Source organism: Hakea prostrata, chromosome 1 (assembly GCF_041222555.1).
Source record: "Hakea prostrata isolate BN-2017 chromosome 1, UWA_Hpros_2, whole genome shotgun sequence".
Classification (NCBI taxonomy): Eukaryota; Viridiplantae; Streptophyta; class Magnoliopsida; order Proteales; family Proteaceae; genus Hakea; species Hakea prostrata.
The window spans coordinates 17,909,155-17,967,367 of record NC_142600.1 but is presented as its reverse complement, the minus strand read 5'-3'; the positions used below and the strand labels follow the sequence as shown (position 1 = coordinate 17,967,367).

At 38.9% G+C, this 58,213-nt stretch overlaps 2 protein-coding genes across 3 annotated transcripts; one reads left to right on the top strand and one right to left on the bottom strand.

Moving 5' to 3' along the window:
• Nucleotides 1-11,471: 11,471 nt before the first annotated feature.
• On the top strand, nucleotides 11,472-48,021 carry LOC149028008 (uncharacterized). 2 transcript variants are annotated; one of them, XM_089167752.1, is made up of 9 exons: nucleotides 11,472-11,699; nucleotides 11,888-11,948; nucleotides 12,037-12,169; nucleotides 12,437-12,560; nucleotides 13,058-13,114; nucleotides 13,313-13,409; nucleotides 28,008-28,215; nucleotides 46,929-46,989; nucleotides 47,318-48,021. In XM_089167752.1, exons 1-9 carry the CDS (start codon nucleotides 11,532-11,534, stop codon nucleotides 47,381-47,383), a joined length of 975 nt encoding a protein of 324 aa, XP_089023878.1. In that variant the 5' UTR covers nucleotides 11,472-11,531; the 3' UTR covers nucleotides 47,384-48,021. The 2 variants fall into 2 exon arrangements, with proteins under 2 accessions (XP_089023878.1, XP_089023869.1); XM_089167743.1 differs by having other exon boundaries at nucleotides 13,301-13,409.
• A 1,939-nt stretch (nucleotides 48,022-49,960) lies between these two features.
• On the bottom strand, nucleotides 49,961-55,332 carry LOC149028007 (uncharacterized). The gene is made up of 4 exons (XM_089167730.1): nucleotides 54,583-55,332; nucleotides 53,022-53,177; nucleotides 52,179-52,844; nucleotides 49,961-51,742 (listed from the first exon to the last, which is right to left on the bottom strand). Exons 1-4 carry the CDS (start codon nucleotides 54,928-54,930, stop codon nucleotides 50,597-50,599), a joined length of 2,316 nt encoding a protein of 771 aa, XP_089023856.1. The 5' UTR covers nucleotides 54,931-55,332; the 3' UTR covers nucleotides 49,961-50,596.
• Nucleotides 55,333-58,213: the final 2,881 nt, after the last annotated feature.

Here is a 58,213-nt window from a genome sequence, read left to right as displayed (position 1 = left end):
ATGCTGATTCCTTAACTAAAAGGGCCCTATCGGTTATGTGTAGGGTAGACTTGCCATGTTCTTTTCAATGAAGCAGGTTTTCAGTTTTTTACCAAAAAAATAATAATAATAAGATATACATTATATATTTGTATTTGCTACAAAAATGATTTGGACCTCGATCTGCTATCTTTAGTAGAGTCTCCCTTCTAGCTCTAAGGAGTTTTGGATCACCTACCCACGAGAAGACAACGTTACATCACATAATAGGCGAGATTCCACCTTTGAGATCAAAGTGATGTATATAGTATGGAACTATCCCCATTTAGCTTAGGTGAATGTGTATTTTTTTTTTAGAATAAATAAATGTATGTCATTGTTGATTTTTTGGTCAAGAAATAAAAATCATATCATAAGTACAGGCGTATAAGCCAAGAAACCTAGATGCCAACAAAGAGACATCAATTATGAATAAAGATGGCAATGTTTTTGTATGTCATTGTTGATTGGTGATGAATAATTGCATCCTTTCATGTAAGATTTTACAACCTTGAAGTCTTAAAAGAAGACAAGAAAGACAAGCCTAAGATAACATAAGAAAAGGAGAAAGATTTGTTCATTGTATGAGTTTAAATAAATTTTGTCCAAGAAGACTTCAAATAGAGTTAATTAAAGCAAACCGTGTCAACTCCGTGTCAATTAGTTGGATTTTGATCATGGTGATGTTGTTATTCTAATAATACATTTCTTTTAAATCCTTTGCTGATTGATGTAACTGAATTCTAATTAATGTTGAATTGTCTTTTTTTTTTTTGGTTTTTTAATGAACTGATTTAATAAGAGGTTAGGTTACATCAAGAAATTAGAAAATGAACAATCCAAATTCAAAAGAAAAGAGTATCATGGTTTCAATAGAAGGCTAACAACAACCCTAGAAAATATTTTTAGATTTTGAATTATGAATGATTCAATCTTGTGATCAAGAAACTATATAAAATCAATGATTGAAATAATGCATAATATAAAATTAGAATAATTATTGAAAATGTATAACAAAAATGATTGACATATTATAATTTGCATTATTGTTAGAGTCTCTATCTTGACTAATGGTATCATTGTACTTGGTACTTTCTATTTCAATTACATACATGTTAAGATAATATTCATTATGATGAGAAAAGGGTGACCTTTAAAATTCTTAATCAACAAAGTGCTAAATTGTGAAAATATGTAAGGTGCATTTGCTAACCTAAGTGGACCTAGTAGGTAGGGGTAGAGAGAGAGAGAAAAAGAGAGAACGATATGAAGATCAGTATACATTCAACATGCTTGTTTTCATGTCATTGGAATATATTCATGTTATCATGTATCTTTTATTGTATTTTTAAAATTTATGGGGAATTATTGTATTAAATAGAAATAAGTTTTAAAATTCTTCATCTTGTATTTTGGAATTTGGTTTTCCTCCCATGAGTTTTCTCTTTTTTCCTCTTATGTTATGGTGTTGAGTCTCAAATTGAAATCAAATAAGAAAGTTGTATGTGTCTTTACATGCTTCTTATAATTTGGTTTTTACTTTCACAAATTTGTTCTTTTGTCTTCTTTTGTATTATTTTTTTCTTCGATGTTGCATTTTTGTGTAAAATGTTTAGTCCTACATTGATGATTTTCTTTTATATCCATTTTAGCTCCACTTTGAAAGTGTAAAAGAAAGGATTTACGTAAATATAGGAGTGTGAGTCTCACATAAAGGAGATACTCTCTATATCAAAGAATTTAAAGTACTCTATACACAAGATTCAAGGCAAAACATACAAATCCATCCATTAGTATGAGTAAACACTTTAGAAATATGGGAAGTAGTTTTGGAGAGGATTCTACATGGTTTTTAGGTGGTTCTTAATATGGGAATAGGAATCAATGAAATACACTCTAATTGCTGAAGTCTTCTGTAACTTACCTTATCCAATTTTGTGGCAATAGCCATTTTATTTAGTCCCAATTTTGTTATGAATTGCACAAGCATGTTCTTTTTTTTTGGGGGGTAATGAACTTGATTCATGAAACAGGCAAAGCCGAGATTACAACACACATTTTCTGCAACCAAGGAATGGAAACATCACATATAGTCTTCCTGCCAAAGATTGTGCATAGCTAGGTAATCGGCAACATCATTACAAGTCCTAGAAATATGACTAAAAAACAAGAAATGAAGGAGCTTTGTATCCTCCAAATGTCCTCAACAATAAGCCTTTTGGAGTTGGGAATTGAGATAGATCTAACACGGAGACACCGGATGAGCTGAAGATCGTCCGATTCCACTACCACTTCATCAAAAACCTCTCCAAACCTCTTCAATAGCATATAACAAACCACATCTAAGAGCCAAGGCTTCACCAGTTAGGATATCATCAAACTCTATAGGTTAAGATGCTGCTACCACAGGCTTCCACGAGGAGTTTCAAATGATAATGCCTAAGCCTCCCGTAGTTCCTCCAGCTTCAAAGCCGCATTAGTGTGTATCTTCAATTGTTGGTTGGATGGGGAGGGGGGATACCCAAATTTCAGTCCTCCCCATTTTTGCAACTTTAATTGGAGGACTTCCATTCGCTTCAAGGAACTCCCATGTGGCCTTGCTTGTAGCTATGACTACATCTATAGGAGAGGGACCAAGTTGTTTAAAGATCTTCCCATTCCTTATCATCCAAATTCTACCAGCACATATAGAAACAAAAACTATAGAATTCATAAGCTTTGTTTGAAGTTTCCAAATAAGAAGTTTGGATGTACTTAATCCATTATATGAAGCTTGATATCCCATTGTAGACCACTTGGACTTGTGAACCAACAAGCTCTAGCAAACTCACATTCAAAAAATATATGTTCAGCTGATTCAATTGTCTCACCACATCTGCAACCTCCATAGTCAGTCTTCAAGTTTCTTCTCCTCATAGCGATCTTATAAGTTATACCCCATGCACATATTATCCAAATGAATTGCATTACCATTAGACTTTTTCTAACTTTCCAAATGAAGTTCCAGTCTTTAGATTCCATCAAGGTCCATGGGGACAAATGGGATGATGATGCACCAAATGATATCGAGCTCTCCTCCTCCTCCTATATTAATAGACTATACACGGATTCAATAGTTACTTGCCCATTAGTTGACCCTTCCCAATACATTTCATCCTCCATCGGAAAACGGGCTTAACGAGATTCTCAGAATTGCATTTGCTTCAATCATATCAAAGAACTCTTGAAGCAAATCTTTTCTCCACTATCAATCCTCTTGATTAGATGATCTTTGACACCCATTCTAAGGGGCAACTCATAGGCTTTTCCTTTTCCAATTTCTTTTTTAGAAGGCTTGGCATCCATTTATCTTCCCAAATTCTAATTTTATTACCATGGCCCACCCTCCATCTCATACCCTTTCATAGAGCATCTCTCCCCGCTAGTAAGTTTTGCCAAGCCCAAGATGGTTAATGATCCATCTTTGCTTCTAAAAAACTACAAATAGGAAAGTATACATCCTTCATAATAGAAACCCAAAGTGAGTTAGTTTGAGACCACAATCTAAATGCTATCTTTGCCGATAAAGAAATATTTTGGAATAAGAAATTTTTGAATCCCACTCCCCCTTTGTCCTTTGGTCTACATAACATATTCCAATCAACCAAGTGAATCTTTGTTTTTCCTTATGCTTCTCCCAAGTAGAAGTTTGCCGACTTCTTTTTTAATTCCTTGTGGATGGTCTTAGGCAATAGAAAATGAGAGCAAGCATACAATGGACGTGCAAAGGCCATGGACTTCAACATTACCTCTTTCCCAGCCGGTGATATCAACTTCAATTTCCAACCCTCCAATTGCACAGTACGATCAACATGTACTTTTTTTTAGTATCCCCTTTCAATCTCTTCCTTTTTTCGTGAAACATTTATCTTTCTTGGCCCAATAACATGTCACTTGAGAGTTGAGATCTTTTTGTTAACCAAGATGTCTTCTTTTGTATTTTGTTTGCCATTTTTTTATTATTTTTTTTTTTTCAAAAAGAAAAATAAACATTCCAACTAAAATGTATAGATTATCTTTCATACCACTTTTTAGGATTCAACAATAATGAAATACATACTAATACCATATGAGCCCTATGATACAACATTGAATTAAAGGAATAAACATCATACATCTTTCTGAGTTTGTAACAATCCACATGCATTTGTCTTTCTTTAGATCTCTTGAGAGGATGAAAATATAGTGAAGTTGATGGCATATTCTCTCAATTTCCCCCCTCTTATTAGTGCAAATAAGATCAGGATGAATACAATGAAATATATGAGATGTGAAAAGAGGAAATTCTCCACTAACATTTTCTTTATTTTTCACACCATTTTGGAATTAATACTCGATCTATTCATCATTTTTTGTGGACAAAAAGATAGCGTAAGTAGAGAGATACCTGCAGACTTTTTAAGCATAATACATATGTACTTACGCAATAATAAAGTTAATTAAACTAAACAAAATATGTGAGTATCCTAAACATTAACAAACATCCAACATGATGGGCATTATCTTAAGTATAATGAATCACTAAGTGTACCCAGATATGGTACAACATATACTTGATGTTTGATTCTTATTCTCTTAAAAACATGGTGCACTATTAGACTTAAGAGAACGAAAATAAGTGCTGGTATCATCTCTCATTTCCCCTCTCTTATTGATGCAATTAGAATAACGATAAATACAACAAAATAAGTGAGTTGTGAAAAGATGAAGTTCTCCATTAACATTTTCTTTATTTTTTATTTTTTTCCTTTGCATTTTTTTTTAAAATTAATACTCATTGTATTCATTGTCTTTTGTAAGCAAAAAGATGGCATAAGTAGAGAGAGAAACTTGCAAGATATTTACCTATTTGTGATAAGTATAATACATGCATACATACGTAGTAATAAAATTAATTAAACTAAATGAAATAGATAAATACCCTAAAAATATTGACAAACATACGAACAACATGATGAAAGTCATCGTTTCAAGTACAATGAATTAATGATTCTTATTCTTTAAAGAACATGGTGCACTAGATAATGCGCTAAACTTGAGAGGGTGAAAATATAATGAAGTTGATGGTATCTTCTCTCAATTTTTTTCCTCTTGTTGATGCAAACAAAATTACGATAAATACAACAAAATAGGTGAGCATGAAAATAAGATTTTCTCCACTGACCTATTCTTCATTTTTTTCTTTCTTTTTTGCCCATTTTTTAAATTAATACTCGATGTGATCATAAAAAATAGGTAGGTATCCTAAACATCAAAAAAACAAACATATAGCATGATGAAAGTCCTCATCTCAAATACTACGAATCATTGAATGTACCCATTTAGGGTACACCACAAACTTGAGGTTTGGTTCTTATTCTATGAAGAACATGGTGCACTAGACAATGCTTTAGACTTGAGAGGATGAAAATATAGTGAAATTGATGGTATCTTCTTTCAATTTTTTCTTTTTATTGATGCAAATAAAACTACGATAAATACAATGAAATAAGTGAGTCTTGAAAAGAGGAAGTTCTCTACTAACCTTTTCTTTATTGTTTTCTACACTTTTTTAGAGTTGATATTCAATCTGCTCATCAACTTTTATAGGCAAAATCAAGATGTAATTGAGAGAAATACCTACAAGACATTAACCTATTTGTGACTTGTTAAACATAATACATGTATACATACTTAGTAATTGAATTAATTAAATTAAATGAATTGGTGAGTGCCTTAAACATTAATAAATATATGGCATAGTTATTCATTATTATTGTTAGAATTACAGATGTCATACTAATATATTCACATGTTTTGATTATTTACTTGGATTGATTTGAGCTTTCTATGGATTATTTAAAGAGTAAAATTAAGAGACTAAATATATAACTAAAATAGAGTACTCATAATGTATTAGTGATTGCTCTCTTTGTGGTTTTCTATAAATATTTAAATAATAAATTACCACCTTAATAATGCATGTAATGTTACCCAAAAATAATTAAAAAATAATAATGCATGTAATGTTGGTTTATTCATATGCTCCATTTTTAACCAAAGTTTGCTTATAATTAATTGACATGTAAAAATTATTCAAATATCCAAATACTTTATTTACTAGACTAGATAAATGTAATTATAGTAGTGAAATATTCTTATCATAATTACTAAAAAGAATCTTTAACTTCTATCATTTTAAAGGAGTATCATATTTTTGTCCGAGTTTATATTTGACTTGTTAAGTCTTCTGAAAATCAGTACTAAGATGAGTAACTACTTCCCTTGATTATATCATTTCCTAGAGAACCCATATCATACATTTTTATAATATCTATTATGCCTTAATTGTCTTTCACAATTGTAGTCTGTTTTGGATCCTACATTTCCACATGTATTATTGATCATATACAACCTCATATACATACATATATATATATATATATATATATATATATATGAGATATACAATTATACTTCGATTACAGACTTCAACTTATACGTAGTGATAATTTTGAGATGATAACTAGACAAATATTAGAAGATTAAAGGATTGTTCATCAGAATGAATGAATACTACATTTTTTACGATAATGAAAACTTTGATACCGCTAGTTCTTTTGAGTTGGACTTCAATTCATTTAATAGACTAGAAGAAAGATGGTACATTAGTTTATAATCTATTTACAATGATCAACTAATCTTACAGTGACAATTTTATACTGGTGATTTAGCAAAAAATTAGAACTTTGAAGATTGTTCATCAACTATAATGCATTTCACATTCTTGAAGATGTTGAAAAACTTTGATACCATATACTATGTTTATTTGAATTGTACTTCAATACATTTAATAGATTAGAAAGGAAGAAGTGCATCAATTTATTCAAAAAGAATTAACTTAATCCCCTTCTTTAAGTATACAGATGAACTTTTATAGATTAATGCACTCTTTCCATAGTAGATGATGACTTGTTTCAAATTTATATAATTGTGAACTTATGAAATATTTATGAGGTTCCTTAAGGAAAATATATATCAAAGAGAAATCAACCCGATTATCTAGCATCTGTAAATACATTCTTTTATTCATGAAAAAGATAGTGAGAATTGATATACACTCTATGGTGTGGCTGGCAAATTGCTATTAAGATTAATTGTCGAATTTTGAAAATAATATTATTTCTTCAACTAAATAGAACTCTTCCTTAATTTTTAATTAAATTTATCACGCACATGATGCATCAAATGACACATCATACACTTACATTTGATCAATGTTTACTCTTTTAAGTGCATATATGGTGTGCTTTGCCTCATGCACCACATAAGTGTATTGAATAGTACATGTCTAGGATTTGAATGTAACCTAGAAGGGGGATGAATAAATACTATTAGTGAATTTATCTAATTTGTTATTGCAAACTAAAAACTAATTAGACAATATAAATAATCCACAATACATAATTTTTATAGTAGTTTGACTTTGCAGGTCTATGTTCACTCCTCTTTTGGTATTAAGAGATTATTTCATTAGTGACTCTCTTTCAATACAATAGGTAGAAGATCAAACTTTTACGAATCTTTATTAGTAGGGCAAGAACACCCTTTACAATCTTTTTTGACCGAGCAAAAGTACCATTTACAATTCTAATTCAACCTAGAATTAGAATTATAATAACAAACAAAGTTACAAAGATAAGATATTACCTGTCAAGTGATACTATGACTTTTTACCCTTTAAATGAATGTAATGTAATAATGAGTTGAATGCACAAATGAAATGCTTGCACCACTTTGAAATTGCTTGAGCTCAACAAGCCTTAAATCACCTTAGCCTCAATCAATTTTGATGGCCTTAATTCCTTGGAAGAATTTTTAAGATTTACACAAGTGGTGAGAGAAATGTATTTTTCTTTAATAAGAGGCTTACATGTATTTGCAAGTGAAAATTTAGAATTTTTCCCCCACTTTATTGATTTTTAATGTAGGCCAAAGGTTTGGTTTTAACTTTTGTTCTTTTTCCTAGATTAGAGCAAAATATGTGACAGCAAAATAAAAATTTACAATTTTTTATTTTTTGGGTATATGGGGAGGGTGTATCCTTCTAAGAGCGTCAGCTATGTTAATAAGAAACAAATAATAAATGGGACAAAATTTGGCTACAACCCGTGTTGCTTTGCCCTAATCATATGTGTGGACATGAAATCATGTAGGGGTATTTTTAAAAATAATAAATACTTTGAGGGTATTTTGAAACCCAGTAGATAATTTGGCCATTTTAAAAAATCGGAGAAGAAGAAGAAGTAATAGTTTACTTTTGTGGGAAAATCAAAGAAATTTTTTTTGAGAAGAGAATAAAAGTAAATAAAGAGTAATTAGTATGGGGGAAGATAGAAAATTTTCCTAAATAATACAAACGGTTATGAAAGAATCTATTTTTAAATCTTAAAATTTTCGTTTACGTTCCTTAAACTTTCCTTGCAACCAAACAAAACCATAAGTTATGAGACTCTTGCATATTCAGGGCACTTTGCTAGTGTCTTAATCATTTATATTAGAAAGGAATCTAGTGAAACATTCATAATAATAATGAATCTGAGTGTTATAAAAGTTATACCACGAAAACGTGAAAATAAAAAAACACACATGCACAAGGCAATATTAATGTAGTTTATAGGCAATGAAAACTAAGTTTACATCTACAAAACTAATCAAAACAGTGATTTTTCATCATCTTTGAACTTTTTTATCTCTAATGCTAACCTTTAAGCAACCATACTCTTTTTCTTGCAACCCCAACCTCTCTGTTCGTTTTATTTTTTCATTGCTTACATGGTTGTCTAATATGTCAGTATGATCAATTTTAAGGTAAACATGTCTAGAGGGGATGAAAAATCACTATTTTGGTTACTTTTGTAAACCCAAAACTCAATTTTGGCTAGTTTTATTAGTTGAAACATTGAACAATAACTGTTGTAAGCAAATCTAGAAGTAGCTAATCATATAATTTTCCCAAAATTCTACTGACAAAACCCTATACTTTTCATTACAAAACCAATAGATCGGAAAATGATGGATTGTTTTGTGAAAGTATTTTTTGGCATGTCAAAAGTGGAATTTGTGCTTTTGGAAATTGTTGAGTAATCGGATATAAAAAACGAAGACCTGACCGTTTGTGAACAATGTGGAGTTGAGTTTGCCGATTCTTAGGTATGAAGATATCAAATGGAATACATCAGACTAATATGTCCAGTAATTCATGTATGGTATTTAAAACATCTTTCTAGTTATATTGTGAATCTTTTAGATAATCCTCTTAAAGAACTAGAAGGCCTAAGTACATTGTGTAAAGAAAAACCTAAAAGTAGCTAGTGGTACAAGTTTGACCCTGGTGGCCCTAATCAGCCTTGAGCTTGAAAAGGGCTTGGACTCAAGATTTTGGCCTTTAGGACGGCTCAGGGCCAACTGCAGGCCTGAGATTACTCTTTGGCCCGCTGGACTTGTCCCTATCCATCCTTAATTTTTTACTCGACCCCTGATTCTGATTTTGACTTTGATTTTTGTCTTGATTCTGGATCTGATTCTTGGCTTTGATCTTAACCCTAATTTTGTCCCTGATCTTGACCCTAATTTTGTCCTTGATCCTGACCCTAATTTTGTCCCTGATCTTGACCCTAATTTTAGCCTGATCTTGACGATAATTTTGTCCTTAATCTTGACCTTGATCTTGTCCTTGATTTTTACTCTGATATTCATATTAATCTTGATATAAGCATTAATTTTGACCTTGAGTCATTTTAATCATATTAGACTAAGAGTTCACTTTTTATTTTATTCTTTAGGATAATTTTTATTTGGACCCCCTGAGGTTCTACTCAAGTCATTTTTAGTTTCCAAAAATATTGACATTTTTCATTTGCCTCCAATGTGGTATCTCAAAAAAACTAATCAAGGATAGATAGTCCATTTGTAACTGAAGTACCATTTTTTTTTGTAGAAGGCTAAATTACCGTTGATTTACTTGTTAACAATGTTTTGAATAGTAGCTAAAAGCCTATACCACCAAGACTAGCCGCTCTGCAACTCCTCCATCAGCCGCTCTGCAACTCCATCAGATCGAGACGTTTGAGGCGGAGAGACCGCCGAGTAGCTCTCCGCCTCCCCGTTCCCCTTCCGTTTCCCGTTCTCTCTCTTTCCCTCGTTTCTCTCTCCCGCCCTCTCGTTTCTCCTTCCCGTTTCTCTCTCCCGTTTCTCTCTCCGCCTCTCGTTTTTCTCCCCCGTTTCCCTCTCGTGTTCTCTCTCCCATTTCTCTCCCGTCTCTCGTTTCTCTCTCCTTTTCTGTTTCTCTATGTTTTCTCTCCCGCCCTCTCTGTTTCTCTCTCCCGGCATCTCTTGCTCCTCTTTCCCGTCTCCGCCTCCCTCTTCCGCCTCCGTTTCGCTTTCTCCGTTCGTCTAGGGTTTCCCCTTGTCTGTGGGTTTTTTTTTTTTTTCTTTTTTTTTTCATCACGCTCCTTTGGTTCGGGCTTCGCGTTTCCGGTGCGGCCGGGGCGTTTTATTTTGGTGCCCGCGGAACAACTCCAACTTTGGGTACAGTTGTTCGCGTCGAGCTTGACTAGTCGCCTTCGGCGAGTCGGATGGCGGGTCTACACCTTCTCGCACTTTCGTTGCTACCATCTCCCCCGTAGGAGTTTTGTGTCCGCCCTTGCGGCGTTTTGTAGGTTCCCCTATGTGGGTGTTTGTATCTTCCCCTAAGTGGGTGTTTGTATCTCCCCCTATGTGGGTGTTTGTTCTAAGGGTATTATGGACGCGATCCATTTTGGGCTTGACCCAACCCTTATCCTGGCTGGCCCTGTCCATTGCATGTGCGACAGTTTGGTCATATGCCGCTCCTTGGTTCGTTTCGAACTTTGTGTACTCATGCAGTTTGTACTTTTTTTAATTATTTAAAGGAAGTGCTATTTACCAAAAAAAAAAACAATGTTTTGAATAGAGATATTTTGTTGTTATCGAATAAGGATATTTATTTATCAAACAATTGTGAATGAAAACATACTTTGTCAAGGAAATGGCAAGAATAGGGCCAATCAGGGCTAGGGACAAGGCCAGAGCTAAGACCAAAGCTAGGGATAGGGTCAATCAAGGCTAGGGATAAGGTCAATCAAGGCCAAGGACATGGCCAATCAAAGTCAGGGTTTGGGTGAATCCTTCTCGGCAGGCCCTAAGTAGGGACAATCAAGGCGGAAATATGCTTGGCTTGGCCTTTTAGGGCTTAGGGTCTGGGATAGTAATACTTAGCCCTGAATTAGGGTTAAGACATGAATGAGCTTAAATTAGAATATATGGGCTGGGCTTAGTATTGTAAAAGCCTGAGTCGTAGCCCTTCTTAAGTACCTAATCAAGTAATTTTCTCAAAATTCTGTTCCCAAAAAAAAATAAAAAATCCCAAAGGAAAATCCACATAAAAATCATGGAATTGTGATTGGAGTACCTGCATGCCTCTTTCTCTACTGTGTTTGTGGAGTCGCAATACCATAGCCCAATTCGCCATGGAGGAGAAAAGCCATTCATCGATTGTGCCGGAAATGATTGTGGTCGGTGACCCTCGGTCCCTTGAGAAGAAAAAGGCAGCAATCCTAAATGCCGGTGCTGGAAAACTCCAGGTTTCTCTGCTGTATTTAACTTTTCTTTCTTCCCATTTTCCATCTGGCTCGTAGTGTACTCTCTGTGTTGTTTTGTTTAATTTCTTTATTTAGGTTATTTTTTTCGGATTTGACTGTTTAATACAACTTTCTTACGTGGGTTTGTAGTTCTAGATTGATCTTGCTAACATTTCATAATCCAATGTCAGGTAATTGCAGATTTTGATGCTACACTGACGAAATACTGGGTCAATGGATGTCCAGGTCACAGTGAGTGCTAATGCTATTTCCTCAATCAACTCACTCTAAGCACCCTTCATGATCTTATATTTACTTAATTTCTAATAAAAATGGTTAGCTAGTCACGGCCTGTTGCAGTTGGGTAATCGAGAATGTGAGAACAAGATGCAGAAATTATGTGAATATTATTATCCCATAAAGCACTCCCTGACGATTCCATTTGAAGAGAAAGCAAAGCATATGGAAGAATGGTATAGCATTCTGCCCTTAACAATATTTTGCTTTTTGTTCAGCTGCCTGAGTAATCAGGTTCCAGTGCTTGAAACCTTGGTTCTTCAACAATTTGCAATAACAAAAGCATATAAACATCTAAGTGAGGAAAAAATTTAAAATGGGATCAAATGATTCCGATGTGATGATTTTTATTGCCAAGTATCTGCTAGGCTTTAACGTTGCCTGTGTGTTGATTCTGTAGTTGAGACTTGGTGGGTCTGAAAATGCCATATTCATTACTGCAGGCAGGAAAAAGGTCATGCACTCCTTATTGAGGCTGGCCTTACCATTGATGCCATAAAGAGTTCTGTGGCTGATGCAAAAATTGAACTTAGGGATGGGGTAGTTGAACTGTTTAAGCTTTTGGAGGTATCTGCTTCTCTACCTTGTATGGCATACTGAACATGATCTTGAAGATATGGATAATCAAAACTATTTGGTCCATGCAAAAATTTTGAAAAGTGGATTTCTACCATATATTTGATATCACTTGATTTGCTGCAACTTACTTGGTGTTGGTCCTGCCAAAACTGACTGATAGAAATGGAGACTTTCTGCCAAACTGAACCATAGTTGTTCAAGGTGCTTGTTGGTATTCCCTTGTGTTTAGCTCTCCTCGAAAGCTTTGGCAACAATGGTACTGAAGTGACATGGCAGAGTGCTGAATGTACTATATTTGTTTATTCAGTTGAAACTGAGCTGGTGATTTCCTTCCTGATTAGTTAATCATTTGGGGATCAGATTTGGTTGTCCTCTTTTCTTCTCATATTCTCTGCTATAATTGATAGGGCCTGCTAGAAATCAGATGCAAATTTAGAAAGGGACTCATTGGTTGGAGTTTTGCTTTTCATCTCTCTGATTGACAGGAAAGAGGTGTGCCTGTTATTATACTATCTGCAGGGCTTGCAGATGTCATTGAGGAGGTTAGTTTCAAGGGTTTACTCACAGTTACTGGAGGGGGTAAACAGTTTTTGTGGATTACTCTTTTCTAGTAGCATCACAGTATTTCCTGAATTGTGGAGACAGCATTCTCGACAGCATTTGTCATATGCCTGAGACCGTTGTGTTTATGATTTATTTTTATTTTTATGATTTTTAAATTTCTTTAGGTTCCTTACCAGGTGTTGAGGCAGAAACTTCCTGTATTTCCTAAAAATGTCAAGATTGTGTCAAACCAGATGGTATTCAGTGATGATGGCCGCCTTGTATCTTTTAAAGGTATCATTCTATTTATCATCGTAAAGTATCATAATTAAGCAGCCTTTTTCCCTGAAATTTTTGGGTAAGCCGCTTATTAAGTGAAAACCTTTTACCTTTCTTTCTTTATTTCTTGAAACATCCTGATGGCATCCTTCTGTTTGATTGGATCACCACAGGGATCTTTGAAATTTCAGTAATTTGGTTATAGTAAAATTTCAGTTATTTGGTATAGTAAGGCCATGACAGTATGATTGGCAAATGAGGAATCAGCACTGTTTTAGTTGAAATTTCAATAATATCTGTCAAGTGCATGCCATTTACAAAAATGCATTGTTTAGGTGAAATTTTCAGTCATGTTAGCCATTCGCCCTGAAACGGCCAACTGAAACTCTGATACAAACCAAATTCAGGGCCAAAATAGAGCCTAGGGTTGTTTCCCCAAGCCCTATGGCCCTTAGTAGCACCAGGGGTATTTTGGTAATTTTTGCAAATTTGTGTTGTGTGCAAATTAGGGGATAGCTGGGTCCAATATGTTTGTGGGACCCTAGATCTACTTTTACTTTTAAATTTGAATCCTTATTTTTCTTATTAAAGAGTCCTGATTAGAGTTTGATTCCTAGTTTGTGAAGCTGTCCCCTAGAGTTGTTCTATTCCTTGCAAGGAGTCCGTATCTACTATTAGAATCCAAATTAGATTCCTTTAGAGTAAGTTATGAAGGTTTGTTGTGCAAGTAAAGTCCTGGTCAATTAGGAGTTTCAGATTGATTAGCATTGCAAACCACCACAAAGTAAAACTAGAATTAAAAGAATTTAATGGATCCCTAGACCCCAAGATTTTTATGAGTGAAGAGCTTTCCTAGATAATTTTTTTAGACTGATATGACCTGTCAGAGGATAGAAAGTTGAGATTAGCTAAGGCCAAACTTGTAGGGGTGGCTAGAGATTGGTGGAACACTATGGAGAGGGAATTGTATTATGAGGGTAGAGAGCTTATTACTTGGAACCAGATGAGAAGGGGATTGACTGAGAGATACCTACCCGAACACTACAAAACTAGACTACAAGAATGATTTCATACTCTGAAACAGGGAACCATGTCAGTTGCTGATTATATTCAGCAATTTGACTTTTTGGCCTCAAGGACAGAGACTTGGGAAAGCAAGCTAAATACACCATGACTAGATTCTGGCTTGGTCTAAAGTATGAAATATAGGTGACCCTAGGTGTAATAAACATAAAGATATCATAGATCTATTCATGGTAAAAAATTCGAGGGAAACTCAAGTTTCGATTGGGTGAAAATGTGAAACTTAGGTGGAAACTTGGGAAATTTCGAGAAAACCGAGGATTTTTCCGTATAAGTTTCGACAAGTTTTGGAGAGTATTTTGGGGTGGGATTCCGTGTTTAAGCTAATTAGAGTATAAAGAACACATTGGTTGTATTTTGCTGAAAAATCAATGTAAATACGTCATTCAATGTATATAGCATCAACGTAGAGTTGTCCGAAAAGTACATTATAAACTCAACTACTTAAGCATATAACATTCAATATATAATTTCTAACTTCAAAATAGTTGACAATAAAAGGAAAATAAAACTTAGTGCTAAGAGGAGTGCCAATAGTGGATTCATCCTGTGAGCTGAGTAGTACTATGCCTGTAACATCCTCTCCTCCAACCAACAAACATAGACATCCCATGACATTTTATGCCTATGGTTGTCAAGGTAATCGACAACTGTAACTTTATGAGTTTGGTCATCAACATGCTTAAGATAACTAGCCTGAGGGAATACGCACTTTGGATTGGGAAGTCCTGATGGAGGGGGTATTTGTCGTGGTATTTGGGGAAACATGAAATAAACAAAAAAATTGAAAATTTGGGAAAGCTATAAAATTTACAGAAAAAAAGTCCAAAGTTTCCACGAAATTTCCCAAAGTTTCCCACGAAATTTGGGAATTTTTTTTTCATGAACCAGGTGGTCCAACTAGGTTGAACAAAGTTTCGACAGGTTTCGACAAGTTTCAACAAAATTTCAATAGTTTTGATCGAAACTGAGGACTTTTTTTAACTGAGGTCTTCATGAGTTTTGTTTCGTATTTTCCAAAATGCGAAATTTCGACCGAATTTTGTACCATGGATCTATTTGACAAAGCCCTACATGCAAGTAGTAGACCAGTCAGGACTTTTGGACAGACTCATCATCACCACACCAAACCCTTTTCCATGATTTAGCTTCATTTATAGGCTTAAAATCCAGTATCTAATTAGCAGAAGGGACCAAATTACCCTAGACAACTTCTGTTACGTTTCCCGCTCTCCCGATAAATCTCAGACAAATAAATAGCTGACAAAAAAAATAGAATATGCCAACTTACATTGAACTAGTTCAAATTAGGACACAAATTAAGCTGAAGTATGGAGATCTAATAAACATAGAATTCCATTACACTACTTGGACACTTGGATTTTTATGTCTTTGTTCATGGATTCTACACCCTCAATTGATAAATATTATGCTAGGTCGTTCCTCAATAGAATATGTGACACACTACACCATGGACCAGCTATAGTAATTAGTGGGCAAGGGTTAGCTAGGGAATCCTCAATAAGTGACACGTCGTATCAGTGCCTGGATGTGGTGATAAATAGGAAAAGGTTCCTAAGACGTGGACGAGTGCAGGTAGAGAAGCTTCTTTAGAAATGTAGGATCATATTGGCATCTAGGAATATAGGACAAAAGTAAGAGCTTAGAATTGATGGATATTATGAGGAAAAGAAGGATTAATATAGCTTGTATTTAAGAGACTAGATGGAAAGGTTGAACATCTGAGTAGTTGGATGACTTTAAACTTTCGTACAATGGGGATATAAGTAATAACAGTGGAGTGGACACAATAATGCATAAAGATTTAAAGAATGATGGGGTTGGATGTTGAAAGATTTGCTGCTATGATCATATGTATCAAGTTTGTGTTGGAGAAAGATTGTTGTTGAAAACATGGACTGAGGTTTCCTAATTAGAATAGGATTATGTTTCCTTATAAGTCTAGAGTTTTATTTCTAAATTTCCTTTTCCTACTTAGTATAGGACTTAACTAGGTTGTAACTATGAATACCCTATTGGGGTCTTGTGAATGCTATACTTTTAGAGGAGCAATTCCTCACATTACAACATGGTATTAGAGCAAGGTTTTGTTTTCATCCTACAGAGGTGCCGTAGAATTTTTTTTTTGAAGTCACTATTCACGTGTTTGTTTTCTTTTCGGGTATCCTGGAACTGTATATTGGGTGATTAAGTGCATGTCTAGGAAAATTTTGTCTAAGGAGTCTGGTATTTAAGCGGACCGGTTGTGTCCCTCTAGTCTTTCCTGGAAATTTCCTGGTGTACTTTGATTCAACAATATACCAATTGGAGGTAATCTGAGGAGATACTTTTCACGTGAATTAATGGGAGTAATTTTGAAAATATTTCAGGGACTTTTTCATAATTCTGAAAAAGTTCAGGGATTTTTTTGCAATTTGCAACAATTTTAGGGGACTTTTTTGTAAATTTTGAAAAAGTTCAGGGACTTTTTTAATTTCTCCTTGCAATTATGGCTGATCCCATATCTCCTTTATCTGGTAATTTTTGCCCTCCAGTAAAGTGCGAGTATTGTGGAAAAAAGTGTCATACAAAGGACAAATGTTGGAAGTTGCATGGACATCCAACAAATTCCCGTGGAGAAGGTAGAAATGGAATCAAGGGCAGCAATCAAACATCTGCAAATCAAACCAATTCTGACACCCTGAGTACTCCAACACCTCTTTCCTTAGATGAGCTCCAACACCTTCGCCAATTGATGTCCAGACTTGACTCATCTTCTCTAATACATACTTCTAGTACGAGTATAGCCTCTGTCATTGATCCCTCTGTTGATCCACAAATCCCCACAGGTATTTTTGGTTGTCACAATGTCAATTTGACTTATCCCTCCTGGGTAATCGACTTTGGGGCAACCAACCATATGACAGGCTCATCTACTTTGTTTCATACTTATTCATTTGTCCCTATTGCTCAAGATGTTCGAATGGTTGATGGGTCTCTCTCCCTATCTCTAGGAAATGATCTATTATTTGTTCGCCTACTCTTACCTTATCTAATGTCATGCATGTTCCTAAGTTTTCGGCTAATCTTTTATCTATTAGTAGCCTTACTCGTGATATAAATTGCAAAATAACTTTCTTTCCTTCTCATTGTGTGTTTCAGGACCTGGAAACAGGGCTTACGATTGGCAGTGGTAGACGAAAGGGGGGGCTTTACTTAATGGATGGGTCCCCATCAGCTCTTTCGACGATCTCTAGTTCCACCTCCCCTGCACTTTTTACCTTATTACAGTGGCATAGTCGTCTTGGCCACGTTCCTTTACCTATTTTGTCCAAATTATTTCCTGATCTGATTAAAAGGTGCAATTTAAATGATTTTTATTGTGAGGCATGTATTTTGGCCAAACAGACCAGGCATGTTTACCCTATTTCAGATAATCGTAGTAAAATTCCTTTTTCAGTCATTCACTTTGATGTGTGGGGTCCTTCTCGGACCGTGTCTGTATCTGGTCATAGATGGTTTGTTACCTTTATCGACTGTTGTACTAGGGACCACATGGGTTTACTTACTTCACTAAAAAAGTGACGTTTTCTTGGGCTTTCAAAATTTTTATAATATGATTAGGACTCAGTTTGGGGCGACAATCAAAATCCTTTGTACGGATAACGGAACTAAGTACTTGGGTGGCGCATTCCCTTCCTACTTAGCAAACCATGGCATCATACACCAAACTAGTTGCGTCGACACTCCACCTCAAAATGGGGTTGCCGAACGCAAGAATAGACATCTACTTGAGGTAGCATGTTCCCTCATGTTTTCTATGCATGTGCCTCCTCGGTTTTGGGGTGAAGCCGTTCTTACTGCGGCATATCTAATTAACCAAATGCCTTCCTGAGTCTTAGACCAACGTTGTCCCCTTGAGGTTCTTTTTGGTACAGCAGTCTTTACAGTCTCACCTAAGGTTTTTGGATGTGTTTCCTTTGTCCGGAACCACCATGTTCATAGAAAGTTAGATCCTCGTGGGTTAAAGTGCATTTTCTTGGGTTATCCTCCTACACAGAAGGGGTATAAGTGTTATCATCCTAGTTCTCGTCATTTTTTTGTCTTTATGGATGTTGTGTTCCAGGAACAAATTCCCTTTTTTTCCCTTACATCTCTTCAGGGGAGAGTTTTAGTGAAGAGGTTCAAATGTTGATTCCTCCTTTCGATATTTCTCCTGAGATGCCTACAGATGATCCTCCTTTGGAAGATGGAATGACCGGACAGGAACAGCTGGTGGATGATATACAGGGGGAGACTAGACCTCTGAAGACCTATCAAAAAAAGCAACAAGTGACCCCTTCTGAACCAAGCCAGTCAAAAGCATTGGTTCCTGGCCCTGAACAATCCGTTCCTCCAGGTGAGTCTGTCTTTGACCCTTCTTCTAATCCTACTTTAGACTTACCAATTGCATTAAGAAAGCAGCCTCGAACTTGCACCAAACATCCTATTTCCAATTATGTTTCATATCAGTCTTTATCTCTATAATTTCAAAGTTTTATTTCCTCTTTGTCCTCTACTTTTATTCCTAACACTTGGCAGGAGGCATTATCTCACTCAAATTGGAAAGAAGCTAGAAATGCAAGCTCTGAAAAAAAACAAAACGTGGGACTTGGTGACTTTGCCCATAGGAAAGCAAACTGTTGGGTGCAAATGGGTGTTTGTGATCAAGTACAAGGTAGATGGGACTGTTGAAAGGTACAAGGCAAGATTGGTGGCCAAAGGTTTCACTCAGACTTATGGCGTTGACTACCGGGAGACATTTGCCCTCGTTGCCAAGATGAACACGGTTCAGTACTATTATTTCATGTGCAATTAATAAAGGGTGGAGTTTACAACAATTAGATGTGAAGAATGCATTTTTGCATGGAGAACTCCAAGAAGAGGTATATATGGATATACCACCTGGGTATTCTACTAGATAGGCTTATAGGAAAGTGTGCAAGTTAAAGAGGGCTTTATATGGGCTGAAGCAATCTCCAAGAGCGTGGTTCGGAAGGTTCCATAAGGCAATGATATCTAATGGCTATAAGCAGAGCAATGCAGACCACACTTTGTTTATTAAAAGAGATGATTGCCACACTACTATACTTTTAGTGTATGTGGATGATATTGTGATCACAGGCAGTAGTGAGGATGAGATTTCAGCATTAAAGACTTTTTTGGGAGCTGAATTTGAGATCAAAGATATGGGAAAACTAAGATATTTCCTAGGTTTAGAGTTGGCATATTCTACTAGTGGTGTATCTCTATCCCAGAGGAAGTATACATTGGATCTTCTTGAGGAAACTGGAATGCTAGGATGTAAGCTGCTTGAGACTCCTATTGAGCCTAACCTACACTTGAAAGCAAAGGAAGGAGAATCAGTTGACAAGATAAGGTATCAAAAATTAGTTGGAAAGTTGATCTATCTATCTCACACTAGACCTGACATCACATTTGCAGTTAGTCTTGTTAGCCAGTATATGTATGATCCCTATTCCTCACATTTGAATGCAGTATATCGGATCTTAAGATACTTGAAGACTACTCCAGGAAAATGAATTTTAATTTCAGCTCATGGACATTTGAAGATTGAGGCATATACAGATGCAGATTGGGCAAGATGTCCAGATGATAAGAGGTCTACCTCTGGGTATTGTGTATATGGGGGAGGTAACCTTGTGACTTGGAGAAGCAAGAAACAGGTTGTAGTTGCGCGGTCCAGTGCCGAGGCCGAGTTTAGGGCGATTGCTCAAGGCATTTGTGAGGTACTATGGCTTAAAGGGCTGCTTCAAGAGGTTAGGACAGATTTGGAAGTTCCTATATAGTTATACTCAGATAGTAAGTCAACAATCAGCATAGCTCATAACCCAGTACAGCATGATAGGACTAAGCATGTGGAGATTGATAGACATTTCATCAAAGAGAAGCTTGAGGCTGGGCTGATCCATATCACCTTTGTTACTTCAAACGAGCAACGGGCTGATGTGCTCACAAAGAGCTTGAGCACAAAGATATTCAATTACATTATGAGCAAGTTAGGCATGATAAATATCTATGCTCAAACTTGAGGGGGTGTGTTGAAAACATGGACTGAGGTTTCCTAATTAGAATAGGATTATGTTTCCTCATAAGTCTAGAGTTTTATTTCTAGATTTCCTTTTCCTACTTAGTATAGGACTTAACAAGGTTGTAACTATAAATACCCTATTGGGGTCTTGTGAATGATATACTTTTAGAGGAGCAATTCCTCACATTACAACAATTGTAAATATAATTAGTGTATGCACCTCAAGTAGGTGGATGAAAATAATAAGTTACAATTTTGGGAATAAATGGATGGGTTAGTGCTAGGAATTTGTTTAGGAGAAAAGAATATCATAGGTGGTAATCTTAAGATATACCGGGAAAGGTCAAAGAAGCTATGAAGGTGTACATGGAGGATTTGCTTTTGGAGAGAGGACTGAGGAATGATCTTAGTTTTAGACTCTCTTGTTGCTTTTTATTTATCTATTGTAAATAATTACATCAAAAAGAGAGGAGCATTTAATTATTGTTTGCAAGGTGTTGCCAGGGAGAACTTAACCACATAACATACATCAATGGTCTATGGTATGTGCTTTAAGCCCCACAAACTCTTAAGAAGAGTGAGATTAATTATCTTGGGGTTAGATGGTGGAGCTTAAAAGGTGTTTGCTTGAAATCTTTCACAAATGAAGTAACCAACAAGGAAATAGGGAACTTGAGGGGGACACTAATAAGATGTGGAATGAGACAACTACATGTACTAGGAAGGTGGCTAAAGATGCCTTAGATGAATTGAAAGGAAAGCACCATTCCTATAGAGAGATTTAGTGGTGGGATGGTGAGGTTTAAGCAGCCATTGAAAATAAGAAAACTAGCTTTAAGACATGGTGAAGGACTTAGGATGTAGAGGGCTTGTAAAGGTGTAAATTGACTATTAATGAAGTTAAGAAAAATTGTGGGGAAAAGCAAGGGAGAAGAAATATGCAAAACCTATATAGTAAGCTAAGCACAAAGGAAGGGGGGAAATTTATTTATTAGGTAGCTAAAATTATAGATAGAAAGAGTAAAGATTTAACCATGTTAGATGTATGAAAAGCAAAGATTGTAAAGTACTAGTACATGATGAGGACTCAAGAAGAGATGGAAAGTTTATTTTTCTAGCAGACTAACTTAAAAAACTTATGTCAGAAGTTTGACAATATCTATGATGGCACCAATTTTTGAACATATATATAGAAAATTATAATGTTTGAAGTAAAAGAATCTTTACTAAGGATAAAAGTATGCAAGGCACAAGGTTCAGATGAAATCCCAATAGAAGTATAAGAAGATTTTTGGGAATTTACAAGCTAGCTTGGCTAGCCAAATTGTTTAATAAGATTATGAGCATAAAAAATGTCAAATGAATGGAGGAGAAGCATCGTGGTTCCAACTTACAAAAATAAAAAGAGATTCAAAATTTTAATAACTATATAGGCATAAAACTGTTGAGTTCTCACCCAAAAAAAAATAAAACACTGATGAGTCATACTGTAAAGGATAAGCTTCTGAATTCAAATTGAAATTCAAATCCATCGTAATTAACTCTATCCTCAATTGATCTTATATCCAACCAATCAAGAAGAGTTTGAGTTATGCTTAAAGTGTCAACAAGTTGTAATTCAAATTTAAAAATTAAAATAATATTAATATACATCTCCCACTCACAAATTTGAGTGTGGAAGAATTTTTTTCAAATGAAACTCTAACTTGGTATAAGTTTCTCAGCCTCTGACCACAGTTCACATGATCCTCAGGACTTTCTCTTCTCACCACAATGAGCTTACCTGCTTCCTACAGCTCTGCCATTGCCATGGCTTCCCCTCTAATTTCACCTACTAGCATTGTTTCTATCCTACCTGTAAAGCTTGATCGAAGCAACTATCTCCTTTGAAAATTGCAATTTCTCCTTTTACTTCATGCATATGACCTTTATGGCTATGTCGATGGAACCAATCCAGCTCCTCCTCAAACCATACCCAATCCCTCCACCACATCACCCACACCAACCTCCATTCCTAACCTTGCATATTCTCAATGGCGCAAGCAAGACCGAATGATCTTATCTTGGATCATCTCCTCCCTTTCCGAAAGTGTTCTTTCTCAAATCTTTGGTCTCACCACTTCCCACACTGCTTAGAGATACCTTGAACGAACTTATGCCTCCCAATCCCAAGCCCGCATAATGCAATTGAAATATCAACTCCTGCAAATTCGCCAAAACCATTCTTTTATGGCTGAATATGTTCAACAGATTAAATCTATTGTTGACCATCTCGCCGCTGTTGCTCACTCAGTTTATAATGCTGATATTATCCTCATAATACTTCGTGTCCTAGGACATGAATATGAATCCTTTGCCACCTCTATTACCTCCCGTCAACAAAACTAATCATACAACAATGTAGTGTTAGTTTCGCTATATACCAAGTGCCAATGCCTTCAAGCTGAGTACTTCTCCAGAAGCTTTCTTGGTAGCACCCACGACTTCATTTGATCCTTCTTGGTACCCTGACTTAGGTGTCACTCATCATGTTACATCCAATGTAACCCACATGGATACATCAATGCTTTACCATGGTACTGATCAACTTTGCATATAAAAAATATTGGAAGTGCTTCTCTAGCAACATCTAAAGTGCTACATATTCCTTCTACTACTAAAAATTTGCTCTCTGTGAGTAAATTTACGTATGATAATGATGTTTATATGGAATTTCATTCAAGTTCTTGCTTTGTGAAGGATCTTAAAACGGGACTGTTCTACTTCAAGGATCAACTGAAGATGGCCTTTATCGCTTCCATCCACCATCTGCATCTCCCTCAGTTAATCTCAAAGAACGTGTCTCAAGAAGTCTGATATGACTGATTAGGGCATCCGTCGAAGAGAACTTTGGACTCTCTCTTCGTAGTTTTAGCTTGCACCAACCTTCATCCACTTTACCAGTTTTGTGTGTCTCATGCCATATAGGAAAATCACATAAATTACCTTTCAAGTTGAATAAATCAAGGGTTGTATCTCCATTCCAGTTATTACCCTCTGATTTTTGGGGCCCTTCTCTGTCATCATCTACACAGGGTTATAGTTATTATATTTCTTTCTTGGATGATTACGACAGATTTATATGGCATTTTCCACTTGTACCGTCATTCTGATGCACTTTCAATGTTCAAACAATTTTTTATTATGTAGCCAATGTCTTTAATTCCAAGATTCAAAATTTTCAATCCGATGGTGCTAAGGAATATAAATATTTTGATAATTTTTTCAAAGATAGTGGTATATCTCATCTCATCAGTACTCATGCCTACACACTTTTGACTAGAATGGGAGAGCGGAACGGAAGCATAGACATATAGTAGAATCATGCCTCACTCTTATGACCCGTGCTTCAGTCCCTCTTATTTATTGGTCAATTGCCATTGAAACAACTGTTTTCTTAATCAACAGAATTCCCACACTGGTACTTGGGAATAAATCTCCGTTTTAGGTGTTTTATCGCAAAAATCCAGATCTTTCATTTCCCAGAATCTTCAGATGTGCATGTTTTCCTTGGTTACGACTTTATAACAAAAAAAAAACTCCAATATTGCTTTAGGCAATGTATTTTTTTTGGATAGAGCAGTTCACACAAGAGGTATGTATGTTATGTTCCAACTCTTGGCTGATCCTACATCTCTAGACACGTAATTTTTACGAAACCAACTTTCCCTTTGCAACTCAACCTCCCAACCACCCTCCCCCACTCACTCCAATCCCACCATAGTTACAATTGATAATCTCATTTTAAATTCAAATTTTAATATTTCCCACCCCACTCAAACTTCTAATACAAATTCAAATTCAAATTCGAATTTGAATTTTGAAATGTCCGAAATTCCATGTCAACATTTCACTGCACCTGAAACCCTAGCCCATAATCCATCTCCACCATCCTAACCAACTTAACCTGAACCTTAACCATTTTCAAACCCAAAAAACGGGTCATCTCAAAACCATCTCTAAACTGAACCTCCTAGCCACCTCTCTTGACAATAATCCTGAAACCAAACCCACCTCATACACCACTGCTAGTAAAGACCCCAAATGGAAGCTTGCTATGAGCGAAAAATTTGATGCTCTCTTACGTAATGGTACTTGGAGTCTAGTTCTTCATCAACCCCACATGAATTTGGTTAAAAATAAATGGGTTTACAAAATCAAACGAAATAATGATGGCTCTGTTTCATGTTATAAGGCTCGTTTGGTCGCTAAGGGATTTCATCAGTGTGAAGAAATTGATTATTTTGACACTTCTAGTGTTGTTGTCAAACCTACTACCATCCGCTTGATTTTATCTCTAACAATTGCCCAGGGTTGGACTCTTCGCCAATTGGATGTTCAAAATGCATTTTTAAATGGTGAATTATTTGAAGAGGTTTACATGGTTCAACCACAGAATTTCATCGATTTAGAGAGACATACTTAAGTATGTCACCTTCAGAAAGCTTTCTATGGTTTAAAACAGGCCCCTAGGGCATGGTCTCATCGGCTTGGCAGTTACTCACAGTCCTCATCTGACACGGCACTATATTTTCATACTTCAGCACATCAAACAATCTATCTTCTTGTATATGTGAACGATATTGTTCTCATTGGATCTTGTTCTTCCGAGGTTAACTCTGTCATTATAGGCATTGGCAAAGAATTGCCATTAAAGACCTCGATGACTTAAACTACTTTTTAAAGGTCAAGGTCAGTCGCTCACCTCACGATTTACATCCCTGCCAATCAAAATGCTCTTCATATCTTTTATGAAGGACCAATATGCATGAAGCCAAATCAGTCACAACCTCAACCTCCATCATCAAAGCAACCTCTGAGGAACCTCGCCTCTATGATGATCTGTCCCAGTATAGAAGTACAGTGGGTGCCCTTCAATATTTAACTCTCACACGCCTTGATATAGCATTTGTTGTCAATATGGTTTGTCAATATATGCGATGACCTACAAATGATGATTGGGCTGCGGTTTAAGGAATTCTTCATTATCTAAAAAAGACCCCATCCCACGGGATTTTATTTCAGCCTATAACTAATCTCTCTCTTATTGCCTTTAGTGACGTGGAGTGGGCCGGTTCAACTACTGATCGACGATCTACAAGTGGCTACTGTGTCTACTTGGGCCTTAACTTGATCTCTTGGAGTTCCAAGAAACAACCCACTATGGTTTGCTCCTTTATAGAGTCTGAATACACAGGATTGCTAATGATACTGCTGAATTGATATGGTTATGTCAGCTACTACGTGAACTTGGGGTTGTTACTTCTGCACCAACTCTATACTGAAATAATATTGGAGCTACTTACCTTACTGCTAATCCGGTCTTCCATGCATGAACCAAACACATTGAGTTTGACTATCATTTGTTCGTGATCAAGTTGCCACCAAAAATCAGTCAATCCGATTCGTTCCCACAAGAGACCAATTCGTAAACATTCTCACCAAAGGCTTATCCACTCAAGATTCAAAATTTTAAAATCCAAGCTCATTGTCTATCCTTGACCAATGAGCTTTTGGGGGAGTGTAAAGGATAAGCTTCTAAATTCATATTCAAATTTAAATCCACCGTAACTAACTCTATCCTCAATTGATCTTATATCCAACCATTAAGAAGAGTTTGATTTATGGTTAAAGTGTCAACAAGTTGTAGAGTTTGATTGTAAACAAGTTGTAATTCAAATTGTAATTCAAATAATATTAATATACATCTCCCACTCACGAATTTGAGTGTGGAAAAAATCTCTCTCAAACAAAACTCTAACTCATACTATGTAGTCTGAGAGAGAGTAACTAAAACCCATTTGAGACAAGAAACCACTATTATGGAGAATTAGTAAGTTTTTATTCCAAGAAGATCTAGAACAAAAGTTATTTACATTATAGAAGATTAATGGAAAGGTATAGAGAATGTAAAGAAAGATCTTCATAAGGTCTTTCATTAACCTAGAAAAAGCCTATAATAGATTCTCTAGAGAGTTAATTTGACGAGTACTACAAAAAAGAAATGTTTTAAGTAAATATGTGGACAAAGTTAAGGATATATATGATGATTTAGTGAAAAGTGTAAGAACGGTGAGGGATAAAGTGGTGAATTCCCGATTACAATTGGGTCACATAAAGGATCAGCTTTAAGATCATATTTATTTGCACTTTTAATGAATGATTTAACTAAAGACATTCAAGATGAGGTTCATTGGTGAGTGCTTTTTGCTAATGATATTGTTGTGGCTTATGAGACATGAGCCACTTAAAAATCAAAATGTTTTAAAATAAGTAGAATGAAAATGGAATATCTAGTTTGTAATTGTGGTCATGATCGGATGGATAATGAGGTTATAATACTTGATGATAAAGGGATTCCGCAAAGTGATTATGTAAGGTACCCTGGCTCGGCCATAATTCATAAATAAATAAGGTGATATAGATGATGATTTTTCCCAAAGGATTAAAATAGGGTGGATGAAGTGGAGAGATGCGTTGGGATTTTGTGTGATCAACATATTCCGTTAAAGCTTAAGGCTGCTTTTGTTTGCTGGAATAAAGGTGGGGTGGGAAAATTCTTGAAAAAAGTGTAGATTTCTTGAATCAAGGAAACTTGTCTGTTGATGTGGCAGCCCAACTTTCCCACCCCATGCCATTTTAAAACCCCACATATTTGGTGGGACTTTGTGGAAAAGTTAGGAAAAGTAAAAAGTGGGACCCATCCCTATCACTTTTCCACAAAACCCTTTCCTTTCCTTTCCTTCTCCCTCACCCCACTACACATGGGACCCACATGTTTTTTTTTCCCACCCCACCTTTGCAAACAAACGCAGCCTAAAGGGACATTTTATATAATCATCATACTACCAGCTATGATGTATGGTGCAGAGTGTTGGGGGTTGTTAAGACACATCATATAGATGAACTCAGTGTAGCAGAAATGAGGATGCTAAGATAGATGAGTGGCATAACAAGGAAGGATAAAGTAAGGAACGATTATATTAGAGCCGGTTTGAGAGTAGGCTTCACTAAATAATTAGCTATGAGAAAGATGTTTGAGGTGGCACGGCCACATTCAATGGAGGCCTTTGAGTACCCCTGTATAGAGGATTGATTTAATCCGAATCAAAGAAACTAAAAGAGTTAGGCACAAACCTGAAATAACCTTACGAGAAGTGGTGCGAAAGGTATGCATGGCCTAGGCCTTGTATCTAGTATGGGCTCAAATAAAGCTGATTGGAAGGCATGGATCCATGTGGCCGAATTTAGTTGGGATAAGGCTTGTTGTTGGTTGTTGTTGTAGATCTTTAGATTTGCTTCCCCTATTCTCTCACTATAAATAAAGCATACCATTTTTCACTTATTTTAATTGCTTTCTTTTTTTTTTTTTTAACTCCTGTAAATGTGTTCACTCACAGGGAAGACTATTCATCTCCTGAACAAGAATGAGCATGCTCTGGATATGGCCTCATCTATCCGGGATCAGTGTGGTGAAACAAGGGGGCAGAGTAATGAAAATGGTCCTGTTAAGAGAAGAACAAATGTACTGCTTCTTGGTGATCACATTGGAGACCTAGGCATGTCTGATGGCTTGAACTATGAGTATCAAATTGCCGTGGGATTCCTGTAAGTCAATAATTACTTGTTTCCATGAGCACTGGCAACTCATATGCATATATCTACTCTTATTACATCACTGCTTGACAAGTTAGGATCTCTGATGTATGTGGTACGTTTAGTGGATTTGGACAAAGATATCAAAATTCTGGATTTGGATAAAGATCTCAAAATGTACTTTGTAAATTTATTGTCTTGTAAGGCAGGAACACCATTAATAATTTCCAAGCCAAGTTTAATTGGGTTTCCTAGTTCTTTTAGGACTACGCCTACACCTAGTGTACTGATATTTCAAAACCATGGTTCATACCTAATAGTATCAGTTTGCATGCATTTTCGTATTGATTACTATAGTACGATGTCCTTTTTTTTCTTTTACATTTTTAAGGGGCAGGTCTTGGTGCAAAGGTCGGCGGACCACAGTTGTAGCCTGAGGTCAAGGCTTCAAATCAGCAAAAAAATTGATGGGGGTAAGGCTGCATAGGAAAACTGCTCTGCCCCCCCCCCAAAAAAAAAAAAAAAAAGACTCTGCTTGTGCAGAAACCATCGGCACCGGGGTTGCCCTTTCTTTTAATACATCCTTTTGAATCTTGTTGAATTTTATTCACCAATACTGGCTGATACAGTGCACTTGATAATTTTCAATACCACTGAATGATTGATAATTGGGATTATCAGTGCATTACTACATATTGAGATTAATTTGCTGATACAGTATGATATCTCAATACCAGCAGTACAGTTGATACATTCCATAAAAAATCTCTTTTAGGTCATAGACTCGATAACTGCTGTTCTGGTGGAAAAATGAGAGGTAACTGGCATGGAACTATGGAAGTCTAAAATATTATTTAATTTTGCTTCTTCGCACTTTTTGACTGAAAAATGAATCAAGGGAATGCTACTACATTATCCTTTGTTACGTTTCCAACACTATATGCCTATAGACTATTGCAGTTGCATGAAATTTCATCTTTATGAAAATATCAAGTTAATGCACGTGTCATGTTATAGATTGTTATTTTTATAGTGTTTGTGAATGATACTTGTTTTATTGACTTATGTATATTGCTTTTTGTTGTAAGATGGTATTTCCATGTGTATCTGATTTTGCTTATGTATTTCTGATGTGTCTCTTACATTACTTGACTAACTCTATACAGATGCTTTAAACCTTGCTTTTAACCTTTTGACAACTAATTCAGAATCCTGTTCTTGCAATGGTACTCTGCTTGCAGCCTAGTTTCTCTCTTGACTTTGAAAATAGGATTGTCACTCTCCACCTTTGGAAAGTAAAAAATACTTCTAATTTACTCAATTCATAGTGTTTGCAAACACTTCTCGAACCATCAAGTGACTCTGTCTTATTAAATCAGAGACTATCCCGGAACTTCCCATAGACCGGACAAAAATGGCAAGTGGAGAACTTTGAGAAGCCATAACCCTATTGTGTTGAGTGGGATTACCATAAACACTGTAGCGAATAATACCAAAAGTGTGGTGTAAGACTTGTGTTACAGCTCCAAATGAGAAACTTGCATAAACTGCACACTGTTGGTGTGTTCTCCTTTACAACACCTACATTCAAATGCTATAAGTGAAACAAGTGACAGTGGGCTGAGGAATGCTGCTTGCCTGTATTCACCCACTCTTCTTGATATTGTAGTCATCCTCTAGTGTACAAACCAGTATCTTTGCAAATCAATCTCCAAGATACATTAGCCAAAGGCCCCTTCCTATAGTTGTTGCACTGAATTGGCTATTTTGGTATTTTTAACAGTACTGTTCCACAAAACAAGAATGTGAAAAAACTGAAAAACCTGCAAAGCAGAGAGACTGCAACTGAAAGAGAGTTTTGGGTGCAGGAGAGCATCCAAGAACTTATCATCCAATTACTGTCATGTCAACTTGGTTTAACCCAACCAATATTATCCAAAAGACAACGACTCTGAATAGAAAGAAGGGAAAAAGCCATACCAATATTTATTACTGTTTGCCTGATGTCTAGTGTAACCTTGCTAATGACCATGGGGATGTCCCTCACCTGATTTAGCTAAAATATTTTCCCATGTTGAACACAGTACAGTTAACATTGACAATCAATCTGATAAAACCCAGCATGGGACTTGTTCTGCTGGACGTCCGATGAAGGAGACCCAGTGTTGGCATCCAGTTGGCTGGCCACCTGCTGATGTTAGCAAATTCTTATCCCATGTAGATGGAGGAAATTTTGGATCTTTTAAGGCTAAACCATTCAAAATACAACACCAAGAGATGTGCTGTTTATGCTAAAATATTTGTAGTATTTTAGATATCTCGTTTCTTTAGCCATATGGTTGTGATAATTATAATGAAACATATTGAAGTAGGACAAAACATGAAGGAAAAGAGGCAAAAACACTGTTCACGTTACTATTCACATGAAGAGTGTCAGAACCCCTTATTTTTTCCTTGGTGGAATATTATTAAAAGATCTTGTGGGCCCTAGACCAGATCATGTGATTATGCAGATGGAATAGAAGAGTTTAAGTAGTTTCTAATTGGGTTGCTAGTTTCTATTTTTAGAAACCTTTTCAGGCTATGTTTTTAATGCTTTATTTAATTTCAATTTCCAGTCAATTCAGTTTCTAGTCTTATCGAAACTTGAGGAGCAAGTATTGCCCTCTATTTATATGTAACATCCCTAGAGGCCCCGCAACAATTTATTGAATTGATGAACAATTGCCTTTGAAAATGAAGAATTTCTTGTCTGCCGTAAATGGCCTGGCTGATGAGCCAAAACCCCTAGTGATGTAACTCATTTCCAGGGTTCCAACAGGGCCTAGGGTTGCTTCCCCAAACCCTAGGATCCCTAATTCAAACCAGGGATATTTTGGCAAATTTTGGGTGGCTTAGGTTTGGGTCCCATTGAGTCCAATGTGTTGTCTGGACCCTTGATCTATTTTTATTTTATTTTTCTGATTATTATTTTGCAAGATATTTGAGAGTCTTTGTTTAGATGTGATATGGAGAGTTTATGATCAGACCGGGTTCATACCTGGTCCGACCCTCGACCCCGGTCGAGACGGAGAAAACCGAATCGCTCCTGAGCGAACCGGATCCGGAAGATGGCTTGCTGAAGAAGAAAGCTTATTCGGCTGCAAGCGTGCCCTAATCTTACTTATGGATTAGGGTAATCACCCTGATGATGGCAGACTCAAACTGACGGCTGCGGATAATCATTATCAAAGGGATAACTATCGCATAACCTAACGGTTATCTCAGGAGTCCTCTACTAGCCCAAACTAGTAGAAGTCTATCGCTCAACGGATCTAACTGATGAGATCCAACGACTACCCGAAGAAGGCTCAAGTGCATCCAACGAAGGAGATTCGAAGGTACACTCTATATAAACCTCACTACCATACAAGGTGAGGGACGGATCAATCGATCAAAAAGAATACTATCTCGAGACTCAAGGTTCGGATACATACCGATAGACCTAAACTATCGCCGATCCGCTATCTAGATCACCTTTCCCGTTTCTTCATTCCTTAGCTCGTGCTTCTAGCAGCCGTTTGTGATTAAGTTCATCAACCGACTTAGCCTTCGGAGGTGGACTCCCGACCCCGCCGGTCGGGCCACATCCGACGCTTCGTTTTGCAGACATCACGTGGAGATCCAAGGGCTGAGCAGATTTTGGACGCATCATTTGGCGCCATCTCGTGGGAAACGACTTGAAAAGCCATGGTGACTAGATCAGCAGCCGCCGCACAACGCAATTCCGGTGTTCGATACACCGGGTGAATAACCCGGATATTCCCAGAAAGCCAAAATCCTATCGAAGTGGATGATGGCCAGGGAGGACGTAATCCTCCTCCCCGATACAATCCAAGATCAATTGGATCAGGTAAAGATTCAACTCTTGGAGGTGAGCCAAGCACTCCGCATGCTCACGCAGCGAGTGGTTTTACCACAAGAACCCGATCAACGCGATTCAGGGAGACGTGCATTGCCACGTGACCAGAGAATGGCTGAAGACCGGAATGTTGATCAGAATTTCCGTGAAGGAGACCGAGGACTTCGGAGGATCGATGATCAACCGAGGCGAGGCGATCGGTTCGACGGACCGCAAGAGAGTACAACCGATTCAAATACAAGGTTGGATACAGGGTAAGAACTCACTCACCCACCGTCGAAGAACCGCTCGTGATGATCGAGCAGTTCGTGACGAGAGGAATGTTCGGGAAGGACGGGCTGTTCGTGATGATCGAGTAGCACGGGATGATCGTGTTAATCGAGGTCGTGATCATATTGCTGAAGATCACCCGACCCAGATTGGTCAAGAATTGGCCAACATCAATGAGAAGTTAGGGCAGTTGGCTAAGGGAAGAATAATCGAGGATATTTACTCAGCCATTCGGAAGACTCCTTTTGCCGAGCCAATTGCGGGATATCGGTTTCCCCATAACTTCCGCTTGCCTACCTTCTCAACATTCGATGGCTCCGGAGATCCAACACTCACATCGGCTATTACCAATGACCATGGCAGTTTCGTGTAATTCGATGAAATTTTATGCGGGTTTTTGGTTCATCTCTAACTGGAGCAGACAAAGTGGTTTTCTAACCTCCCTCTCGGAAGGATCGTAAACTTTGACGAATTGGCGCGCCAATTCATAGGGCGATTCCAGTGGGATACAGTGTCAAGAAAACGGAAGAAACCTTGTTTACTCGTCAAACAAGGAAAGAACGAATCGATCGAGAGTTTCTCGAAAAGATTCAACAAAGTGACGATGGAGATAGAAAACTTGGATGAACAAGTAGCCGTAACCGCTCTATTCACAGGACTCACTAATCGGAAACTCCCGGAGTTATTACTACAGGATATACCCACGACTTATGCCGAGTTGGTACAGAGATGCCGTAAGGTGCTGAAGTCATGGAGATTCTAGATGCGCCCAAGGAGATAATAAAGTCTCCAATAAGGAACAAAAGGCTCCCGAGCGAGCAGCCAAAGAAAATGTTCGTGATCGGTTGGAAAATCCCAGCCTTGGCGCCAAAGATCCCCCTAGAAGTGAGTACACTCCATTGAATGCTCCTCGGCTGATATTTTGAATATCCTCAAAAGAAAAAATATTTTGAAGTGGCCGCCTAAAATTCTTTTGAAACCCTGAGAGCAACAGATCGGGAAAATATTGCCGATTCCACAAGGACTATGGTCATTATACTAATGACCGTCGTCATCCGAAGGCGATATTGAGAGATTGATATCTCAGGGACATCCGTCCAGCTTTGTTAGCAGGAGAAGGGAGGAGCCACGTGGCCACGGCGGCTGCTCCAAAGAGGGATCGTCGGTAGTTCATAACGATCGAGGAGGCCCCGAAGTCTAAAAAAGGCAAGGAGGTGATTGAAGCCGCTACTCGGTCACCGATCCTTACCATCTTCGGGGACCAGAGCCCAATCATTCCGGAGTCCAAAACAAAACCAAATTTGTTGAGCCGAGAGGCGCGAGCGAAGAAGCCGAATGGTGAAGATTCTATCACCTTTAGCGAAGAAGACGAAAGAGACGTTTGTTTACCTCATGATGATGCTATAGTCATCAAGGTAGAGATTGCACGGCGGGAAGTGCATAGAGTTTTGATTGATACAGTGGTCTCACTGACCTAATTTCCTACGAAGTGTATCAAAAATTGAAGGTGGATCAGACTTGATGAAACCTTCATCTACACACCTATATGGCTTTGCAGGTCATCTCAGAGCGAAGGACGGTCACTGGATTTATCCATTGAAGTTTTCCTAAGGAAACAACTGTCCAATCAATTTCTTGGTGGTTCGAGAACTACCAGCCTATAATATGATTCTCAAGACCATCTTTATCCAAGATAGGTGCTATTGTTTCACAAAACACTCAAGATAAAATTCCCACTGATATGGGAATTGGTCAAGTCTCCTCCACTCAAAGATCTCTCGCAGTGTTATGTTGCCTATTTAAAAGACAAGGAGGGTCCAAGAAGGTTACCGCCCCCCCATAGAGTTCGAGATGATCGAAGAGACAGAGATGCAAAGGCCCAACCAAGGAGAAACTGAGCAAATCCACCTTACCAAGATGAGAAAAAGATTACTTATATCGGGTCCAACAATGAAGAGTTTAAAGATGAGTTGAAGTTATTTCTTCAACAGAATAAAGATGTATTCGCATGGTCTCGCCGAGGACATGCCGGGGATCGATCGGCCATTGCAGAGCACAAACTCGGATAGACCCTAAGGCGAAACCAGGATACGTAAAAGAAGAAATTTCTCTATTGAAAAGTATGAAGCCGCTCGAGCGGTTGAAAAACTTAAGAATTCTGTTTCATAGAACCAATCGAGTGCCCAACTTGGTGGCCAACGGGTGATGGTGAAAAAGGCTAATGGAAGTGGAGGATGTACACACACAGATCTAAACAAAGCTGCCCAAAAGATTGCTACGCTCCTCGGATTGACCTCTTGATAGATGCGACCAGGATATGAAACTTTAAGTTTCATGGATGCCTACTCGGGTATAATCAGATCCTTATGAATAAGGAGGATGAGAAGTATACGGCTTTCATGACCGATCGTGAGAGCTATTATTACAAGGTCATGCCTTTGGCCTAAAAATGCAGAGCAACATACGAGGGCCAACAAGATTTTCAAAGAGCCGATAGGAAAGAATGTTGAAGCTATGTTGACGACATGCTAGTGAAAAGCTTTACAAAAGCAAATCACATTGCAGATTTGACGAGGTTTTCAAGACGAGGAAGCATCAATGAAGTTAAACCCAAAATGTGCCTTTGGAGTCTCCTCAAATTTTTGGTCGGTATCCGAGGGAATTGAGGCTAACCCGCCAAAATACAAGCTCGATGATATGGAGGCTCCCAAAACCGCTCGGGATGTACAATGTTGACAGGAGAGTGCGCTAAATCGATTTATCTCCAAGTCCTGAGAAAATGTTTGCCTTTTTTCAAGGCACTTAAAGACCCGAAGGGCAGTGGAAGCAAAGTGGACCAAGAGTGCCGTAAAGCTTTGAGGAATTAAAAGAAGCACTTGGACAACCACCGATCCCGTCCGGCCGAGAAGGGGGAAATATTACAGCTATATCTAGCGACATCCCTTTCGGCGGTCGGCGCAAGACTTGTTCGGGAGAAAGATAAGAAACAAGGCCGATTTACTATGTAAGCCACGTGTTGCTAGATGCGGAGACGAGATATTCGCAGATTGAGAAGCGTGCTCGCTCTCATGATGGCCGCCAGAAGCTAAGGCCATATTTTCAAGCTCATCCAATTGAGGTATTTACAACTTTTCCTCTTAGTAAAGTTCTTAACAAACCCGATTTGTCCGGAAGGATGGTATCCCGGTCGGTTGAGCTCAAGAGTTCCAAGTGAGCTTTAAGCCCAGTAACCGCAATCAAGGCTCGGCATTAGCCGACTTTGTAGTAGAAACTACCGCACCAAGGGAACCCACCATTGAGGATCCCATTATACCAACCACTTGGGAGGTATATGTGGATGGTTCGAGTAATAAAGATGGAGCAAAGCGCTGAATTCTATTAAAAAGTCCAGCAGATTTATTATTCGATATGCTTTGAGATTCGCATTTGATGCAAGTAATAACGAGCGGAATATGAGGCCCCGATAGCAGGACTTCGGTTGTCAAAAGCATTAGCTATTGCAGATGTTACTATTTATAGTGACTCTCACCATAGTCAACCAAGTCCAGGGGGAGTATGGCATTAAAGAACCACGCTTGCAAAAATATCGGGAGATAGTGCAGCATTTCAAAACCAATTTCGGAATTTGAAGATATCTCGATTTCGAGGAATGAAAATTCAAATGGCAGATGAGCTATCCCGACTAGCCAATGCCAAGGAAAAGAATCTAGACCCTTCGGTCTACATTGAAGAGATAACTTTTCCAAGTTATCATGAGAAAGAAATTTCTTATATTGAAGCAGAACGTGCCGGATGGATCCAATAATCGAATATCTAAGGGATGACAAATTACCCGAGGATCCAAGAGAGGCAAGGTTGATCAAGATTCGATCAGCTAGATTTGTCATTCGAATGGGAGACTATACAAAAGATCTTATGCTGGACCCCTTATGAGATGTATAGGCCCCGAAGGAGCAAAATCAGCTTTGGCTGAAGTTCACGAAGGAATTTGTGGAGCTCACATGGGTGGCAGGCCCTGGCCCACAAAATTCTAAGACTTGGGTTATATTGGCCTAAGATCCAAGAGGCCGCTATGGACTACGTTCGTCGATGTAGTAACTCACAAATTCATGCTACAAAGATCAAAGCGCCCGGCGGAAACTATGACTTCAATTCTAAATCCCATTCCCTTTGCAATGTGGGGAATTGATATCATGGGCAAATTCACCAAGGCATCAGGGACGGGAATATCTCGATAGTAGCAATTGATTACTTCACAAAATGGGTAGAAGCTGCACCGGCGACAATTACCGAGAAAAAGTGGAGAAATTTGTGCTTGAATCAATCATATATCGCTTTGGGATTCCAAAGATTATTGTCACCGACCATGGTACTCGCTTCGACCGTCCACAATTTGAGCAATTCTGTGGAACATATATGATCGAGCATCGTATGTCCTCAGTGGCATACCCCCAAAGCAATGGCCAGGTAGAGGTTACTAACCGAACGCCACCGGAAGGAATAAAGAGAAGACTCGAAGCTGACAAAGCTTCTTGGGTCGAAGAACTACATAATGTACTGTGGGCTTATAGAACTACGGTTCGAACACCCACAGGAGAAACTCCATTCAGGTTGGCATATGGATCCGAAGCATTGGCACCAGTGGAGATAATGGCGGGGACATTACGGGATCGTGAGTTCGAGGAAAAAGCAAATGAACAAGGACCGCTTGATAGTCTTGATTTGTTGGACGGTTCGGCAAAGGCAATAGCACGAACTCAACATTATCAAAGAAGGATAGCGTCTCATTATAATACTCGAGTGAAGAATCGTCTGTACTTAGCCGGAGATCTGGTGTTGAGAAACACCCTAGCTTCCGACCCGCGCACCAAAGAAAGTTGACCCTTCCCCGGGAAGGACCTTATATGGTTGTGAAACCGGTCGGTTCAGAGCTTACAGTGCTGAAGAACATCGATTCCCGTAAAGAGTTGGATCGTTCTGTGGAATGCTAGGCATCTCAAAAAGTTTTATCCTTGAGGATGATTTCAATTTTGTTCGCGATGTAATCATTTTCAACTCAATCAATGCAATTTTTGGCTTTCAACAAACTATCTTTTGATTGGGGGGCATCATACACCACATTCAAGAACAAGATCCAACTATAAGGCATCGGATGAAAATTCGTATGGGTCCTTCAACACTTCAACACTTATGGAAATTTTTCAAACTTTCTTAAGTCGGGGCATCGGATGAAAATCCGAGTGAGTTCCTTTTGCAAGGCGTCGGTTTGAAACCCGAGTGAGTTCCTTCGAGACTTATTGAATTTTTGAATTATCCTTAGTAAAGGCATCGGTTTAAAACCCGAGTGAGTTCCTTCTGACTTATTGTATTTCTCCGGAAATCCTTAAGTATAAGGCATCGGTTTAAAACCCGAGTGAGTTCCTTCTCGACTTATTGTATTTCTCCGGAAATCCTTAAGTATAAGGCATCGGTTTAAAACCCGAGTGAGTTCCTTCTCGTTTTGTATTTCTCCGAAATCCTTAAGTATAAGGCATCGGTTTAAAACCCGAGTGAGTTCCTTCTCGACTTATTGTATTTCTCCGGAAATCCTTAAGTAAAGGCATTGTTTCGGATAACTAAGACCTAATACAACGGCGATTCAAGTGGCTAGCAAAGTTCAAGATAAAGTAATTTCTTATTTCTTCAAAAGATCCAAAGAGGCCAGTATCAAAACAATTACAAGAGCTGGATACAATCTTCGATCAAAGAAGAAAGTCATTACAGTGACTCATAACAAGTTATACAAGATCGACGCGACTTTGCTAGAACAAACATATGAGTCAACCATTGGTGGGGATACAAGGAAAAGAAGAGAAGAAATGAGGATTACAAAAATATTTCGGTATGCATAAAATCCTCCGCAATTTCATACTCTTTGTCCAAATTTTGTCCAGAGAAGAATGGTCCTCACCAAACTCGCATTCAAGACAAGCTCGTCATAATTGACTTCTTCCAACGGAGAATAAACAGAGAATCTTCCGGATATTGCATAATATCTGGATCGGAAGGTGGAGGATCAATCTTATCCTTGGTCCAGTGGAGGAGGAATACCTGTGTCGGTAAATACTTCAGATGGCAAACAAGATCTAGGGAGTCGTATCAAATGAGGATCCTTTCCTTAATATTGATTCCCATACTTCGTTCTCACCATCCCGTACGCCCTGCAAGTTATAAGCATTCAAGATATCAACAAAAGGCTTACCGTGTAAATACTTGAAGACGCAGCTCGCGAACATCGCTTGAAGGGATTCTGCAAAGGAACGACAGCTTGCCTTTCGGTAACGTTTCGATCCTTTGGCTCCGACTTTCCAACTGTTCGCTCCAACCGGATCTTCTCCCCGGCATCATCCAAGTCCGACCGAAGACGACCAATCATCGAATTTTTTCTCCCCCACCTCCCAAGCTAGATTCGAAGGCAGCAATCTCAACATCTTTAGCTTCGAGATTTCCGAGCCTAGAAACTTCATTGCTCAACCTATCGAGTCTAGTAACCGCTTCCACTTGGTTGTGGAAGTTACTCAAAGACTCCCCAAACAACTTCCGAGTTAGGAGAGCAGAGTAATTTTTCAAAATCGAGGATAATGAAGAAAGACTTACATCACCAGTGACTTCGTAAAGACTTCATCCGAAGTTTGGAAAGAACTGCGCTCTCGTAAGTCATTCGAGCAGCAGACACCATTCCAACGCTCCCAAACTCGTTTGACACTAATTCAGCGAAGGATGAGAAGGATGAACTACACCAAGCAAAGGATGAGCTTCATCACTTGTCACCCGACGGCGCTTCCTAGTGGCAACATCCTCCAACTCGAGGAGAGGAGGAGGATGCCAAACAGCACTAGAGTTAGAAATAGGAGCAGCACCCGCTGACCACACCTTCATCGACGCCAACATAGTTGCCTCGATGCCCAAGAGTCTCCTTCGGGGTGCACCACGCTCACCAACGGCTCACCAACGAGCGCCCACCATCCACGGAGTGATCAGATCTTCCCGGAAAGACGAGCGATCACTTCCAAAGGAGGCCAGGGACGCATCATAGACTCGGAATCACTTGAAGATTCACCGCCCCCCTTACGCTTGAGGATTCACTCCAACCACCCACCCCCCAACCCCACCACGACGCTTTTCTTTTTGCTCTAAAGTTCTGATCTTGGGAGCCACTATGCAAAACAACAAAAAACCAGCCGTATCAGCACGTAAATAAACGACAACAACATGGGGAAACCCTAGTTTTCTACAACCTTCTCGACAAACCAACAAACTAAACCCCAAGTATAACTACCGTGCAGTTTACTCCGGGGGAAGTGGGGAAAGAGATGAGTAATCAAAAAACACACTTGTTCGAAGAGGATAGAGCCGTTGTGAGTACGAGGAATACGGAAGCGTCCGAAGGACGAAAGGTTGCTTTGCACTTTAGCAAATCTAACTTGCGAGTCGGGATAGATGGAGAGTACCCACGAAGGCTTTAAATAGCCTAAGGTATAAGACGACGGTTGAAGGCTAAGGACAACCGACGACCCGCATCGAAATGACGCTTCGAAATCCGCAAAAGCAAGATCAACGGTCGAAGGGATGCCACATGGAAACATGTGGAAGCGAGCACCGATGCAGAGATACCTCCAATCGTCGCACCGCCATTAAAATAATGGATGTATTTCCGATTCATTGGAAACAATGAATGGTATACAAAAGCCGGAAAACGCTTGAACTTCGCAGAAGGGAAACGTGCGGACTTTGCAATAAATGAAGTAGTGGGGAAGATTAATGCATCTTCCCACGCATCTTCACAATATTTCTACAAGATTATTATTCGAGAGGAATGAAAAGTTAAGTGATAAGTTTTATCATACTTTGATATTCAAGGCAAGATTTCGGCAGAGACGGGGAAATTTAGAGGCCAACATGAAAAAAGAAATGTCTATTCATTAAATTGAGGGTAAATCTTTACAAAAGAACAACTCCCTAAGCCTTTTCTTCATTGTTGCCCGAGGGACCCCGGGTCGGGAGGACTTTTCTCAGACCACGAGAAGAGCCTTCCTCAAGAGTGGCATCGGCTGAATCCTCTACAACAACAACTTGAGACTCGGCTGTGATTTCTCCTCCGGAAGGCCCTCGTCATTCGATATGCCTCATATTGAGGGTCACCGAAAAGGATCATCTTCTCCCCGAGCCCAGCCGAGATCCATACCAACTTTCCCGAAGACCTCTTGGTGGCATACCTCACGAAAGGGAGCGTCGGTCGGGATCGTCCGGATCCGCTCCCAACGTCGTTCGCCCCCATGCGATAAGCTTGAATGTTGTAGAAACCTAGCAACTCGAGAAAGGTCGCCTGTTCGGTATTTCCAATGCACTCCTTCCGAAGCTCGCTTTATATGCTCAGGCTTGCAGGGATCGCCAACTTCGATGTTCTTCGAGCTCCCTACTTTTGATTTCAAGGCCGTCACCAAACAACGTGGCCGCCTTTTGCTTCCCGGCCTCGCGCCCACAGGACACAATTTTCAGCTTCAAGGGCTTCCGAGGGAGATCACTTCTTCCTCATGCTTTTTCCCGCCCACGGTGCTGCCCCTGGTCTATTCAGATTGGCCTTGGCCAATTTCTCTTCACAAGTTTGCAAGAAGGAGCCGTCACCAACCCGGCTCATGCTTCCATGTGTGATAAAAGCTCAACCGATTCCCGGGAAGACGAAGATATCGAAGAAGTCTAAGAAATTATGAAAACATAAGTAATCAAGAAGCCGGTACCTTGTAGATTGACTAACAAGGGAGGTGTCATCCAGGGCTTCAACTCCCCGCGATCGAAGGGCAAGCCAGGAGCTCCATTCGCCTTTCTCGATCCCGAGTAACCCGCGGTCATCTTCGGTCCACTGGGGGATGAAGACCTCCTCACCATCCGTCAAGCTTGGATTTTTATTGAGGGAGCATCAATTGTGTCTGCCTCCTCTTGGTTCGCGAGGAAGAGACATTAGCCCTCTCCACCATTGGTTTCTTCCCTTTACCCGGCACGCCCGCCCGATATTCCCGATCCCCTAGAGGGGTCGAGAGGGAAGGGGCCTCTGATCTACGTCAAGCCCCCGATCGTGCTCGCCGTCCCGGCCCTCGGCCTCCCCCGCCTTTCGTTCTTCGGAGGCCCCAAGAGGAAGGACAAGATCGAATTCAAACATACACTCACCATCAAAGATGATGGTTAAGCTCACAAGAGCCAAGCCCCAGATCAAGGATGGGTTATACCCACTTCATACCAGTATCTCTTGATACCACAATGGATTTGATCTTCCCGATGGCCGCCTCGCTTCCGATAAGGGAAGGCCCCGGTTCTCTCGACGGAAGTAAACCTCCTCCGTGGTTGAGTTAAGATCCGATGGAGGCGCCGCGTACGCCCCATCTTTGTGGTTAGAAGGGCAAGTTCCTTTGACAAGGATGCGCCCTCCAATCAAGTTCAGCCTTATTCGTTTGGAAGAAGCCCATCCGAGGATGGGGATGAAAGACATGAAATGTACAAAAGAAAGAGATGGCTGCCAGCTCAAACACAAACCCAAGAGCCCGTGAGCCCCTTGGAGGAGCATTCCGACAAATGTTCCGTGATTCAAAACTCCGGAGAACAAAGGATTAAAAAGGGAAAGCGACCCCGCTTCCGGCATCATATCGAGAATCACCCAAGGGATGAATCAACCCTCTCACGATGGGAGCCCTAACCCGATAGAGGAAGGAAGTCAAAACTTGGACACAAGAAGGGTTTCCCATTGTAAATGGAAGGAACGAGCCAGTCCACCATTGGACCCGAGGTTGAGGCGCCTAGAAGCTCGACATCTTGGAAGATCCCTCGAAGGCGGTTCGTTTTCTTCAAAACCTTTTGAGAAATTTCCGAACTCCCGCCAGGCTGGTTTTGTTACACTACCAGTCGAGCGAAGCAAAGCACACCGCTATACCAACATGTACTAAAGAAGCCCTACGCCGCCATTACTCGCTTCAAGAACTACAAAAGAAAAGACCGACTACCGATTCGAGCGAAGCTGAGGCGAAGGCGCGCCAACAGGTTCAAATTCCGCAGAAGAATGAAACCTACGAAGACAACGAACCGCTTTAAACCCCCCGTGTTCAATCGAACGATCGTTTCAAAACACGACAAGATTGAAAGCGTTGAGTTTGAACTCACGAACCGAAATAGGCGTCGAAACCGTCGCTTGAGGACGTGAGCCCGCGATCAACCGCACGGATTGTGGCCTTACACTCCACGCCGAGGAAGTGACCACCGCATTAAATGTGATATGACATTTAATGAAGCACGCGAGATCATCACCCGCGCGATCCCAGTAAAAACCAAGCCCTCGGGATCGACCGACGCTGTCCGGGGCTCGTGATATGGGAGTTTATGACGACCGGGTTCATACCTGGTCCGACCCTCGACCCCGGCGAGCGGGAAACCGACCGCTCCCGGCGCCGGATCCGAAGATGGCTTCAAGAAGAAAGCATTCGGCCAAGCTGCCCTAATCTTACTTATGGATTAGGGTAATCACCCCGATGATGGCACTCAAACCGCGGCGCGATAATCATTATCAAAGGGATAACATCGCATAACCTAACGGTTATCTCAGAGTCCTCTACTAGCCCAACTAGTAGAAGTCTATCGCCAACGGACTCCCGTGAGTCCAACGACTCCCAAGAAGGCTCAAGTGCACCAACGAAGGAGATTCGAAGGTCCTCTATATAAACCTCACTACCATACAAGGTGAGGGCGGATCAATCGATCAAAAGAATACTATCCGAGACCAGTTCGATCATCCGATGCCTAAACACCTCCGCACTAGATCACCCTTCCGTCTTCATTCCTTAGCCGTGCTCGCGCCTTGTGATTAAGTTCATCAACCGACTAGCCCGGAGGTGGACCCGACCCCAGCGGTCGGGCCACACCGCGCTTCTTGCGACACACGTGGAGACCAAGGGCAGCGTTTTGGCGCACAGATGAGATTCCCAGTTTTGGGATCCCACAATTTGAGTCCTCACTAATCTCCTTATTTTTAGGACTCTATATCTACTCTTGGAATTTCGATCGCAGTCCTCTAAAGTTGGTTACAGAGTTTTTTGATGTCAAAGTAGTTGAATAGCAGTTGAGTTTGTTGGATAAGTCAATTAGAGTTCTAGTTGGTTTTTCAACTCAGTCCTTTTCTATTTCTTATTTGAAGCTATAAATAAAGACCTCCAGCTTTGTAATTTTCACGTTGAATTGAATACAAATCAAAATCTTGAGGGTAATCAAGTCGGGGCTTTCTTGGGAGGGCCACAGTGGTTTTAGTAGCTCATCTTCCTCAATTACAGCAAGGTTCTTCAATCCTCAAATAGCAATTCAGCATTCACAGCAACCTCCTTCCATTAACCAAGTAAGTACAGCTCCTCCCTCCCTCTTCCCTAGCTCACTTAAGCCTTCCCCACCCTCTTAACCTTAATTCTGGAAATTCCAGCAACCTTTCCCCCCATCACAGAGCATCCCGGCCTTCTTCCCTGACCTGCGACACCACTAGACAGCTCTCCTCTTTGACCCTATTCCATCCCTTATGTTCCCCCTTCTCTTTCCCTTTTCTTTCCCCTTTCTCTAACCTGCAGCAGCCTAGGAAAGTCAAGAAAACCCAAGTGCAGCATTCCAAGAAAGAAAAAAAAGAAAAGAAAGAAAGACTGCATCAAGATTTTAAAGAAAGATCAGGAAAGGCGAGAAAGAGGGAAGAGGAAATTCAAGAATCACTCAAGAAACCTTAGGACAGCCTCTACTCATCCTCAAACCCTTCCAAGACCCAACCTCAAGCTTCCAAGGTCCTAACCCTAAATCTCCCCCCCCTCTAAAATAAAAAATAAAAAATAAAAAGTCGCAAGCTTTACAACATCCTTTTACCCGATACCCATTCCATCTGCATTTGATCATGTAGCTGAATTACTAGTTTTCCAAATTAAACCCAACCCATAATCCCTAAACTACTACTGTGAGTTATATTATTTGGCCTAAAATTTATCCCCTTTCCCACAATCCCATCCCATCTTGGGTATTGCTTGGATAAATAAAACCCTAATTTTCCCCTCTCTCAAACACATAACCCTAGGATTACTGCTATGGGTACAATAATTGAGGCAATCTTTCCAAGAGAATCCCTTGCGATTGCTAGTTCTCAGAGAGAGGGTTCTGGAGTGACCCAATTCTACAGTTTCCATCTCAAAACCCTAGAATTTAGGTTACATCATGTCATCACCTAGGGCTGATAGAGCCTCACTGAGGGCCAAGTCTTCTTACTCCCTTTTACCTTATATCTTTTTACCCCTACTTCTCACTTTCTTCTACCTCCTGTTGAGCCATATTTCAGTTGTGTTTTTCTGTGACTGCGACTTTGTGCGGTCAACTGCTGCCTGTGACTGCGACTTTGTGCGGTTAACTGCTGCTGGAGACTTCTCAATCAAACTCTTGACTGCTTGTTGCTGATCACAATCAGTGAAGGATCAAGGTGCACCCCTGCAGATCTGTTCTCTCTCTTTCCCTGTTTCTCCAGAAAAATTGAGCCACCTTTTCTTAAAGGCCTGGATTCCTGTTTCAGCAGACTTAGGAGGATTGAACCAGACCAGCTAGAAGGCCACCCTATCCCAGTTTGATCCCTTTTGTGGCTGATTTGATTGTCCTGCAGTCTCAATCTTCCAATTTCATCACCAATTCAGATCTCCTCTGCTGGCCATCTGAACTGGACCAAGTATGGAGCCAAGCTTCATCTCATCAATGCTGATGCCTAAAACTTTTTAGCCTTCTAATTGAGTTGCCTTTGTATCCAGTTTTTAGCCATCAGAAGTTGGCTGAGATTTGGAGGGTAGCATCGCTTCACCTCCATCTGTACTCGACCTAAGTTTGGCACTGTTCTACAGGGCCAGTTCAATCTCTACCTCCTAAGTTACTAATTCTGGTTTATTGCTATTTTGATGCTCTGATACAACATGTAGAATGATTCTTAGCCAAACCTTTTCAACATTACGTACATTTGAAACACCTTTGTTACTTTGGAGAACTGCATGGATACTCCAACTTTTAATGTGAGATTCTGATCGACACTACTTCATTCACCTTTTTTCATGACTTTCTTGTGTATTATCCAAAAAAGGGAAAGGAAATCTATTGTATGTCCCATACCACATGGGGTTCAAATTGTGTGTACGTGACCCCAGGTCATTTGCTCGCTTGTCATGTTTTGCCTACTCCAGATTAGTGGAGTGGCATGTCAATGACGTATGCCAATAAACGGGTGGTGTATATGATTCAATTTCTCTCTGAAATTTGATACATGGCCGATCCGTACCTTGCCCTGTGTATTCAATTGTTGGAATTTGCATATCATCCTGCCAAGAGCAGACCTATTTTATGTACAAGCTTTTCTGCATTGGACATGTGAAGGTCAGTATCACATTGTTGAGAGTACAAGTCTTAAGCTGGTTTGGGATTAGCTCCAATAGATGACAAGCCAGGAGAATGTCATTTGAGGTCCCATGGCTATGTCCAGCGGATGCCTTTGGATGCTCCAGTATAATGGAAACATTTGATTCAAATTATGGGAACTATAAGAGCCTGGAGCAAACCTAAAATGGCATTAGAAGAAGTGGTGAAGAAATTCTTGCATTGCTTAGGCCTTGTATCAACTATGACCTCGAATAGAGCTTATTGAAGGGCAATAATTCATTTGGCCAACCCCATTTAGTTTAGTTAAGGCTGGGTTGTTATTGTTGAATGAAGTACAAATTTATTTTGAGAAAACTTGTTCATGCTATGGTTTTCCTTGAATTTGGAAAGAAACCAATATTGGAAAACATAATTAGCTTTAACAGTCAGAAAAAGTAAAGGCTTCTGCATAGCCATCTATCCAAAATTTGAAAATAAAATCTGTTTTCAAAGAAAATCCTCCGCGTAGTCTGTCTAAGAGATATTCAAAATTCATTTCTCAGAGTTAGGAATGCAACGCCCTGAGCTACATGTATGTTCATATACACGTAAGAGAAAAAACAAAATCATAGATCATCAATCCTGGATCAAGTAAATGGAATCCAATTATGATCCAGCTGAGTTAGTCAGGAGTTGGCTAGAATCACTTGATCCCTAGAAATGGCCGGTAATCAGCCATTTTGAATCATGTAGAATCGAGGTATTTGATTGGACATAGTCAGTGTGACTAGCATCGCAATTCCTTGAACCATGCTGTCAAGGCGAATCAAGTAACCTTTTTTCAAATTTTAATTGATGAGCCTCTGGAGCTGTTGATTATTGATGCAAACTGTCTTCACCGTTTGTTGGTTTATGAATTGAACTGATAGTGGTTGAACCCGCACATATTGCATTTAATTGATAGACTAAATTCTGTGCTCGTTTGTTTGGTTACTTATGTTTGCCCTGTTCTATTCATCTCCTTCCCATTGCTAAACATTGTTTTATCGATTTGATTCAACTGATGCCTTTGATTGAGCAGAAAAGATTTGGCGTTGTTTTTAATGATGGCCTCTTGTTTCAGGAATGATGACATTCACAAGTTTCTTGAAACCTACCAAAATGCATTTGATATTGTGTATGTGGTAAGTACCAAGTACACTGCAAAACTTTATTTTCCTTATTGTCCTGTCCTTTATATAGGATACTGGAAATAACCTGATTAAATGAATGTAACCATTTAATACTTCCAAGGGATTTCATAATGGCCTCAACAAAAAGGGTGACCTCTAAATATTTGTGTTCTGAGAGTAAAAACTTCTTGCTAGTAGTTTCATCCTGGTTAGGTGTTGAAAATTCAGACTTATGCTCCAATAATGTGTGCACTCTGGTTTGGCTGGTTGATCAGTTGGTTATAGGCTGGTTTTCCATTTTGGTTTGTGTTGTGATTGTCTGTATTTTTGCTTTCTGCAGAGTGATGCACCCATGTGGGGTGTATTAGAGCTGGTCTCACAAGTTTGTCTGTCCGGAGGTCACTAGACAAGTCTTCACTTCTTGTCATTGTTTCTGTATATAGATATATTGGCATCACCAAACCCCGCCCCCCTTCCTTTTCCCATATTTTTTGTTGCTGTCTTTGATAATGTGAGCTCCCAGATGCCAGAGATCCAAAGCATCCAAAGCTTGACTGCTGAACAAGTTGGAAGGAATGAGTTTGTTGTAAAAGAGAGAGAAGGTTGAAATGGGCGCCAGCATAATTTTAAAAGGAATTGCAATATATTATCATGGACCAGTTGAAGAATTCCAACTGTGTATAATGAATTAAAACATTCAAGGAGATAGTCCCTGAAAAGTGGCTAGACAAACAAAAGTAGGCAGGAAAAAGCATTCACAGGTTCAATGGAGATGCTTGCTGTAGGTTCAGTTATTTATCCATAGTTTCATCTAGTTTTTAAACCTTGAGCCCTCAACATCCATGAAAGCTTGTGGCTGTGGGCTTAATAACCTTACTGTGCTTTGGCAGTTATCCTTTGTCGGCATTATTTTTAGCTTTAACTACTGGAAACAGGTTTGCTATTTTGATTTCGATGATGCGAAGTCTCATTTCTGAAAGGCTCTTTTGATCAGTAAAATGCTAAATGTTACTTTTTCATTTTCTTTCTCGTTTTCTTCTTCTTAGGAGGCACGGACCGGTCGGATACCGTATCAAATCCGATCCGATGATCCGCTTTGAACCGGAAAATTTGAAGGCATCCGAATCCGATCCGACTTGGATTCGTAATAATCCAATCCGTAAAATATCCGTTATTGTTGATAATTGTCCTTTTCTTTTTATTAATTTCTTTCGATTGCTTATTCAATTATCATCTTTTTGGGAAAATGTTTCTTACTCTTCGATTTTCCGGTATTTATCCGTCCGTGCTTTCCGTCGGTTTGCCGGAATTTTTCGGTTTTCGGTTCGATCCCCGCTGCGCGTTCGCCCTTTCGGTCCTAGGAGGAAATGACTTATTTTGTTAGCACGAACTGCCACTCGACAGGCTAGGCTGCTGTGGTCAAGTTTTGGCAGCATTTTTCCATTATGCGATCTATCATCATTTACAAGCTGTTTCAGTTGGAACCGTTCTCCCATTATAATGTTGATGTTGAATGGAAATTTTACTGTGGGCCCCAACCATCTGACTGGTTGCTGGCTCCTTGTACATTTTTATGTTATGACTCGAATTTTTGTATCCAACTTTGAGGATGGATCTGCATCAGATATACTTTGATGCATGATCCAAATTATTCATTTTTGGAGATCTGTAATAGAAGCAGACATCTTGTGTCACTAAAGATTTGGGATTTTCGCTTTAGGGTTTTAGGGGAGTTTTTATAACATTGTTCTGACGATTTTGGTTGAAAAGTCTCTATTTTGTTCTTCTACACAATAAAAGGTTTTTCTTCAAAGCTTGTGGACGTAGAATGCCATATTGATGTTTGAATCACGTTAAATCTTTGTATGTTTTCACTTTCTTTCTGTTTCAATTAGTAGTTCCGTGGTGTTTATTTTAACTTACATAGTTGAATAAATTGAGTTTACTTCGATCCATGGTTTTAAATATTGTAATGGGATTGGTTGAATCCAAGCCTAATGTCTGTCAAGCTGAATTGGACCAAACCAGTCCATGCTGATCTTGATCCTCATTCCTGCCTGTCCAAATGGGCCAATTCAAGAAACTTCACCTGGACCAAGGTTTCAAATTCTGGAATTGGATAAGTTGAATTGGTTGAGAATTGAAAGTTGAGACCAGTTGATACTGATCTTGATTCACTTATTCCGGTGAACCCGACCTTGATTCCTCCAAATCAGCTGACTCAAGAGTTTACTTAGGATCCAGAATTGGACAGGTTGTAAACTGCCTTGAACTTGTTCGTAGTTCTTGCAGATGATTAATCAATTCAAATTGTATACTTGATTCTGGTTTCAGGAAACCATGGATACACAAAAGCCAGCTCTGACTCTCATAGAATATGGATACAGTACAAACTTGTTCTTCTCCATCAATAAGAGTAATGCATAGAACACCCAATATTCCATATTTCTACTTATCATTTAACTTTATTATGGTAATGATTCATCTTCATATCCTTGAAATTGTATGAACTTCTACAGCAAGTGTCAGGATTTTGTCTTCTTATCCTTGAAACGGAATCAAGTATGCAATAGTAACCCAATCAGTTTCCATGATCGGCAAGATAAGAATGGTTGCCCTCCCTGGTTCTCCAACACGTGAAACTCGAAGAAACCTTACTTCAAAGGTATTCTAAACCAAAAGAAAGGTATTCTAAACGGTCAACTTTACAGGCAATCACAAAGGTACCCTAGCTGCTTTGGGTCACCTCACCTTTTAGTTGATTTGAAGCTAACTTTGCTATTCTCTCTGCTCTGGTTCATCTTTTTATATAACTTGTGAACCTGAGGGAATCGAGTACCTTACAGACTCCTTTACTTAAACATCAAGCACCACCACAACCAACAGGCTTTTATCTTTTCTGCAGGTCTGTCCATTCCTCTGGAGGCAAAAGGTACCCAGTAACATTTATAAACCTCGTTTTGCCGCACGAAATTAAAAATGAAAAGGCTATGTGCAAAAAATATTTGACCGTTGTAGAAAGGTCCTTTATGTTATTTTCAAATTCAATAATCAACTTGGAACTTCTGAAGTTCTGGGTCCCTCTTGTTAAATTTCAGCCTCACTGGATGCATGCAGTAAAAGTAAGGAAATGATTGCTGCGTCTAATCTGGGTCCTACGTTAGGGAACTGTGAGCTGAGACTTTGAGGTAGGTTCGAATATAGACTGAAAGAATTGAAAAGGTTAAAAATTTAGGTGGGTACCCCAAGTTACGAACAAATACTTAAGTAGAGATGAATATATAAACAGAGCAGTTAATTACAACTTAAAACGGAAAATGCTCAAACACCCCCAACCAAATCCAAACCCACCAACCCAAACAAGAAAGGAACTTAATATAGGATTCACACACATTTGATTAAAGTTGGTGCTCTGATTCGCAGCTTAGCACAGGAGGGAGAAGCACTCAAAATGTAAATGGGGATTTTTAACTCTTTAACCCATTTACTTCTCCAAGACCAGAACCTAACCTACATTTTCATATGAGATGGTTATCTAATGTTGGTGTTAGTATAATCACAGCGCTACCTACAATCTTTACATCACCCACCAACCTCCCCCAAAAGCCTATATCCGTTCTTAATACTCTGATACTGCCACCGCCGATTGTACGTCAACATCGGCTTCTCTTGCTGCAGGTGAAGTCATAGGTTCAGGTTCAGGTTTGTATATCTGCTCCGGTTCGCCTGTTGGCTGTGATAACTTTGTATAGTGAAATTCAATCTGTAGTCGGTGATGAAGGGGTATTGAAGCCATCAATCCCTTCTTGATATCCTGTTGCAGTTCCCTTAGAGGAATAGCAGCCAAAAAGTTCTTGATGTATTCCTTGCATGATTCCTTCCCACTGCACACCACCTCTTCTCTTCCATCACTATTTACTGATTCCTCACCCCGCTTTAACCCTATTGGCCCAGAAGCAGAATCCTCCTTAGAATTACCATGCTCGCTCTGCAGATTTGAAGATTCAGCTGCTGTTACCTTCTGATGATTCCTGGCAGGTTTTTCCTCTGACTCTGCCTCCTTAGGCAATCTGTGGATTACTGTGTCTCGGTCAAATCTCAGAATGTATGCCTCGTTGCACCCTTCAAATAGCCTTTCCCCTAATGTATCAATGATGTAGTAAGCCTCTGGTTCAACTTTGAGGACAAAAAAATGGTCGTTCCAGCTGACAATGTACACCTGGGGGTCATCATTGTTGGTGCAATTCAATCCAGCATGGCTGATCTCGTCCCACATATTGTCAAAGGACATAGCACCATGCAGGAAATCGAAACCACCCTCTTCCATGCCATCTGGATGAAAGAACCCAATGAAGGACTTCTGCGGGTCAACAGACAGCGATCGGATCTTGGCCTGTAGGACTGTATCAAGGTCAAAGTGCTTGTCAGGAAAACGCTCTCTATAATTTTCATTCTCACAAAGGTTTCTCCACTCCAAGGAACCTTCTCTAATCAGGCTGTCAAACTGGGACTTGATAGGCATGTCATATCGGTTGTTCTGGAACCAATCTGCAATAACAGCAACCAGGGCTGTACATGCACTTTCTCCTGCAGCCCGCATATTTCTTTGATCAATTGAAGCATAGAAAACTTGAGTGGAAAGCTTCATCTGCCCATCACGGCTTATTACTTCCTTAAGCTCCCAGCTCCCCACAACAAAATTATCATCACCAAATTCGGAAAATGATGATCTATTTGTAGTTGAATCCTCGTCTGCCTTATGCCACTGTCAAAAAATGGTTGCTACAATCATTTTCAGATTTACAAAATATGACAATATTAACAACAAAAATAGCACAAAACAATTTGGAGACACAGAACTGTCCACAATAAATCAATAATAATAAGATCACCGAGATGAGACGACCATGTCATTTCTTGGGTAAGCTATGTTTTAAGACCAAGTCATTACCATTTAAATCACCGAATAGCAATAGCCCATAACATTGCAAAGTTTGCCATGAGTTATACTTCGTGCTAATCAGGAATCTAACCAAATGATTTTCAAGAATGCACGCAAAGTCCTGACTGTTCTAACTTTTCTAATTCATGGGGGGAGGCTTTCTCCTCCAAAGCAGTTTTTTTTTTTTTTTTTTTTTTTTTGGGGGGGGGGGGGGGAGTTTTGGGGATTACAGAAAAGTGTGAGCAAGGTAGATTGTTACCCCTTGAGAGGACTCATCAGAAGAGCTAAGCTGACGGCGATCAAAATCAATATCATCCCCACCTTCTTCTGCATTAGCTTTCTTTAAAAGTGGTTCCCCCTTTGCTTTAGGAGATAAGAAGTTCAATTTCCTTTTCCTCCAGCTCAAGATACTCCTCCTTGAACTGGGCTGTGGAGACTGCTGAGAGACTGATGCCATTGTTTCCTCCATATTGAGCAACGCTATGTCAGATTTGCGATTGCTATAGTAAATCCAGTCCTCATTAGAGTATAATAATCCTCCTACACAGTTTGTGTAGGCCAATGTGCCATAACTGAATGATTTTCTGAAACTAGAATTGAGCTTCTCGTCCTCCAGCTCTCCCCCATCATAATCATCAGGTGAGTCTGAGTCAAAAGGGTATACACAGTCACCATCCTCGCTTCTTGCTGAGCATCTGCCCTCACTGCCCTCTTCCTCTTGGCCTGCCTTCTTGGCTCTTCGATAAGATACATATTCTTTAAGTATTTTTACTCTTCGCAGACCTGCTTTAAGGGCAGAAACTTCATCTTTCTCCATTGAGAAATTTTCTCCAGGTGGTGGTGACACGGGAACAGGAACTACTGATCCCTGCATCATCTCGCCAGATACGTGGGTGGTTCTTAATTCCAATAAACTGAGAGATAGCTGCAACGAGATAGTGCTGAATGTCAGAAACAATTAGAACCACAAGAAAGAAATTATGGAGAAAGGAAAGTAAGCAGGTCAATCATGAAATGAAATTGCAGACGAAATTGAGATACCCAATGGAAATGCCGAATAGTTTAGATGAGATTGAAAATGACAAATTAGAAGACCACATACACAGATAATGGGACGAGTCTCCGCACCACCACCAGACTGCACAAGAGGGATGTTAATTTCAAGGTCTTTCTCGTCAACTGAAGAAGGGAATTCCGCAAGGTTCAAAGTAGCTCTTCCAACAATAAAGTCCTTATTCTTTTGCCTCCGCTTCAAGCACTAATCAAGATAAAATTTTGAATAAGTTCACCTGCTTAAGAAAATTTTACTAGTGGCTACTGCTAATCATGCATATAGCAAATACAATATTAAGAAATGAAATGCTGCATGAGAAAAAGTTGGCCTTTTAATTTACTTAAACACGCCATCACAATAATTTCACACATGCAAAAGCAAACACTGATAATTATAAGGAAACTTGAACTTAATTTTTCAAATTTAAAGCAAAGGTGAAAACAACAAAGACAGGAAAGGTATGAAATCATTATTAAAGCCAAGAAACAGAAGATTACTTCAGTACCACCCTAAACGAATAAAAACAGTAGAAATTCCAATGTTCTGAACAGAATAAACCATAAAATAACATAGAATCTAGAGACTAAAAAGCAGAAAATATGTACCTAGCCAGCCATACGCAAGCTCTGACAAAAGGATGGAATACTTAAGTTCCATTACACCTAATACGGAAGAACATTCTAACGTTACAGCAATGAGAAACTCTGATACTTACACCACAAACCAGCTACTCAGTTGAACAGAATTTAAACAAAGGAAAGCCAAAACAAAGATCATCACGTGATATTCTAACTAGAATCTGCAAAAATAACATGCTGCCTAAGTTTCTCCCCTCCTCATTTTGTTGATAGGCACTCCCTTCCCTGAGGACGACTTTCCACATATCAGTCAAATCTCATGGAACTTATTAAAAGAAGAAACAGAAGATGATAATACCCTTAATTCCATGACAAAGAGATGAAAATAAGGAAGAAAAAAATGAAGGGAGAAAGAAATCATCACCTCCCGCGAAACCCAACCTTGCTTGAACAAGATCGAGATCGATGATCCGTTGCTTTATAACGCAATAAAATTGAGAAAGACCAAAGACAGGAAAAGAGAGATAAAAATATCGAAGGAAAGAAATTGTCTACCCAATAGAATATAAAGCCCAAAAATACATTAACGGAAAGAAACCACAAAACAGAAATGCCACCGATGACAAAACAAATGATCATCGAAGTGTAAATATGGAAGAAGATATTAAAGAGGAAGTGGGGGAGACAAAGAAATCCCCCGCCCATCCTGCAAAACCTGATCTTTCTTAGAGAACGATATCGAGATCAAGATCAAGAACCAGCTGCTTCACTGAGGAGAACAGAGAACCAAAATAATTGAGGAAGACCAAACACAGGGAGTAAGGGAGGAAACAGAGATTAAAAAATCACAGTACAAAAGTCGCCTCCAATTGAAGACCCAACGGATGAAAAATAAAATAAGAGAGAGAGAGAGAGAGAGAGAGAGAGAGAGAGAGAGAAATCACGAAACAAAAACACCTCCATTGACCAAGCAGATGATCCAAACGGCAGAAACCCCGTAAGAAATAAAGGTACAGAAGCCAGAAACTCACATTGATAACGGTGAAGGAGACCTCCCAGGGATGGGTGGCGTTGTCTTTGTAAGTAGTAAGGTTACAGACGCTGAGAAACTCCTCATTCCAATGAACAACTCCATCGCTTTGCAGGTCCTCCTCCCTAGTGAAATTCCTCTTCACCGTCCGCCTTAGAGAACTCAAAGCGTTCTTGGGACCTTTCCATCTGATCTCCACCACCAATCTCGGTACCTCAGCCGCCGACTTCTCTCCATCCACCATAACCAAAGGTGGAAGACCTTCAAGCCTTTGCAAGAGCAGCTTAACCTCGAATTTCCTCGACAATACAGGCGGCCACGGCCGCCATTTCATCATCTTAACCACCATTACCCTCTTCCCCCCCAAAGATTTAGATATCAAGTACCCAAAAGGGAGAACAATTCTCAGCCCCCGAAAACCAAAAAACAAAAGTCAGTGAAACGAAACCCTAGAGAGTCCAAATATCTCTGACAAAACCGGCACAAGATTCAAAATCCAGTCTGTTGTTGGAGGCTTGGAGCATCAAACGATTAATATAGATCAAAGAAAAATCTGCCAGCGAAAACTACAAAAACAAATCGAATCCTATGGATCTTCGAAAAACCCAAAAAAGGTAGAAAACTTCCAGCGAGGATTCAACCTAACATTTAGGAGGAGGAGAGATTTTCTCTCTGAAGGTAACTCTGTATAGAAGAAGATGGCCCCGTCTCTCTTGAAGCTCTTAGATGGAAAAAACAACTGGCGAATATGTCCGTTATATATAAACCAGGAGAGAAACTGAAACAAATAGTTTCGAAAATAAGGCATTTGCCAATGGGCTAATTCCCACTTACTCGTCACTGGATATTCTTCCTTTTTATTATTTATTTACTATTTATCCTTTAACCTACTTTACTTTTGTTCTTAATTTCGTGCTTATCTATCCAAATCAAAATTTATAAAGTAAAAATAGTTTGATTTAGTCATTATTGTTGTGTAGGGTTAAACTAAAAGTTAACCACACAGTATTTTAGTCGTCGTTACTTTTATCCATCCGAAACTAACGGCGGTTAATCTAAAATTTGATCCTTCTTCTTTGTTGTCGTTACTTTTATCCACACGAAACTAACGGCGTAGTAATTGTTAGAATTATTCTTCAGTTCGAAGTATTATGGAAACAACATTTTAACTTCAGGTCTAAGACTCCTGAATCAAGACTGTGTGCTCCTCGAACTAGGGGTATAAACGAACCAGATTTGGATCGGATAGTCGTATATTCATATCCGTATCCTATTATATTCGGACGGGTTAGGATAATATCCTATCGGTTCTCTGAAGGATTCTATCGGATTCGGATGATAATTGGATAATTATTTTCTTAAGTAGATTCTTCTGAATAGGCATGAATATAAATTGAATACAAGTTTTCGACTACCTAATTATATCATTACTTTTTTATTTGTGAGATCTAGGTTTGAAATTTAAGAATTTAACAATTTGATAGCTATTTTAGTATAAAATCTAAAAAAAAGGTCACATATGATAGGTCAAATTTATAAAAATAAGAATAATAAATCTAAATAAGTAACTTAATCGAATAATTTTATCGGACGGATAATAATAAGTAAGGAAAGGGGTAATACCATATCCGCATTCTATTAATAATTGGACAGATTTGGATACTCCTAAACGGATGCGAATGCAAATTCGGATGCGGATTTCGGTTATCCATTTACACCCTACCTCGAACGGCTTTACAACCATAAGCTATGTAGGGCCTACAAAAAAATGTAATTATTTAAAATAATAAAATATCACCCTAATTCTGTGGATTCTCCTGTAATTTGTGGTCAATAACCGTGAAAGAGATGATCCAGAGTCTTGAATCAATCATATGATATACATTTATTTTAGTGTGGTTAGTCGTCAGTACTTTTATCCATCCTAAACTAACGGCGCCAGTTAATCTAAAATTTCATCCTCCCCCTTTGTTGTCACTTGTCAGTACTTTTTTCCACATGAAACTAACGGCGTAGTAATTGTTAGAATTTTTCTTCAGTTTGAAGTGATTATGGAGACAACATGTTTAACGTCAGGTCTAAAACTACTGAATCAGGAGTGTGTGCTCCCCAGACGGTTTTACAACCGTAAACTATGTAGGGCCTACAAAAAAAATTAATTATTTAAAAAAAAATCATCAACCTAATTCTGTGGACTCCGTTGTAATTTGTGGTCAATAACTGCGGAAGAGATGATCCGGAGTCCTGAATCAGTCATATGATAGTACCTTTATTTCATTCTATAGAATTTTTTTGCACGTGCATAAGACATATTAATATTTTATATTTAGATGATGTTTTTCATGTATCATGCTTAGTTACACTAAGTTATCATTATTATTTATTTTGTAAGATTACATTGTCTTTTTGCTTCTTTTTTTTTTGGGAATGAAAATAAAATTATTATTCTTTGATTTTATAAAAGAAAATATTGTCACAATTTGATGTAGAACATTCTGGATAGTGGGTAGTTGCGTCATTAGATGATGGACACATTTTGCTTTTTTTTTTTAATATATATAACATTTTTATTTTAAGAAAAAAATATTGATTTCTAAAAATGTGAAATTAAAACTCTTAACTAAACCAAAGGGGTTGGTCCAAGTGGTAAGCAACTTGGTCCGCTTAAGCAAGGTTCCGGTATCGAAACCTTGTGCATGCAAAAAATCCTCGCTCGGAGACTCACCCACCACAGCCAGGTGTGCAACCAAAAAAAAAAAAAAAACTCTCAACTAAAACTATAAATAAATGCTAGCTTTGGACTAAAAAGTAAATAAAATCCTAGTAAACCTGGATAAGAAAATAAGCAAAAGCAAAACCTAAATGGGAAATATCTAATTAAAATTTCAATAATTTTTTTTTAATCATATGGATTATTATTCTCAAAGCAATCTATTTAACGACATTGATAGATGATATGTATTTTTTTTTTCTGAGGTATGAAAGTATTTATTATAATTGTTTGATTGTAAGAATTTGGTCAAGATTTTGAAGTATATAAATTGAAAAGTTAGTTCAACCAATTTTTTGTTTTTATTAATGGCATGTATCTTGTGAAAAAAGATAATTCACTGAATATGATGGGCTTGTCCAAGGATCACAACATTATCTGGAAATAGTACATTAAACCATGTGGCAAAGATTCCCCAATTGTTATCATAGTTTTGGTGGAAAGATCCTGTCTAATAAAAATTAGCAATAGTATTTATCATCCTTAAAATATAAGAGAAAGAAATCATCACAATTAAAATAGGCACGAAGAGTTAAATTTTTTATTTTTTTGGGTAAACCTAGAGGAGGTTAATTAAACTTATTAAGAATACCAATGGTGGTTGGTCCAAGTGGTAAGCAGCTTAGTCCGTTTAAGGAAGGTTCCGATAACGAAACCTTATGGATGCAAAAAATCTTTACTAGGAGACTCACCCACCATAGTCAGGTTGTGACCCAGGTCGAACATCGGATTAGTCAGGGCAAAGCCTTGGAAGCCGGGGTTGACAAACCAAAAAAAAAAAAAAACTATTAAGAATTGAAAGCAATTTTATTAGGTAGAAATGCCCCTACACCAATTATGAAAATTATATTCCCTGTAATTC

Bases quoted from the DNA above. Each gene is read 5' to 3' on its own strand.
- LOC149028008 (XM_089167743.1), top strand. From the start codon at position 11,532: ATGCCTCTTTCTCTACTGTGTTTGTGGAGTCGCAATACCATAGCCCAA. The intron at 12,561-13,057 runs GTATCTGCTTCT...TCTGATTGACAG, and splicing joins AACTGTTTAAGCTTTTGGAG to GAAAGAGGTGTGCCTGTTAT. The intron at 13,115-13,300 runs GTTAGTTTCAAG...AAATTTCTTTAG, and splicing joins TTGCAGATGTCATTGAGGAG to GTTCCTTACCAGGTGTTGAG.
- LOC149028007 (XM_089167730.1), bottom strand. From the start codon at position 54,930: ATGGTGGTTAAGATGATGAAATGGCGGCCGTGGCCGCCTGTATTGTCG. The intron at 53,178-54,582 runs GTGAGTTTCTGG...TATCTTGATTAG, and splicing joins TCTCCTTCACCGTTATCAAT to TGCTTGAAGCGGAGGCAAAA. The intron at 51,743-52,178 runs GTAACAATCTAC...ATTTTTTGACAG, and splicing joins CTGATGAGTCCTCTCAAGGG to TGGCATAAGGCAGACGAGGA.